The following is a 72,089-nucleotide window of genomic DNA, read 5'->3' on the forward strand; positions in this document are numbered from 1 at the left end:
GAAATTATGAGAAGGGGACAGTCAGTCTTTTATACCTTATTTTCTAATCAAACATGGTTTTTATAGTCATAAAACTGCCTAAGAGGCTGCAAAGCATTAGGTTTCACTTTTGTGGTTTTTCATTTCACTTGGTAAAATAAAAGGTAATTTTTAAAGGCTCTTCTCCAACATGACTCCCACACAGATCTTAAAATTATACAAGATCATATGACATATGCTGCCATGGTGATGACTTTGTTCAATGACCCACTGAGCTTTAACATCAAGCCAGGCAGAAAATAGGGGAATGTATACTTAGGGAAGATATTTGCCAGTGTCGTGGAAGGGAGCCAAGGGGGAGTCCAAACACAAGGAGGGTTCCTGAGCAATGATTAGGTTCTCCAAGAGCTCTGTTTACCAGATGCATGCTCAGTGGGCCCTAGCATGACATAAATGCTACAGGACCTTACCAGTAAAATCCAGCAAGGAAGCATGGCATCATCTAAGATGCAGAACTGGTATTGGGTAACGTGAGTGACAGAATTTTACAGGGGATTAAAATATTTGGGTCTTAGAGAGTGCAGTTTTCTGATGTTAAAAATATGTATCTTTTTTAAATAGTGTTTGTCTTAGTGGCTGCCTATCTTACCTACTTCTGGGCATGCTCACGGTTTTATTACTTGGGCAATTTACTAATTATGATTAATAACTAGCATTTACCTAGTTCCTTACAGTTTGTAAAGTGCTTTGCATTTGTTATTTCATTTGCTCTTTCAAACAAGCCTAGGTAGGTACTATCATTATCCACATATAACAGATGAGGAAACTGTCAGAGTGGCTTAAAAACTTGTTCAGGAACATATAATTATTAAGTATTTGAGGCAGCATTTCACTGTAGGTCTTTTTGACTCTGAGTGCAGTGCCCTATCCACTCTACCACTAACTGCCTAACAAACATATTACTTAATAATATTCTGAACAGCAATTTTGTTTTATTAGTACTATAGAGTGTTAGAATTGGAGGCAGAAAGAATTGAGCTGATTCCTGCCTCAGACACTTGCTAGTTTTATGATCCTGGGTAGGTCACTTAATCTCTCTTTATCTCAGTTTCCTCTACTGAAAAAAGGAGATAACAACAGGACATACCATTAGGCTTACGAATGAATGGATGGATGGATAAAAATGCTTGTACTAATGTTTACTATGTGGAAAGTACTATGCTAAGCACTGAAGATACAAACAGAAAAGCAAAGCCCTCCCTTTGCTCAAGGAGCTCACATTCAGATGCAAGTCAGATGCAAGTCCTTGGGGTGCTGTGCAAAAGTGCTGATACTATATTTTCTTTAATTTTATTTCCACGGATGACACCATATCTATTTCTAATGTTAGACCGTTTGACAGTGCTAAAGACTTTAACCAAGGACAGGGTCAGGACCAAGAACTTTCTTTTCTGGTGTTTTAGTAGCTGAGTATACAGGGACTGCAGCAGAAGCAATTGCCCTATCTTCATGAGAGTTGATACTCTGGACAGCGACTGCGGACCCTTAGCTGGTAATGAGGGTTTTATGAGGATAAGATGAAGTAATACATGTAAAACATTAATATATTGAATAATGTAATTTTAATTATAAGAATAACTACCCCCAATACTAATAACTATTCTGTGATTCAGGTGCAGATCAAGTACATTAGACTAGATTGATGGACAGAAAACTTGATTCAATTTTAGAGTTACTCAAAATAACTCAAGTAGGAATCATCAGTTCAGTTATTTCTGTCACATTAGCTGAGATTTTTCTATATATGTTTAAGTAAGGTAGCACATAAATGCTAGCTGTCATCATCATCATCATCATCACCATATGGTGACAGGATACATTGTTCAAAACTCTACAATATTGAATGGGAACAGTTTGTATTGAATTGGCCATGATGATGTTTTGAATCTTCTTGTCAGAAACCTGACACAGCACGGTATGACTCAGAAGCTCTTCTCAAAGACTTTGTAGTTAACAGAGTACAAGCTCTAAAAGATTTGACCAAGAAACTGTGAGTATGGGTCAGATTGTCAACTGATTATCTGACTTTTCATCACCAGATTAAGTTAGGTGAATTCAGAGAGACTCATTAGCAACAGACATTTCAGGACTGTTATTTTAGCCCCTGCAACTCATAAAGACCATCTATTGAGGTAATGCAGGATGGTAATTTGCCTAATCACATATCTGGAAATAGTAAAGCAATTTTTGTAACTATCTTTTTAAATTCTTCATTCTGTGTTTGTATGTATAAATGTATACATATAAACACTTTTCTCAGTTGTAAAATGGAAATTAACAATAGTATCTACCATCCAAGATTATGGATGAATGAATGATTTTTTACTATGTGGACAGCACTGTTCTTCACTGGAAATGCAAATAGAAATAGATGATATGTATATACGTACATACATATATGTGTGTATACATACACACATATACATATGTATTCTGTAAATACATATATATACATATATACACACAAACATACACACTCTCTATGGTCCATAAGGTATTTTCCAATTCTACCTATCTATTCTTATATAATAGCATATATATTATATATAACAATATATTTATATTCATAAATATTATACATATAAAAACTGCACAGTGCTTTAAGTGACTCCAAGCTTTTCTGTCAAATGAAGACTCAGTGTCTTAGTTCTAATATTCTTCCAGTAGTGCTACATGACTACGGGGCATAAATATCACATTTTTTAAAAAATGCATACACATATACACACATGTACACACATATACATATATGCTGCACACATGCGTGTAGATACATATATACATACATGTGTGTATATAATATTTATGAATATAAATATACTACATATCATAGGAATAGATAGATGATAGATAGATAGATAGATAGATAGATAGATAGATAGATAGATAGATAGATAGGTAGGTAGATATCTCTTCAACCTTGATGCTCTGTGAATTGGTCATTACACAGTTCAAACAGACTCTTTTTGTTTGGGAGGAGAAGAATTTCACTGAATAGTGAATAATCAAATGATACATATCTGTGTGTGTATGTGTGTGAGTATAGATTGATAGATAAAAGAAAGGGACAATTTCAGAAAAATTAGGGAAAATTTGCATGAACTGATACAGAATCAAATGAGTAGAATGAGGAAAAGAAATTATACAACAAGAACGTTGTAAAAAACAATATTGATAAACTTCAGAATTCTGAACAACAGAATTAGCACACGATTCCCCAGTTCCAGTGATGAAGCTTACTAGCCACCTCCAGGAAGAGAGGTGATAGACACAATCAATATGCTGAATAAAATTACAATTTAATTACAGAGAAATATGCATGCTTGAACATGGTCAATGTGAGAATTTGTTTTGCTTGATTACATATATTTCTTCATAATTTTTTTCTTTTTTTCCAGTGGAGAATGGGAGAGGAGGAAAATGGGAAAATCAATGTTTGTTTCTTAAAAAAAAAAAACTATAATAAAAATAAAACTCATAACACCTCCAAAAATTTCAACCTATCTATCTACTCAGGGAAAATCAAGTGGATAAAGATTGCTCATTGTTTAGACTGTCATAGCAATTAGATGGACAAGCCATAGAGCTGATCCATTAAGAACATAGACCTTTGAGAAATATATGTTGAGTAACAAGTCAGACCTAAATTGAACAGGGAGAAGAGAAGAAGCTGGCTTGCCTTTGGGAAATCACACAGTACTTTAAATGACTCCAAGCTTTTCCATCAAATGAAGACCCATTGTTTTAATGCGGATATTCTTTCAGTGGTGCTACACGACTATAAGACATAAATACCACATTCTTAAAAAAAAATTAAGTTCACAAAAAGAGACCCTGGAAAGACGTGTAAGGATCTAAGCAGATGTTAATATAGTACAAATGAAGTATTGCTCTTTATTCTGAGTAATAAATATTTCTTTTCTATCTTTCACCCTGGTTTACTCCTCATTTCATACTTTGTCCTAATGTGAAGGTGGGGAAGTTTTTAATCCTGTTGATGCAAATGTGTAGTCACAAAACTTAGATAATTTCTCCATCTTTCTTTTTTTCTCATTTTTTTTGCATACTCTTCTCTGTGGATTCAAGGAACACAGTACAAAGTACCATGTAAATTCTTCTTCTCCTCCTTCATTCTCTTCCTCTCCCTCTTCTTTTCCTCCTCTTCCTTCCTCTCCTCCTCCTTTTGTTCTCCTTTTTCTTCTTCTTCATCAATAGTTACATGAAGATCAGACTTTAATAGAAAAATTTTACAAGTAAATAATTGATTTAGAATTGGAAAAGACTTTGTAGACCACAGAGTCTAACCTCATTTTTTACATAAGAAAATTGAGCCTTACAAAAATTAAGTAACTTGCCCAAAATCACAATGGGAAAATGATAGAGCTAGAATTTGAAATTTGAACCCAAGTCTCAGGTCATCTAACTTCAAATCCAGTGTTCTTTCTATGGCTCCATGCTGCTTCATCATCAATGGGAAAGAAGCCATAGTAGTAGCAAGGTTTCTCTCATTACTGTTTTCTCTAGTTCTATGAAACAAATGAAAAAGGGAAGGTGTAAGAGAAAAAAGTTAAGAAAAAATGAGGTAAAATGTCTGGAAGGAAGAAAAATAGAAGGTCCCAACCTTGGGTTTCTTTTTTGTTTTTAAAGAAATATTGGAAATTTTAGTAGATGTCTACACATATTTATAATGAACACACACTCATACACTTATATACCTATATACTTTTTACAAGTAAATGCAAGACATTTCGTGACCCAATCAACACAAGTTTCCTCTGCTGTTCCATATTGTGTTGTTGTTTTAATGCCCAAGGACTTATTCATGCCAATGTAGAGCCTCATCTGATGAGAATTTATATTTTCTTGTCAATAAATACAATACATGAATTAGATAATTTTCCACTGCGATGTGAGTCCTGCTTTGTATTTCTGACCTTGATAAGATAATGAGCTTTTGTCTACTATAGAAAAATGAACTTCTAACACTTTCCTACCCACCACAATTTGACAGAAATATGGGCATGGAAATTGTTGTATAAAGAAAGTATTCAATGAGGTCAAGATTGGCTCTGAAAGGTAATAGAAATCAACGATGTTTTTTAACTGCTTACTTCAAATGTTCCCAATTGTCACAATTCTCCTTGATTTGTGCTGTAGCTAACTAGTACTTAGCAGGGAAAAACTCTTGAAAAAAAGCAGAGTTACAATGCTGATTAATTTCATTTGTTTATATTTCTGATTTTATCTTGATGGTAGTTGAAAATATTTCTGATGTAAAGTGACCAAACATGGGGAAAAATAACCCTGGGATTATTCTTATTCCTCTGCCTCCTTGTCAAAATATTGAAATCTTTAGACACTAGCATGGTTGTTCTGAAGATCTAAGCTGCTTTGATAATAAAAATCTAATGAACAAGTAATCAATATGATAGAATAATGGGCAATTGATTTTGAAGATGGCCTGAGAAAATGAATGCATTATGGCCCCTGGTCGATTTTTGGGTGTGCTGTCAACCACTGATAGTCTTTGAAGTGGCTATTTCACTGTTCAAGTGAACATTTTTCAGTTGGGAAGAGTTCAGAATTGTATTGAATGGTGATTGATCAAATATTTGACATTTGACTGCTTTGGGGGCTGAAAAAATCTAGAGCATCAATAAATGCACAAATCTTTGCATCTATTTCAAGCACTATTACTTTCCACTACTTTTTGATTCCTAAGTGAAACCAGGATGGAACCAGAAAGACATAACTGAAATATTCTTTTTCTTAGAGTCAAGACCAGGACTCAAAACCCAGCTTCGGTTCATCCTGCTGCTGGGATCTTTGGACAATCACTTCTCTGTGGTCTTCTTTTCTCCATTTTTTACAAATGATGAGGCTGAGCTCTAAAATTTCTTACAACCCTAAATTCATGGTCTTATGACCCAAGTAGGTAGCAATGCTATACATACATAAGTAGATGATGTTATGTTGTATCCAAGAAGCACAAAGTAGGCATCAACTAACCTGGTTTCATGTCTCAGCTCTGTTATTTACTCACCATGGGACTCTGAGTCTTAATTTGCTCATCAAAAAAATGAGAGTAGCAATCCTTGCATCATTTCCTTTACAGGGCTGTTTGTGAGGCATGTGTTTTATAATCCTGAAATATGGGTAGTTGAATTTTTTATAGTATTAGCATCCTAGATTTGATTCTGTATTGTGATATGAAAACTAGAGGAATGAAGGACTTCATAGTCAGGAATGTGCTGGTAAATGCACAGCACACTTTTAAGTTTAATCTACACCATTAACATTTTGTCCATCACTTTCATTTGTCTAGACAATCAAGAAAGCAATAAAATAAGCTGTGATATGTAGCATTTACTCTTTTGGGGGGATGTAAATGTTCACTAAAAAATTAACAATCGGTTCTTGTGAGCTTGTTCAAGCTGTCTCCAGTATCCTCCATGACTACACTGCTCATTGAAGATGCTAATCAAACAGTCAATGTGAGCATATCGGCTAACTGAATTCAGTTCAACTCAACAAACATTGATTATGCACCCGCTTTGTGCAAGGCACTGGGCTAGTAAGGTCTCTAAGGAAATAACAATATTGGGGTGTTCAGTGGGTCTATGATCCTGTCGTGTGAATATTCTCTGTAACAATACAGATTGTAGTCAACCCAAGCCTACCCATTTTACACAATATGCTCAAGAACACCTATTCATAAATCATCCACTGGCATTTTACCGAAGAGGTCATGTACCCATGGAAACCATACCTACCATGCAAGCTTCCGTTGTTCTTTAAATGACCTATACCTTTGCTTCTTTGGAGATGGTAGGATTCCATGATTTAGATCCATTTATCATCAATGGAAGACACTTTGTTTCGGAAAGAAAACCCTAAGGTCTTTAAAAGCATTGTTAAATTATCCAGTAGTAACCCAGACTTCTCTCCTTTTCCTATTCAGTTTTGGACTCAGGATATTTTCTTTCCATTATGTTTCTCTAAGCCTTAAATACCTATCTGTGAACTATGTGAATTGAATATCCAACTGCATTTTGTTGTCTGGAAAATATATAGCCATTTTTCTTATGAGAATTATTAGGTTGGCTTCTTTTAAACAATTACGAAATTAATTTAGAAATCTCCACAAAACTCAAGAGCTCATTGAAATCAAGACAATGTCCCCTGCAATGAATACCTAAACAATCTCTGTTGCATTTGGATATCCTCCATGCTGGGCATTCTCCATGATAAAAATCCATTTTTCCCAGTAATCTTATGAATGTCCATCAATGAGTCAATTCATTAGCAAGCATCGAATAAATACTATTCTAGTATTCTAGAATACTAGAATAGATAAACAAGGTAAACAAAGGTAAACAAAGAAAGGTAAAAATAGTGTCTACTTTCAAGGGGTTTACATTCTAAATGAAGGAAGTAAGATGTATATAACATTTCAAGATACAGGAAGAGTAGATGGAAAGTAACCTTAAAGAGGAAGGTACCAGCAACTGAGAAGACAAGAAAAGGGGTTTGGAAGGGGGTGGGATGTGAGCAGAGTCTTGAAGGAAGCTAGAAATTTTAAGAATCAGAAAGGAGGATGGGCAATGTTCCAGGTATATAGGACAGTCAATAAAAAACTTAGAGTTGAGAGACAAAGGAACAATGTGTGTGAGAAGCAGTAAGAAGGCCAATTCAGCTCCATCACACAGTGTGTAAAGGGGATCCAAGTATAAATCATTCAGTGATTTCTAAGGACCATCTATCAAAGGACCACTTCAAAACACAATTGGTTGCACAACCATTTGGAGGCTACATACCCCCAAATAAAGTGATGTGTTCTTGCCTCTTTCACTTTTGGATAGAGTGGTGGTAGAAGAGAACTGTGGTAAATAACATGAAACTGCTAGGTCCTATGAAAAAACTGATTTCTAAGAGATCTCCATTTCTTTGTTCCATTATTGGCCTATTTTAAATGTCTGAATTTTTTTTAATCCACAAAAGAATGAGTTCCAGAGGTGTGAATGATGTGAATTTCACAGGTATAACCTCAATTATGTGCAAATAATTTATTTACTTGAGCTGTTCAAATAAATGTTAAGGAATCAGACTGTCTAGCGCGCTAAAAACACACTGTAGGTGGAAGACATGTCCTAATTACAGACCATAAGTGGATTTTACATCTTAGGTGGGATGTTGTAGATATACAGATCAGAGATCAGGAGTATACTGAGAGAGAGGAGAGGATAAGATGATATAGAGAGACAGGATTTCTTGTGATTTCAGGATAAAGGAATAGTTTTAAAATACTAGGAAAAAATGATTCTATCTCACACACACACACACACACACACACACACACACACACACACATCCTTCTCACAGCAAACATTCCTCACTGGAGGTTAGTCTAGATAACTTCCAATGTCCCTTCCAGCTTTACATTTATGATCTTAGGACAGTGAATTTTTTTTATAATGTAAATCGTACTATTCATGAAAGAGACTCATTAAGTCACTCTTATTGCAAAAAAAAAAAATGTGGTCATTAGTATGGTGGTTTAGTGGCAGCAAATATGAATTCAAATCCTACATCTGACTCTTAAAACCTATGTGATCTTGACCTTCTTCCCTGGGTCTCAACTATGTTGTCATTACTGCTGACATCTGTCCTTTTTCAGAGGAGACCAATGATATCACAGGGTGATGTCTTGATTTGCATATGAATTGGATTTAAGTGAGGCAGAGTTGCACAAAGTTATCAGCCTCATTCTTCCAGAATCATCAAAGTCCAGTAGCAGGACAAAAGTCAAAAGCCTTGCAATGGCCTGGAATGCAGTGGATGACCTTGGTCAATGGTTGACCAAGCTCTAAGTGCTCCACAGTTATCTTCATGACTATTGGAACAAATTGTTCACATGCACTCATTCTGCCAAAGGAAATCTTCACATGTTTGGGGTAGATATCCCCTAACTCACACATGGGTTTGAGGCCCATCAGTTACCCTCCACCTGGTTTAGTCCATCTGCCAAGAAGTTTATCGAATCTGGCTGCTGCAATTCTACAGTTTCCTGGAGCCACAGGTGAGAGCTGGGTGAAAGATAGATACCAAAATGAATGAGTGACCTTGAAAAGGGTTAAACAAGTCCTCACACCAGAGATGTTAATCCTCCCTGAACACCCTATAGACTCCTAAAGTTACATTTTGGGATAAAAAGAAGAGTTTGGAATAGATAGGAAAGGAGTGAGAAGAACAAGCCAGGCAGTGTGCTGCACACTTTATAAATATCTCATTTGATCTTCACAACAATCGTATGAGGTAGGTACTCTATCTACCTACCTATCTATCTATCTGCCTATCTATCTATCTATCTATCTATCTATCTATCTATCTATCTATCTATCTATCTATCTATCTATCTATCTACCTACCTATCTACTTATCTATCCACGTATCTACTTATCTATGTATCTGTGTATGTATGTATCTCTCTATCTAGCTATGTATCTATCTATCATCTATCTATCTATCTATCTATCTATCTATCTATCTATCTATCTATCTATCCACCTACGATAGCCTCTACAGTTCTTCCTAGCCCTAAGACTTTGATTAAACTTTAGAAATTTGATTAGAGCATTCGGCAGCCATTCACTCTAAAATCTGCATAGACATCACTGTGACAAAAAGTCTGGGTTGGAATACTGAGTCAAACCACATGTGATTAAGGATAGCCATTCCCAGACAAGATGTGTGAGTCTCCATCTCTACTATAGACTCCAACTGAGGATGAACAAATCAAGATTTGTCCATAAACATGTTTTCTCTTTGTTTTGCTTCTCTTTTTCCAGGAAGATAAAATCCTCTGAAATGAGGGAGTTCTTAATGGCTGCTGGAGAAGCAGCTCCCTGGCCTTGAGTTTTTTTCTAAACCAGTACAGGTCTCCTAGGTAACACATCAGGAATGTTTATTCATAAAAGAGCCTGTGTTTATATTGTCTCCTCAGCAAGACTGTACACTTTAATGAATAGGATCTTGCCTGCCTTTTGTACTTTTAAATGTTCCCAGTGGCCTTGGTAAAGTACTCTTCTGTCAATGTACTTAATTCCTGATGCTGTGAATATACTCTCCCAGAGCTAAATGGAAAATCTTTTCCATGTTAATCTGTCTATTGTAACCTAAACACACACATATGTAACATTTAAGTCTTCAGGTTAGGATATAAAGTCCAGTGAGACAATCTTTTCTCTAATAACAAGGAGATTTGGGGTTCTAGAAAAGCAGAGGGGATTGGGAGAAAGAAGGATCCCTCTACCTTTGGTAATAATCCCACAGCAATTTCCCTTATTATTTCTGAAAGAATCCTTGTTGTGGCACTTGCTCCTGGTTTGACCCTGGACACTGTCAGTCAGTCAGTCAGCAAGCATTTATTAAGCACTTAACTATGTGATAAGGATTGGTGACGCAAGCAAAGACAAAATATTCCCTGCCCTCAAGGAGTTTATGATCTAATAGGGGAGACGGTATGAAAATAACTATGTAATACAGCGTGTGTGTGTGCACATGCATGTGTGTATAATAGTCCTTTCAGTAAAATAAAAGTTAGGTGATTTCATCATCATCATCACCACCACCATCATCATCATCACTGGAATTATCAAAGTCCTTTTACCCTAGCTGCCTCACATGTACTCTCTCCCTATGTGCACTTGTTAGAACCTCTCACTTCCTTGAAGACACATCTGAAATGTTACTTCTACATGAAGCTTTTCTTGACCTTCTCCCCAACTGCTAATGACTTCACCCTCATTCTCCAGTATTTATTTTGTATAGATTTTTACCTTTCAGTTACTTTGGCTTTGTCTCATGCAGTCCCATCATCTACCACTATACCTAGTATATGCCTAGTAAAAGTTTGTTGGTTGACTGATTGAATGAGTCAAAATTTGCAAACTGTTCTGAATGCATTATTTCACTGGAGCCTTCTAATTAGCCCTTGAGGTAGGTACTGTGGACATTACACTAAGTTTATACAATTAGTAAGTATCAGAGGCAGGATTTAAACCCATGCTTTTCTGACTCCAGATGTGTGTGTATTCGTCCTTCATTGCTGAAAAAGACCATGCCATCAGAGAAATAATGACATTCCTTGCACTTGACTGTTTTGAGTGAGGACTGTGCAGGTCACCAGCCTCACTTCTCCTAAAGAGCCATCTGAATCCAGTGACCAGATATTCATCAAGATGGCTGGAGATGACCCACGATGAGGCAACTGGGGTTAAGTGACTTGTCCAAAGTCACACAGCTAGTGAGTGTCAGGTGTCTAAGGTGAGATTTGAATTCAGGTCCTCCTGACTCCTGCACTGGTGCTCTATCCACTGCACCACTTAGCTGTCCCTTGACTCCAGGTAATCCTATAAGGGGATGAGGAAAAGAAACAACCAATGAATAGGCTGTGAGCTCCATTGGTAACTTTATGGTATCAAAAGAAAATGAGGAAAATGTGCAGGACATCTGGAAGACCCTTTATGGTAAGAATCTATGACAGGACCTTGACAAGAATGAAGGATGGGCAGGGGTGGATCAGAAATCGTCTGCATTATTGCGGAGAAGGCTCACATCAGTCAGATCATAAATCATGACCAGTCAATCCACAAGTGTTGATAAGCACCTGCTACATATCAAGCACGATGCTCCATGCCGGAGATACAAAGATGAGCAAAAATAGCCCCAGTCCTCAAGCATATCCCATTCTAATGATGGAGACAGCATGTAAACAACATGACATACAGTGCAAAGGGGAGGCAATCTCAGAGGGAAGGCACTAGCAGTAGGGAGATCTAGGAAAGCCCTCTCACAGAAGGTAGGCTTGGAGCTGCATTTTGAAGGAAGAATATTTAGGATGAGATCCTATAAAAATAATAATAATTACAATATAGCTTTATATAGAGAATTAAGGTTTGCAAAGTGTGTTAGATAATTCTATTTCAATTGATCCATGTAATGTGGATCATGAGAGAAAAGACAATATTTCTGTAGGACTTTCTTACGGCTGCATAAAGTTTATTTAATGATATAATAATACTTGGTAATATAATGATAATATAGTTGGTATTGTTATCATCCTAAGTATTATATATAAATAACGTATTAATGAATATATAAACAATATATTTGTATATAATCATATTTTGGTACTGTTATCATCATGCTTATTGTGATATGTAAATAGTATATTTATAAGTTTATAAACAATATGAAATTTATATATAATATAACCATATTTTGATTAATAATAATAATTAAATGAAAATGTTACCTTCCATTGATAAGCAAAGTCAACTGATAGCCTACATTCCAACCATTCAAGAGTCATTTTTTAAAATAATTAACAAATCCATATGAATGGAGTGCCCCTGAAGTGCATGGAATGGTACCAAAGTACATTCTGCAGTAGGAGTGTGTATTCCATTCAGCAGACCCACATTCAGCTATATCACCAAAAGGTCAAAGGCAGATAGGAAGTTCTATATTGAACATGCTATTCATAGCCTTATTTTCTGGAGCACCCACCCCACCCCACAAAACTAAACAAACTAGAAACAACGTGGGAAGTGGCAGTTGAAAAATGGTTGATTAAATTGTGGTATACAGAGGTCATGGGATATTACAATATTACAGGAAGGAAACAGCTTGGCTATAATCCCTATGTTGGCTTCACTGTCCAGAGACTTTGAGTTTTAGCTCCTTCAGCTCATCCAGCATTAATGTACAGTGCCATGTGCCAAGGATGTGATTCTTGCTTCTCTAGGACCATGGGAGGAGGCAGGTTCAGGTTCAGCTTCCCCATCCAAAGCTGCAGGAGGGGCAAGTCTTGGGCAGACTCAGGGTTTCAACAAGGAAGCCATCCAAAAGCCTCTGTATAATCAATGAAAAGAAATCATCCCTCAATACTTTAGTTAACCCATGACAACAGTAGCACATCAAAGTAGAGGCTCTGGTTCTGGAGTCTGAGGAACTGAATTCAAATCCAGCTTCTGAAATTTACTGTGGCACCTTGAGTAAGTTTCCCAAACTCTCCATTTGTCAATTTCTTCATCTGGAAAATAAAGGGGAAGAGGGGTGCCTTTTATGGTCCCTGAGGTGCTTCCAAAAGAGAAAAGGGATCTTCACATAACCACCAGATGTCAATTTCTTAATCTATAAAATAGAAGTAATAATACTCATATTATCAGGGTTGGGAGGAAGAGTTTGTAAATTGTAAGGCACTACAGCAGTATAACTCTTTCTTCCTTTTCTTCTTTTTTTCCTCCTTCTACTCATCCTTCTCCCCTTTCTCCTCATTATTTCAATTATTATAATAGATTGTAATTTTAAATGTTTACTTTGTTACTCAATACTTGGGGTTTTCCATATTATGTCTCCTATTACTGGGAATATATAGGTATATATATATATGCATATATACATATATGTGTGTATATACATTGTACATACATGCATGTATATAATGCACATATTTACATGTATTGTGTGTTATATGTAGTGTGTTTAATGTAATGTGCAACATATGTGCATACACATGTATAAGTATATTGTGTATGTTGTATATATAAATACATATATACACATTCCATATGCATGTGCACACATATATACTTATAAATACATATACATGTACATTATATATACACATATAAACACTTTTCCCCAAATTTAGTTCCCAAACTTTTGGAGGTTTAACTGGCATAAATTCTTGTATAAAGAGGTGCCAAGCTATCCTAACCCTGAATAGGTGCCCTTAGCAGTAAATTGGTGGGTTCCCCCTCCGTGAAGGTCTTTAAGCAGAGGCTACAAGACCACTTGTCAAAACCTCTGTAATGGAGAGTTCTCTTGGCTGTGGGCTGGACTAAGTCTCCGAGATCCCTTCACATCTAAGATCATGTGGTTTTGTGTTTCTCTCCACTGTGCTTCACCTTGCTCTAGGACTCTGAGATTGAACTTTTGTAGTCTGGCTCAGGAGCCTCATTCCTATTTATCACTTTGTTTCTATGGGAAAATTCTTTCTGAGAAACAACCAGATCTCTAGCTGACCTCTTGGAATTGTACACATTTTGAGGCTGAAGAGTTTTGCATTCTGCTTCTGTTTCTTTCCCTGGTGACATTCAGTCTAGATACCAACTTTGTAGATCAGAAGTGGAGCTACTTGGGTGATGCTGAGAGACTGGTTGCGCTAAAACCAGTGCAGTCATTTATTTACATCTGAAAGAGACCTTGAGTGTCATCTAATCCAAACCCCTAATTTTGGAGATGAAGAAAAATGTGTATTAGGGGCAGCTAGAGGGTGTAATGGATAGAGCACCAGGCCCTGCAGTCAGGAGAACTGAGTTCAAATCTAGCCTGGTACCTACTAGCAGTGTAATCCCAGGCAAGTCACTTCAGCTGTTTGCCTCAGTTTCATTATCTATAAAATGGAGAGAGTAATAGCACCTCCTTCCTAGGGTTATTGTGAGGGTTAAATGAGATAATATCTATAAAGTGCTTGGCACAGTGCCTGGCACATAGTAGGGCCATATAAATGTTAGTTATTTTTGTTGTTATTTTTATTATTAGGAAACTGAGTTTCAGAGAGGCGAAGTGACGTGCCCAAGGTCACACAGGTGACCCACAGGTGTGGCAGAGCCAGGATATGAACTGGGATCATGACGCCAAGTTCGGTGCATTTTCTTTAGGTCCTGCCATCTAGCAACAGGAGAGATTAGTCAAAGTCTTACTGCAAGAAAGCTTAGCTGAATCAGAAGATATGTGAAATTTTGGCACCCTCCTCCCTGACTAGGGGCATCAGTAAGCCGTATGTAGGGAGTGTCAGATGCACAGAACATAGACTAAATGCTATGACATGAATAGAAGACCAGTTTTCTTCTAGCCTCACAGGCAGAGAGTGGGAAGGAACCTTAGGAATGACAAGGTCTAAACCTTTATGTATTTTAAATAATAAAACTAAGGACCCATTTTCATATCATTGGTACCAGATCTGGGATTTGAACCCAGGCCCTCTAACTTATAAATCCAGTGTTCTTCCCACTGTGGCCATGACAGTATATTGCTGAAGTCACAGAAATTAGTGGTACCTAGGGGGAGGGGGAGGGGCATTAGATGATACAGTGGACAGAATGCCAGGATTCAAGAACACTCATCTTCCTGAGTTCAAATCTGGCCTCACACTAGTTGTGTGACCTTGCACAAGTCACTTAACCCTATTTGCCTCAGTTTCATCATCTGTAAAATGAGCTACATAAGGAAATGTTTCTTTGCCAAGAAAATCCCATACAGTGTCACAAAGACTTGGACACTTTTTAACCAACTGAACAAATCAGTACTGCATCTATCCAAAACCTTTGGCTCTGAAGATTTCAGATTTTGGTTCAACAAAAAATGCAATCATCCCTTCCCATATACATCAATCAATTATATGTTTATTTATTTTCTGGAACAACCACTTACTTACATGGTATGATTTGAAGGATGCTGAAAAGCCCACCCCCAGCAGACACCCTTCCCACCCATGTATCACAGAACCTGAAATTCTACAAAATAGAAAATCAGTCCTTCAGATGAACCGTTATCTTCTCAGGACACACTCTTTTAAAAGTCAGCAACACAGAAAGCATTTATTAAGCATCTACTGCATGTGAAGCCTTAGGCTAAGTCCCTAGAATGAAGCAGCCCTGCTTTCAAGAAAAGACCTCATGAAAGAGGAAATACCAGAACTGAGATCTGAAGGAAATTCAGGATTCTATAAGATATAGGTAGGGAAGAAGTGGTCTCCATGCCAAGTGACAGTCTATACATAGGCAGGCAACAACTACTTAATTTGATTGCAACAGAGAATGTGAAAGGAAACAAAAATTAAAAAAGAATCTTAAAAACATTTAAATACTTAACAGAAGTTCCCTAATACTTTTTTGTGTGTTCAGATTATTTCCTCAACAAAATACTGCTAGCTTAATATGTTTGAGTTATGTGCTTGAAAATGCTGTGGGCCATGGCACAGGGTGTCTAATAGGGGATGTGAGTAAGGGCTCTCTCACTTCATGCATGGTTTCATCTGATAGTTCAACATAAGACTCTTTGGATGATTTTCATAAGATTTCATAAATGAAAAGGGTTAAAAGACCAGAAAACCAGTCAGGGGAGCAACAGGGCACCAGCTAGGAAGTTTATGTTTGGGGCTCTTGAGCTCAACATGACTGCAGAAGCTTGACTGCAAACTCCATGAGGTCAGGCCCCATCCTTTTAATCCTCTTTGGCCACCAAGAAAATGCTTTGAATGTCAACTGTTCAATAAAGGTTGATCAATTAGTGTTACTGGTTGGTTGAAGAAGATTCAGGGAATTCATTACCTGTCTGAAGTTCTGCCATATAGAAATAGGATTAGATTTGTTCATGGTCCCAGAAGACAGGAAGCAGAACAAAGATGGGAGTTTCAGAGATGACTTTATGTTGGGTGTTAGTAAACCTTCTTAGCAATTCCAAAAAATGGAATGAGCTACATTAGGGGGTGATAGGTTCTGCATCACTGGAGGTCTTCAAAAAAGGCTGGATAGATGTTGCAGTGGGGTATGTTTTAGACTAGAAGGTAATTAATTTCACTTCCAACACTAAATTTTGTGCCTCTGTGAACCTGTAACTAAGACTGTTGTTCCTTTGGAACAACTTTGGTGCCAGGTGTTCTAAATTCTAACTCATCTGGCCTTTGGATCTCAATGATACTTCAAGTGTCAAAGCACAGGATCTGGTTGGGAGTGTGCCAACAAATGACAGTTGTCTCAGATGAGAAACAAAGCTCACAAACAAAACTCTATACTTGGGGTTGACATCATTTTCTAGTAACGGTTTAGAACAATTTTCACTTGAAAGGCAATATGCTCCAAGGGCTGAATGGAATTGAGAGGACTTTCCAGCGTTAAAGTGAGCAAACCACTTACACTACAGATATGCTATTAGAAGCTAAGACAATAGCTAACAAATAAGGGTCCAACACCGCGTCTTGCTCAAAATGATTGTGTAATCTAGAGTGCTCTTTTGTTGTCCCAAGGAAAATTCATCTGGCCAAGGTTAAATGGGGGTCTTTTCCTCTGTTCCAAAGCTTCTGGAAAACCTGCTCTCCAGCTTCTGGAAAATCTGCTCCCCTGACAAATATGCGATGGGGGGATCTCACTAAGGGAAAAGAGCACTGGTTTTGGAGGGAAAAGATCTGGGTTCAAAGACTACCCTTCTTGCTCACTAGTCCTCTGTGCCTCAGTCTTCTCATTTGTAAAATGAGGTTATTGGACTCAGTTACTTCTGAGGTCCCTTCTGACCTTAGCACTGTGGTTCTAAAATTCTGTGATCAGTCTTTTTATTTAAGAAAAAAAACTAAACGACAAATAGAAATAAATAAATAAAATAGAAATGCCTTACCTAGCAGGAAAGTTATGTAGATTAACTCATTAATGATGGAAAGACATAATATATACAAGTCCCCATGTTCATGAGAAGCAAAGGTTTTGTTATTGTAATATGAATAATAAACTACCCTATTTGTCACTTACAAATGAAGAGTGCAAACCCTTAGTTTGTTCCCTTTCTCCATCAAGGATCATACAAAGAGGTAACTGAGGAAAGAGCAGCTCTCTCTGGGACCTTTTTTCCCACTTAATGACTAAAGGCATTCAGGATTTGCAAACAGAGCAGAGAAGAATTGTAAAGCCTTAGCTATTCATTTTCAGTCTTTTATTCCATGAGTAGGTTGTTATATGGTGATTTGATGCTCCAAGAGCAGTCCAATGGAGCAGAACTGGATACAATTCCATGGCATCAACTGTTGACCTAAGGAGATTAGGCACCTTCACTCTCAAGTCCATTAAAGCTCATTATTAACACTTCATTTCAATGATTTTATCTGAGTTCCCTGTCTCCTCTGGGTAGTCTTCCAGAGCCACTTTGTTGCTTGCAGGCTACATGATTTTCAAAATTATTAGAATAGCCTTATTAATCATTGTGGATATTATGAGGCAAAACCTGCAGATACTACTGAATAAGATTGATCTGAAAAGACAAGGATTACTTATTAGACAGAGAGAAAGAGAGAGACAGAGACAGAGAGACAGAGAGAGACAGAGAGAGGAAGACAGAGCATCCCAGATTACATAATCATTTTGAGCAAGATATGGTGTTGGACCCTTATTCTTTAGCTACTTTCTTAGCTTCTAATAACATATCTATAGTGTAAGTGGCTTGCTCACTGTGACACTGGAAAGTCCTCTCAATTCCATTCAGGTCTTGAAGCATATTTCTTTATCCCCAGAATCTAGCACAGTACCTGGCCCACAGCATGCAGTTAATAAATGCTCACTGAATTGAATTTAATTAAATAATTTATCTCAATTTACCAGAAACAATGACTAGTAGTGAATATTTACAGACCTTTAAGGATTTCAAAAACACTTTAGATACACAGTCTCATTTGTCCCTCAGTCCTCAATCATGTAAAGTAGGTAGTTGAAGTATCAGAGGCCAAAGAGGCTCAAGGGTCACAGAAATAAGAAAGAATCCAAGTCAGGATTTGAACTCAGGATTCCTGAACTTCAAGTCCAGTATTGTACCAAAGAGTCAAGCCTTGGTTTAAACATGGCTCTTTAATTGTTCAATTAGAAGTCTAAGAGCCTATGATCCAAGACCCCTTTGCATGGTGCCACCCTGCTGAAGAGACTAAAGGGTGGGAGAAGTGAGGGAAGGGTAATAGCCAACATTTATAAAGCCTTGCCTTTAAGGTTGCAAATTGCTTTAAGTAAAGATCATATTTGATTCTCACAACCAGATATCAGGTAGATATCATAGACATTTTTAATCTCCATTTCACAGATGAGGAAACTGGCATTCAGTAGGTTCAAGAGACCTTCCTATGGCCCCAAAGCTATTAAGGATCAGGGGAAGGATTCCAATTCCTGTCTTGCAAAGCCAAGTTCATCCCTCTATCTAGTCCACCTGGCTGCCTCAATAATTACTTGGCTTTTTAGAGGAACTTGCTTCCAGGTTCAAGTTATTCCCTGAGAGTCAAGCACTTTGGACAGCTACTTTTATGCTCGTCATTCTTTAGGAACTCCTCAGTAGCTTTTTCTGGAATTTTCTTATTGAAGTGTCTAAGCAAGGCTGATTTTTCCTGGTTAATCAGTGTAAAAGAAGGTTTCCAAAGTAAGCCCTCTGCCCTGGAATTTTACTCCTGCAGAGTTCAATCCGAGGTCCACCTGGATCCCCACTTGAGTTGCAAGCAAAGGTGGATGATAATGGAGCTCTCCATCACAGCAGACTTCCTTGTCCTCAGTGCTTTTTATAGCCCCCAGGGGACGCCTATGCACCAAAAAGATTCTTATAAAGGGGGATGATTGAGGCCAAACTAATTCTGTTTAACACACAAATTTAGCTGTCAATTACTAAGAAGTTAAGAAATTTGGCTGGAGGAGTTTTTCTTTACTTCGATGTTCTATCATATGCTTGAAATTGCCTTCCCAAAGCTCACCTATGACACTTAGCATTTGTGTGGTTTGGAAAAAATTCCTTAACTTCTCTTGGTGCAGTCCACCAATTGGTGACATGAGAAGGTTGGACTAGCCTACCTCTGAGATCTTTTTCATTTTTTAATCCTATGATCCCATGATCAAGCAATAAAAATCATATTTTAAAATCCAAATGTAGTTGATAATGTGAATTGGTGCTGGGGGCAGGAAATGGAAAGTTTGTATTGCATGAATGGGACTCTCAGTCGCATCAAAAGAGAGAGATTATCTGATCTGGCACTTTTGTGCTGACTCAGATGTGACAAATCAACACTTATCCCACTGTACACAATGAGAACTGTTCATCTAACCCAGGAAGTGATTTGCATTGGGAAGTGTGGCAAAGGATGAAGAATATTTCATGGATATATTTGAAAACAAACTGAGCTCAATACTTAGTCTCATCTCTTCAATGGAGGCAATTGTATACCAACTTTAGAAGAAATTTGTCTCACTGTAATACATCATTTGTTTTTATAGAAACCTTAGACAAGGGTAGCTTGGCAAAAGAACATTGTATTTGGACTCAAGAGATCTGGATTTTTACTCTAGTTCTGCTGTATTGTAAATGTGCAGTTGGCCTCTCTAAGCCCAGGTTTTCTCATCTGTGGAGTGGGAGAATAGTTTTTGCACTATGTGGTTCAGAAAGTTGGTGTGAGGAAAGCACTTTGAAAAGTCCTGTAGAAACGTGAGTAATTATTCTCAAATGACATGCAGTAAAATGTGATAAAGAGGTGGAGTCTGTAGGAGTGGTGTTTTTAAAATATTTATTCTACCAAAATGGCTGAGGCAAAGAGAAAAGTTGTGCATATTTGTGGACTGTTCTTCTGAAATCACATGACATTCTTCAAAATTCCTGGAGACAAAAGCAGAGGCAGCAGGCATACCTATAAACATATACTGCTAATGAAAATTACAGTGTTGGCATACGGAGTCACCCTTTTCTGTAGGTCCTAAGATATTTGTGGTAGAGAATTGCTTGGTAAGAATCCTTTTTTTGAGCCCCCACTGATACATTTAGTTTTACTAGTCAGCCAAATGATACACTTAGCTCAAAGCAAAGATATCTAATGAAATTTAATAAAAGAAGAAAGTACTGCCCATAAATATGGAATTCATTCTACCATAAATTCACATACCTTCAGTGAGAAGAGTGAATTTGCATAGATGTGCAGGTGAAACCTTATCCTCTGACACTGCAGAGTTGGCCATGTCCTCTGGTAATGTCATTGGGCAGCAATTCTGGTGTACATCATTCTCTGCTTTACCTGGTCTCTCAGCCAGGTCTCTTCCAACTAACCACCCACAGGAAGATTAGAGGGAGCAGAAGGTAAGCCTCTCTCCTGAAAGACAGGGCTGTAATACTTTGAGCCAATGACTCTAAACAACTTTTCCTCAGTCAGGTTATACCAGTAGGTAGTATTTGCCCAGAGTAAGGTCACATCTGCTTTGAGAATTCTTTCCCCTCTACTGCCTTCTCTGACTCTTGAAGTTTAGCTTTTGTCTGGTTTAAGGTTAGAAGATTATTTCTGTTCTTAGTTTTCATCTTACCCCCCTGGGAATGCCAAGTACCACTAAGGCTCTACTTCCTTTTTAAATATTATTTTTATTGTTAACAGTAATAATTAACTCACAAACTAACAAACAAATCAATTTCAATATACAAAGAAAAAGGAGAAAGAAAATGGTTTAAGAAACTATGAACAGATTAAGGGAGGCAATGGTCAGAAACCAAACAGACATTTGAGGAATGACTGGATAAAAGAGAAAGAGGGATAAAGAGAGGGAATGGGATGGAGGGAAATGTACTGTTAGTGATCATAAATGTGAATGTGAATGGGATGAGCTAACCCATACAACAGAAGCAGATATCAGAATGAATTGGAAACCAGACTCCAACAACATATTTTATACAAGAGACACATTTGAGGCAGAAAGACACTTACAGAGTTGAAATGAAGGGCCAGGGTGGAATCTAATTATGCATTAACTGAAGTGAAAAGGGCAGGAGGCAATAAGACAAAGCAAAAGCAAAAATAAACCTCATTGAAAGAGATACTCAGGGAAACTATATTTTGGCAAAGGGTACCATGATCAACAAAGTAATATTTTTTAAAAAATTATAGCAGATTTCACTGATAAAGAACTTTTTCTCAAATGTGTAAGGAACTGGGTCAAATTTATAAAAAAATGAAATCCGTTACCCAGTTGATAAATGGTCAATGGATATAAACAGAAAGTTTTCAGAAGAAGAAATCAAAGCTATCTGTAGACATATAAAAATGTTTTAGATCACTATTGATTAGAGAAAGGCAAATTAAAACAATTCTAAGGTACCATTTAACACTTATCAGACATGGCCAATGCTGGAGGGGATGAAGGAAAATAGGCACATTAATGAACTATTACTGGAGCAGTAAATTGATCCAATCATTCTGGAGAACACTCTGGAACGATACCCAAAGGTCTACAAAACTGTGCATACTCTTTCATCCGAGAATACCACTAGTAAGTCTATACCCCAAAGAGCGCAAAGAAAAAGGGAAAAGTTCTATAATGTTCAAAAATATTTATAGCAGCTCTTTTTGTGGTGGCAAAGAATTGGAAATTGTTGGGATGTTCATCAATTGGAGAGTGAATGAATAAGTTGTGGCATATAGTTGTGATGGAATATGATTGTGCTATGAGAAATCACAAGAGGGATTGTTTCAGGAAAAAATGGCAAGACCTATATGAACCGATGCAAAGTGAAGTGAGAACCGGGAGATCATTGTGCATAGTAAAAAGCATTGTTGTGATAATTAGGAAAAAATTGGTTACTCTGATCCATGCAATGATACAATTCCAAGTGACTCATGATGAAAAAAATGCTCTTCCCTGCCAAAGAGAGAACTGATGTACTCTGAGTGGAAATTGAAGTATAATTTTCTTGTTTTCTTTATCCTTCTTTGCTTTTTGTGACATGGCTAATATGGAAATATGTTTTACATGATTCCACATGTATAATTGATGTTGTGCTGCTTACCTTCTCTATGCGTGATGAAAAGGCAGAAAAGAGGGAGATAATCTGTAACTTAAAATTTAAAAAGAAAAGAATGCTAAAAATTAATAATAGTTTTTTTAAATTAAAAAAGCTTTTCAGAAGTCTTATTTTTGTTTCCTTATCAGAATTTTCCTCTGCTTCATTCAAATAAAAACAATCTAGATCAATTGATGAGCAAAAATTATAAAATGAAATTCCTTTCTTGCTCATTATCCTTGTTCTCTTGCATTTTTGAGGAGAAAATGAAGTGCTTATTTGAATAACCCAGGCAATTTGAATTTTGATTGCTAACAGTGCAGTCATCATTTCATTGGGGAAAAAATGTTTATTATGCCATGATGACACAGGGCAAAAAGAACATTTTTTTTCTAAAAAATGTTGATGTCTCCACTGTTCTCTTAAAGGTCATAGACCTCATTTAAAATGTTTCCCCCAAAATATACGCTTACACATCAACTTTTCTTAGCATTCTTTTTCCAGGGCATGTAATTGTTTCAAACCTAATCCAGTCTAATCCAATTCAATTCATTTTTAACTCAATTCAATTCAGCAATCATTTATTCATTCATTACTAGGTGCCAGTTTGTCATAGTGGATGAAGTTCTGACATTGGAGTCAAGAGAATGTGAGTTCAAATTCTGCTTCAGACATGAATTAGCTCTATGCACCTGGGGCTAACGTTAGTCTCCATAAACCTCAATTTCCTTATCTTTAAAGCAGAGTTTCTTTGAACAGGCCCTAACTATCACTTGATGTGCTATATTTAAAACACTTTATGAAATATCTTCCTCTTCAGAATAACTGATGGAAAATAAATAATAAAGACTGGTTAACTGGAAGAGGAAGACAGCAAGAGCTCCTGGAAGAAATTGGAGAGGGCTCCTGAGCTAGGGATTTTAGAAAGCAAGAATGAGGAGGATTTGTAGGTCTCAGGAGCAGCCTCTCCAGAAATAGAACATTTAGTTTGGGGAATAGCAGGTGACTTTGTCTGAAACACAGAAGGACTAAAGAAGAGTGATTAGAAGTAAATCTGCCAAGACAGGTGACACAGTGAGTGGGGGCTTCTAAATTCCAGACTGAGAAGTTTGCATTTGAGAAGTAGTGGTACTGAACACTGGGCCTGACATCACATTCTAACATTGTCACTTACCACCTGTGTGACCTCGAGCAAGTTACTTAATATCTCTAGGAGCCTATTTCCTTGTCTGTGAAATAAGAGTATTGGAACTAGATGTCATCTATGGTCTCTTCTGGATCTGAATGTATGAACCTATTTTATCCTAGGGGCAGTTGGGAGTCAACAAAGTTCCCTGATCAGGAGAGTGCTATAATCAGATTTCTGCTTTAGGAGTATTAACTTGGCAGCACCAAAGGTTATCATGCGGGTATGAACATGATTGACTGGGAAGATGTTTAACCTACTTAAAATACTTTCTTACTGTTTTACAATTTTTAAGCACCTTCAATTACAGATGTCAATATGCTAATCAATCTATCAATAATTTAATCAAACATGCATTTAGTAAGCACCTACCATGCCAGATACTGTGTTGGGTAATGAGAATACAGATAAATGAGCCTCATCAGCTCCAGCAGGACCTTTAACTTGATCATATATTGCCCCCCAGTTTAGTTACTGAACTAAACTATTTATAAACTGAGCTCATACATTTTTATTATTGAAATAATAAAAACCATTTTTAAAAAATCCTTCATTCCGAGCAGAAAGTCAGGAGACCTGGCTTCTTGCCTTCTCTCTGTCAACATACTTTGAATTTAGAATGCCTCTTTCCTTTCGTGGAGTCAGCATGCCAGGCTGGCCTTTGCGGAGATAAATAGTGTATCCAAACATAAAAGGAGCTCTTACATTTGTCTTTGGAAGCTCCTTAGCTCCCTTTTATTTCCTTAGTGCATTTCCTTAGGGTCCAGGGGCATGAGGCTGATTTTGAGGGGCAAGATGATACAGGGGAAATAGAAGTGAATTTGGAGTTGGAGGCCCTGGGTTGAAATCCAGGGTTATTGATCAACTGCGTGACCTTGATAATTCATCACATTCCTGAATCCATGGTTGTACAATTGCCAGATATCAAAGACTACCCACTGATTTGTCTCACATTCTAGTTTAGATGGTTCAACAAATTTCTGTCTTTTCTTCTTTCCCTTTTTCCTACCAAAGCACTAATTAAAAAACCTAATACCAGGTATGCCCTAACATCAAAATAACAAAATAAATGTTCCATGAAGAACATTCAGCATTTTTCTAAAAGATAATTCTTCCTAAACTAAAGTGATCAGTATTGAGTCATTACTTTCATCTCAAGCTGAAATTGGGATAAATTGTCAATTTATCTACGTAGAAAGTTCACTGTATTCTTCTATTTGGAAATAAACTGGATGGTGGTTGAACAGGCTTTGAAATGTTCCCAAAGAAAGAAAAAAATGATCAGGCAGCTCCACAAGCCAGATACCTCATCCTCCTTTCCCTTTCCATGTTATTCTGTCCACATTGGCTTCTCCCATTGGGATGTACACTCTGAGAGGGCAGACACCATCTTACTTGCTTGTAATTGTGTCCCTAGGACTCAGCACATTGCCTGTAACATAATAAAAACTTAATAAATGTTTTATCATTCCACCAATCTGTTTAACTAGTATTTGATGTAAATCATTATTATTATTTTAATCCTAGTTATTATCATTACTAATAATAACTAGAATTTATTTAGTACTTTCAAGTCTCTAATGCTAATTCTATTATGTTATATTACATTATTTAAATTTCCTTTACATTCTATCATGTCATACTTTACTACATCGTTTATTTGATCCTTGCAATACCTCTGAGAAGTAGGTGCTTTTATTTCCTCATTTGACAGATGAATAAATTAAAGCAGATAGAAATTAAGTGACTTAGGGTCACATAATTAATTAGTGCATGAGGCAGGATTCAAATTCAAGTCTTCCTGACCCCAATTCCACTGCTCTGTTCACTAGGCTGCCTAATGACCTCTTACCTCCTAAAATTAGTACTGTACATCACCTTCCAGTTACAAAGGAGAAGAGAAGTAGAAAGGATTTGGAATAGGAGGCCCTGGATTGAAATCCAGGGTTTGCTTAGAAAAAGTATTATAATATTTTATAAAATTCTGGACAGTTTTTCTCTGACAAGCTTTTCTTCTTTTTTTCCCCCTTTGATCCGAGGAGAGCAGAAACTAGAAGAATAAGCAGCCCCTTTCTCCTAAGAAATTCAAATGCAAAACGTTCAAAAATAAAAGATGTCAGCTCACAGTGGGAGCTATACTGAATGAGCAGGAGAAAAATGACTCCAAGGGCTTTGGATTCTAAGCTGCTCTGAAGTCCCCAAAGGCAGGTGGAAGAACTAGAACCATGAACTATAAAGATGATAAGATTAATCTGTGATCTCATCAGTCAATATGAATATTATCTATTGTCCATTACACTACTTCTCATTCTATGTCTATTTTCCTGTTAGTTTTCCACAGATGATCCGTCCAATGTGCTGCTAAAGGCATAGGATTTGGACATGGGGAGAACCTTAATCCTCTAGAGAGGAGTAAACTGACCAAAGTCATATGGCTACTAAGTGGAATATTGTCAGAATTCCAACATAGGTTTCCTAATTCTATGTCCAATCCTTATTCCGTTGTATCCTTCAGAATTAGTACTCCATAAACACTATTTTGACCATGTGATACACTGGAAATATCCCTGGGTTTGGAGTGCCAAAAAAGTTCATATTTGACTTCTACATCAGTTTCTTTCTATTTTGATAACCTTGGGTCAGTTTTCTCATCTTTAAAATGAAGGGGTCAGACCAGATGACTTCTAAGGTTCCTTTTAGCTCTAAATCTGTTATGTTTAAATCATTAAAGGGTTCCCCAGTGCCTAAAGAATAATGACCAAATTTCTTATCTTGGCATTCAAACCACTCTGTAAGGTGACCAGATCATAGCCTTTTCTCTGACATGCAGTTCTACAGCTGCCCAAGAGGTTTCCTAAGTATTAGCTACTTAAACATGCTTTGTGCTTTCTGATCTCTGTGCTTATAACTTTCTACTCTTTTTTAATATTTTTCCCTTTCTGACCTACCCTGTCCTCTCTCTTCTCTTTTTATTCCAGTTCTCTACTTTTCTCTCCTTCTTATCTATCCAAAGTCCACACATCTTGTTCAACTCTCCTTTCCCAGACTAAATTGATTGCTTTCTTGAAATTTCATGGAGAGCCTTGTCTAAATAATGTATGTGGCAATCTATCTTCTGTAACACTCCTTGGATTTCTCTCACATTTTGCCTTGATAGTGGCAGGTTTGGTCTCATGATGAGTGACTGATATTAGTTTTAGGGTCCTAGAAATAATCATGTATATGGTTATCTATCTAATACTAACTCACAGTCCCTCAGTGGTGTCCTTCCTTTTAAAAATCAAGCAGTCAAATCAGTTCTTTAGCAAAGATATTTAAATGCCATAACAAGGATCATCATTACTAAAGCTTTTCTCCAAAACCAGGGGTCTTGTCTTCCCCAAATATAGAATTTATGGTTGGTGGAGGAGAGGTTTAAGAGACATAAGTGACATTAACTGAAAGCACAATAGTAATAAGGTACATATGTAGGGAGGGTATGAGGTGAAGGCAACTCATGACTCCAGAATTACAAGGCCTTAATGTCTTTTCTCTCTCCAGAGGGTCAGGTCATGGGGTTGATGATGGACCAGGTACACTACACCAATTACAGTCACTTGGACTTTCAGGACATGCATTTCAATTGGATGGATGGCTCTACTGACATTGTTCTTCATAGGATGTGGTGTCTTAGACTAATGGTCCATCCTCTGCTAGGTTGGGTCAAGCAGGGTGCTCTGCAAATTTCCCTAGCTCCTACCTAAGTTAAGCTTCTTCTGAACTGGACCAAACAAGTTGCTAAGCCACTGGGCATGATGGATAAATTCTCTACGAGGTTCCTATCAGACTGAGATAGCCAGGTCACTTGGATCACAGCTGTCAAGAAGACTATTGTGGCATTGGGCTCTTTGGTAGGGCACAGAATCTCTGCTGGACAGATTGCTCTACTGGGACTCCATGGATTCAATCTTTGATTGGCAAATGTTTACTTTGCCAGTTTTAACAATCATTACACTGTTGTTTCAGTCAGTTACCAAGTTTATATGCTCATCTTGTGCCAGGAACTATGCTAGGAGCTAGGATTACAAGTCAAAGCAAGCTAGATAGTCCCTGTTCTTAAGGAGTTAATTTTCTAGTTGAGAAAGACAATTAGTAGAGTTGTGGTTCTTCCTGTCATCGTTGTTCAGTTGTTTCTGTCTTGTTCAACTCTTCATGACACCGTTTGGGGTTTTATTGGCTTGCTGGAGTGGTTTGCCATTCCCTTCTCCAGCTCATTTTATAGATGGGGAAACTGAGGCAAAGTGAGTTAAATGACTTTCCCAGGGCCACATAACTAGTGAACATCTGAGGCCAAATTTGAACTAAGGAAGTCCTGCTGACTTCAGGCCTGGCACTCTATGCACTATGGAGCCATCTAACTGCCCCCAGTCAACAGAGAGGAGCTAGAAAACATGGGATGGGGAGCCAAACCCCTCCTGTTTGAAAAGACATCCTGATTCTAAGTTATTGTCCCTCTGCAAGGTATTCCATCTTGGTGTTTAGAGATTTTTGTATTGAGATATTTGTATTATTTCTCAGACTACTTTTAGACCCTTATGCAAAGGAATGGTAAAGGACAAGGTATGAATTCAGTCTGTGCCCTAGATGCAAGTTCATTACCTCACTGGCCTCTACCTTCTCTAAGGTGTGAATTCTTTATTTTGCAGTCTGAAGGTTTTCTCCTTTCCATTTCAGTGTGATTTTCTTTTTGTCTTTTGCAGACTTTGGCTTTGGTTGAAATCTCACCAGGTTACCCTCACCTGTATGTGACTGGAATACCTGTCCTCTCTTCCACTGTTTCCTTGACCTCAGATTGGAAGTGCTTCTTATTTACCTTTTCTCATATGTATGTTCCATAATGAGAGGTAATTCCCTCTAAGTATAACCAGGATAACAATCAACGTATATTGTTTTGTAATTTGTAATTTGTTTTTATTTTAAACAAATATAACAGGAAAAGAAAACATTGCCACATACACAACAGTCCGTAAGAGAGGATTAAATATAAAACAATACATTTCCATTTCAAGAAAACCTATGTACTAAATACTACACGTTGTTTTCAAGGCTGCCTAGCTTTTCTTTGCTTTTTCATTGGTTTTCTTTTGTTCTCCATTGTGTACATTTTACTTTATTTTTCCTTTTGTTTCTCCCTCCAAAAAAGATTATAATTAAGAATGGATATAGATGATAGATGATGGGCAAGCAGATAGATAGACAGACATATGTAGACATAGGTATCTATAAACATACACATATATGCACATATACACATATACATATAGGTAAGACCATACTATGCTTATTTTCTCCTATCATCTGTTTCTCTGAAGGGAGATAGCATTTTCCTTCATAAACCAAAGTCTTTCCACATTTTTCTAAATCCACCACCTCATCATTTCCTATATCACAGCAATATTCCAATCCAATCAAATCCTGAGAGATTGTCTATGAAAGTTTTTTGCATGCCTTCTTTTCTTAGCTACATAGGCTTTGTTAATATAAGAAAAAAATGGGGGGGGGGGCTGAAGTCAAGATGGTGGAGTAGAAAGGACCTGTAAAAGCTTTCCCTCATAGCTCATAATATACCTGTAAAAATGACTCTAAACAAATTGTAGAGCAGCAGAAGCCACAAAACAATAGAGTGAAAGAGATTTCCAGCTCAAGGTGGCCTGGAAGGCCACTAGGAAAGGTCTATTATGCCAGATGTGGAGCAGAGCGCAACCAAGTGTAGACCTCATGGGACAGTAGGGACAGGACCTGGAACAGGCTCCAGGGAGCCACCAACAGCAGCAGTTCCTAGATTCCTCACCCCACAAACACCAAAGACAGCTTCAAAGGTCTATGAGAAGGCTCTTTCACCCAGCAGAAGGGAACATAGTCTGGATTGCCAGCAGCAACCACTTCAGTGGCAGCATTGATTTTTGGAGCTCTCTACCTAAAGACACTGGGGGAATTGAGAAGCTTATCTAAATCTCAGCTCTATGTGCTAGCACTGAGGTGAGGAGAAGCAGAGGCATGGTGGAGCTGGAGACAGTTGTGGAGAGAAAATTCTACTCACAGATTCTGGGCAGAGAAGTTTTGGTTGCTCCCAGATCAGTGTGCAGGCCAGGAGAGGAGTAAACTCCCCCAGAGTATACCCTCCTCTTAACAGAGGACTCAAAAGTCAAGTCAAAAGTCAAAAGTCAAGGCTGGGAAAATGCCCCAAAAAGGGGGAAAAATAAGACTATAGAAGGTTAATTTCTTGGTGAACAGGTATTTTCTTTCATTCTCTTGGATGAGGAAGAACAATGCATACCATCAGAGGAAGTCAAAGCTTCTGCATCCAAAACCTCCAAAATAAATATGCATTGGTCTTAGGCCATGGAAGAGCTCAAAAAGGATTTTGAAAATCAAGTCACAGAGGTGGAGGAAAAACTGGGAACAGAAATGAGAGAGATGCAAGGAAAGCATGAAAAGCAGGTCAACAGCTTGCTAAAGAAGACCCCAAAAAATGCTGAAGAAAATAACACCTTGAAAAATAAGCTAACTCAATTGGCAAAAGAGGGTCAAAAGGCCAATGAGGAGAAGAATGCTTTAAAAAGCAGAATTAGTCAAATGGAAAAGGAGGTTCAAAAGCTCATTGAAGAAAATAGTTCTTTCAAAATTAGAATGGAACAGATGGAGGCCAATGACTTTATAAGAAACCACGAATCCCAAAACAAAACCAAAAGAATGAAAAAATGGAAGATACTGTGAAATATCTCATTGGAAAAACAACTGACCTGGAAAATAGATCCAGGAGAGACAATTTAAAAATTATGGCACTACCTGAAATCCAGGATCAAAAAAGAGCCTAGACATCATCTTTCATGAAATTATCAAGGAAAACTGCCCTGAGATTCTAGAACCAGAGGGCAAAATAAGTATTCAAGGAATCCACCAATCACTGCCTGAAAGAGATCCAAAAAGAGAAACTCCTAGGAACATTGTGGCCAAATTCCAGAGTTCCCAGGTCAAGGAGAAAATATTGCAAGCAGCTAGAAAGAAACAATTTAAGTATTGTGGAAATACAATCAGGATAACACAAGATCTAGCAGCTTCTACATTAAGGGATCGAAGGGTGTGGAATAGGATATTCCAGAAGTCAAAGGAACTAGAACTAAAACCAAGAATCACCTACCCAGCAAAACTGAGTATAATACTTCAGGGGAAAATTGGTCTTTCAATGAAATAGAGAACTTTCAAGCATTCTTGATGAAAAGACCAGAGCTGAAAAGAAAATTTGACTTTCAAACACAAGAATGAAGAGAAGCATGAAAAGGTGAACAGCAAAGAGAAGTCATAAGGGACTTTACTAAAGTTGAACTGTTTACATTCCTACATGGAAAGACAATATTTGTAACTCTTGAAACTTTTCAGTATCTGGGTACTGGGTGGGATTACACACACACACATGCACACACGCACACACACATAGAGACAGAGTGCACAGAGTGAATTGAAGAGGATGGGATCATATCTTAAAAAAACGAAATCAAGCAGTGAGAGAAAAATATATTGGGAGGAGAAAGGGAGAAATGGAATGGGGTAAATTATCTCTCATAAAAGAGGTAAGAAAAAGACTTTTTAGTGGAGGGAAAAAGAGTGGAGATGAGAGAAAAACATGAAGTTTACTCTCATCACATTTGACTAAAGGAAGGAATAAAATGCACACTCATTTTGGTATGAAAACCTATCTTACAATACAGGAAAGTGGGGGATAAGGGGATAAGCAGGGTGAGGGGGATGATGGAAGGGAGGGCATGGGGAGGAGGGAGCAATTTGAGGTTGACACTCATGGGGAGGGACAGGATCAAAAGAGAGAATAGAAGTAATGGGGAGCAGGATAGGATGGAGGGAAATATAGTTAGTCTTATACAACACGACTATTATGGAAGTCATTTGCAAAACTACACAGATATGACCTATATTGAATTGTTTGCCTTCCAAAAGGAAGGGGTGGGGAGGGAGGGAGGAAGAGAAGTTGGAACTCAAAATTTTAGGAACAACTGTCGAGTACTGTTCTTGCTACTAGAAAACAAGAAATACAGGTAAAGGGGTATAGAAAGTTATTTGGCCCTACAGGACAAAAGAGAAGATGGAGACAAGGACAGAGAGGGATGATAGAAGAGAGGGTAGATTGGTGATAGGGGCAATTAGAATGTTCGGTGTTTTGGGGTGGGGGGAGGGAACAAAAGGGGAGAAAATTTGGAACCCAAAATTTTGTGAAAATGAATGTTAAAAGTTAAGTAAAAAACAACCTTGTTTTCTACAGAAATTATGTAACATACGACTTATGAAATCTAGGTAATCCATACATAGCAGAAAGTCTTTTGACTTGTAGCAAATGCAGAAAAATAAATTGCTTGTAGAAGACACTAACAACATAGACAAAAAAAATCAAACAAGAGAGATGGAGGAAAAATTGGAAAGAGAAATGAGAGTGATGCAAGAAAATCATGAAAAGCAAGTCAACAGCTTGCTAAAGAAGACCCCCAAAATCTTGAAGAAAATAACAGCTTTAAAAATAGGCTAACTCAATTGGAAAAAGAGGCTCAAAAAGCCAATGAGGAGAAGAATGCTTTAAAAAGCAGAATTATCCAAATGGAAAAGGAGGTTCAAAAGCTCACTGAAGAAAACAGTTCTTTCAAAATTAGAATGGAACACATGGAGGCTAATGACTTTATGAGAAACCAAGAAATTACAGAACACAATCAAAAGAATGAAAAAATGGAAAATATTGTGAAATATCTCATTGGAAAAACAACTGACCTGGAAAATTGATCCAGGAGAGACAATTTAAAAATTATGGGACTTCCTAAAAGCCAAGATCAAAAAAGAGCATAGACATCATCTTTCATGAAATTATCAGGGAAAAGTGATATTCTAGAACCAGAGGGCAAAATAAATATTGAAAGAATCCACAGATCACCTCCTGAAAGAGGTCTGAAAAGAGAAACTCCTAGGAATATTGTAGCCAAATTTCATAATTCCCTGGTCAAGGAGAAAATATTTCAAGTTGCTAGAAAGAAACAATTCGAGTATTGTGGAAATACAATCAGGATAGCACAAGATGTAACAGTTTCTACATTATGGGACTGAAGGGCTTGGAATATGATATTCCAGAAGTCAAAGGAACTAGGATCAAAACCAAGAATTACCTACCCAGCAAAACTGAGTATAATACTTCAGAGAAAAAAAGGATCATTCAATGAAATAGAGAACTTTCAAGCATTCTTGATGAAAACACCAGAGATGAAAAGAAAATTTGACTTTCAAACATAAGAATGAAGAGAAGCATAAAAAGATAAACAGGAAAGAGAAATCATAAAGGACTTACTAAAGTTGAACTGTTTACATTTCTACATGGAAAGATAATATTTGTAACTCTTAAAACTTTTCTCAGTATTTGGGTAGTTGGAGGAATTATACACACACACACACACATATACACACATATGTATTGACAGAGAGCACAGGGTGAGTTGGGTAGGAAGGGATGATATCTAAAAAATAAAATTAAGGGGTGAGAGAGGAATGAATTGGGAGGAGAAAGGGCAAAATGGAATGAGGCAAATTATCTCTCACAAAAGAGGCAAGAAAAAGGTTTTTCAATTGAGTAGAAGAGGGGTGAGGTGAGAGGGAAAAAGTGAAGCTTACTCTCATCCCATTTGGCTTACGGAGGGAATAACATGATCACTCAATTTGGTATGAAAATCTATTTTACACTACAGGAAAGTAGGGGAGAAGGAGATAAGTGGGGTGGGTGGATGATAGAAGGGAGGGCAAATGTGAGGAGGGAGTAATTAGAAGTATCACTTTTGGGGAGGGATAAGGTCAAAAGAGAGACTAGAATAAATGGAGGGCAAGATAGGATGGAGGGAAATAGAGTTAGTCTTTCACAACATGACTATTATGGAAGCCTTTTGCAAAACTACACACACATAGCCTATATTGAATTGCTTGCCTTCTCAGTGGAAATGGGTGGGGAAGGAGGATGGGAGAGAAGTTGGAACTCAAAGTCTTAGGAATGAATGTTGAGAATTGTTTTTGCATACAACTGGGAAATAAGAAATACAGGTAAGGAGGTATAGAAATCTATCTTGCCCTACAAGAAAAGAGAGAAGATGGGGATAAGGGAAGGGAGGGGTATGATAGAAGGGAGGACAGATTGGGGGAAGAGGTAATCAGAATGCATGGCGTTTTGGGGTGGGGGGATGGGGAGAAAATTTGGAATTCAAAATTTTGTGGAAATGAATTTTGAAAACTAAAAATAAATATATAAGCATAAAAAAGAAAAAATTAATTTCAAATAAGTAAAATTATCCTTTTTATACTTCAACAATACTTTTGCCTTAAAATATAGTTTAAGGTCTGATACTGCTGAATCTACTTTCCTTACGTCTTTTTCTCTGGTTTCTTTGAATTTCCTGACCTTCTATTCTTCCAAACGAACTTTGTTATTATTTTTCTAACTCAGTAAAATAATTTCTTAGTGACATTGAATAAACAGATTAGTAGGTAAAAGTGTAATTTAAAAAATTTATTGACTTTACCTACCCATGAACAATAAATGTTACTTCAGTTAATATAAATCGCCTATTATGCATATGTAAAGAATAAAAGAGTGAAGCTAGATGCTGTATTATCTTAATGACCCATTTTGGCCAAAGAGAAGTCATGGGAGGAAAAGAAAAGAAAAACTTTCTCCTTTCAATGGAAAAAAATGGGCTTAGGAGTGTGGAATATTGCATATGTGGTCAGACATGATTCCTATGTCTTAAGTTTTGCTTAAGCATATTTTTTTTATTCTTGTGGGTTATAGTTACAAAAAAACTGTGATACCAAAACAAGAGGCATCAATAAAACAAGTAAACAAAAAAATACAGATAGAGCTGTAAATTTTTTGAGATCATAGATTTCTTTGTCTCCCCTGACTGTGCTAAGTATGAACAACACCGAAGATACTCAATAAAAACTCACTATTTTGAATTGGTAGGTAAGAAATTTCAATCCCTATTCTTAAATCCAAAGTACAGTCCAATTTTCTGTATGCAAAAAAGGTCAGAATATTCATACTCCTAAGCCCTCATGAAGGCTTAGATGGAATTATTTGGATATTTTTGTTAATGTTTCTAATGACTCTGTCATCCATCATCTCAGGAGTCCCCCAGATGATGAACACCTGTCTCATAATTAACATAACAGGTTTTCATTATAGTCTATCATAACAACATGATAATTGGCAATGTTCTCATCACAACTTTGAACGAATGGGAATGGTAAAGAAGTACCTAATTGACTTATTTTCTTAGAACAGTATCTCTTAATGTCTGAGCCCTGGAGGGTGAGATATTAACATTTATTCCTGGATATACTGAATAGATTTTTGTAATTATTCAATTCAACAAACATACATTAAGCCTCTACAACTCAATTTTTAGAAGCCAAGAAAATATGCATCAGGATTTCTGAAAACCCAAAGCAAAGGAGGGAAGGGATGGAAAACATTTCTCTTCCAGCTCCATCTCTGACTCTCTGGACTTTTTCTGCCTCTCTATCAGCTTTCTTCTAACCCCAAGATGCCTTTGCCCTATGGCCTCTACTTTGATAGGTGAATCCCTGACCTTCACTCCTGGCTGCACTCCTCTCTCTGGATTTTTCTGTCTCCTTTCTAGGAGTCACCTTCTTCTCCCACCCCCTTTCACCACTATTTTCAGTTCCCTTTTATGCGTGATATCCAATTGGAATGGAAGCTCCTTAAGGATCAATTGCATTTGCTTATATTATATTCATATAATTTAATACAGTTCCAGGCACATAGCAAGCATTTAATAAATTCTTTATCTACTTAAAATACCTGGAAGAGTCATTATGTGACTGGGTAGCTAAAATGTACTGAGCAGGTTCTGAAAGCTTGCCATATTCCAAATATAACATCTCATTATTTGACTGGCTTACTGTTGAATTAAAAAATATTGATATCTTTTGTTTTTATGTAACTTCAATTTCCAAATGTATCCCTCCTTCATCTCCTTCCCAGAGAGTCATGCCACATGAGAGTCATGACACAGATTCAAAAAAGAAAGGAAAAAAATGGTTCAGCAAAACTAATAAGTATCTCAACTAAGTCTGACTATATAGTGTTCCCCACCCATAGTCCTCCATCTTGGCAAAGAACAGAGGGAGGTTCATCTTCTCATCTCTTCACAAGGGCCATGCTTTCATAACTCCTTAAAGTTGTGCTTCTGCTTGGTGCCACACCAGGCTTTTGACTTGAGACTCAAAGAACTGAAACATGAGGATAATGAAAGCTACCCACTCAGTACAGTTAATTCATTGCAAATGAACAATGACAACAAATACAGCTTAGAAGAGGTGAAAGTTATATTTGGTGTAAAAGAATCTAGGTTGGATCTCAGTCCTTTCCTTTACAATCCATTTCACTCTCTGGGCCTCAGTTTCCCCCTTTGTAAAATTAAAGGGATGGCCTCAATGGCCTTTACATTTCCATACAGCTCTACATTTATGATCCTATAAGAAGGAGTTTTCTATATGGTGAATTAAATTTTTTTTCAAAAGAATCCTTCCTAGATTTCACAGAATCCTAGCAATTCAGTTAATCTCATTAAAAGATGGCTTTTTTGGGCTAGGCTATCAAATATGGATTTCTTTGCTAATTTTCACTTATTCAAGGGTATGATGATACTTAGTCTACATTGAAGGTCTTTGGAGGTTAGTTGATGAGCTAAGAAGTGGAGAAAATAATGTCTCTAAAGTGAGGATGTGGACTCAAGCCCCAAGTCTGATACAACTAGATGATGCAGTACGTGTGTGTTCGTCCTTCATTGCCAAAGAAGACCATGCCATCAGAGAAATAATGACATGACTTGCATTTGACTTTGTTTTGAGTGAGTGAGGGCTGTGCAGGTCACCAGCCTCACTTCTCCTCCAGAGCCATCTGAATGCAGTGACCAGATATTCATCAGGATGACTGGAGATGACCCAGGATGAAGCAATTGGGGTTAAATGACTTTCCCAAGGTCACACAACTAGTGAGTGTCAAGTGTCTGGGGTGAGATTTGAACTCAGGTCCTCCTGACTCCTGCACTCGTGCTCTATCCACTGTACCACCTAGCTACCCCAGGTGGTGCAGTGGCTAGTGCAGGAAGAACCAAGTTAAAACTAATAAGTATCTGAGGAACCCTAGACTAGACATATAAGTTCTTTCATATTTCGTTCCCTTAGATGTAAGATGGGTATAATAATAGTATCTGTCTAGCACTGTAATGTGAATCAAATGACACAAGTACAAGGGTTTGCAAACCTTAAAGTGTCATCCAAATGCTATATAAATACTGCTGCTGAAACCACTCCTACCTGGGAGATTATGGGCAAATCACTTGGGCCTCTGTTTCTTCATCTTCATCAAAGGATTGAATCAAGGGATTCTGAGCTCTGCATCAGTGTGGATTGCTCTGAAATCATCTCACTTTCCCTTATCTGTAAATTGAGGTTGAACTAGGTCACTTCTACCTCTAAACCCTATAGTTTTGTGGTCCTCTTAACATACTGACCCTTAGGCATGTGCTAGATAATATACATACTTAGATGGTTGTTATACAGTCCATCTAAGAATCTCATTTGAGAAGCTGATAGTTGAAAGATATGGGCCTAGTAGTTGTACTATGGAAACACCTATTCAGCAAACTAGTGGAATGGTCTTTCCTCTTGGTTCTCTGAGGACTGCTCACGAAATACTGTCAGTCATTGTTGTTCAGTCATGTCTTACTCTTTATGACCCTGTGAAACACAGCACATCAATATGATAAAGATACTGGAATGGCTGGCCATTTCCTTCTCAAGCTCATTTTACAGATGAGGAAACTGAGACAAACAAGGTTAAGTGACTTGGCCAGGGTCACACATCTAGTAAGCTTCTGAGGCCAGATTTGAACCCAGGTCTTCTTGACTCCAGACTTAGAACTCTATCCACTGAGACACCAAACTGTCTCCTTCATTCAATCATTAGAAAGCTCTGAATCTGAATACCACTTTAGTTTCCCCAGAGATGCCTTTATTGAGTAAAAGGTTTAATGGTCTGATTACAGCCTTTATATGAGGAGTACATATGAGATAAAGAGGCAGTGTGACATAGTACATAGAGAGGCTACGCCAGAGTCAAAAATGCTTATGCTCATATCCTACCTTAGAAAGAGTTAGTAAAAAATGCCAAATCATTTTTTTCTCAGTCCTTGTTCTCCTGGAAGCATTTTCCACTGATGTTCCCCGTCTATGACTAATACTATCTCTTGTTTTTGTATTCCTAACTCCTTATTCTCAGTCATCCTTCATATCCAATAAGTTGCCACATCTTATTTTTTCCTACCTTCAAAATATTTCCACCAGCTGTCACTAATATATCTGGAATGCCTACCCTATAGCTTCCAAGGAACATCCCCTCCCCACCTACCCCAAAATGCCAAAAAAAAAGCCAGCACAAGAAACATCTACTTGTTGTAAATTTTCTGTTTTTGCAAAAGTATAATTGATTGTGTCATTCATGATATTATCCCACGTCCTTACAGAGTGGAGTTCAAGCATCTGAAGGGCTGTCATGTGGGAAAGAGTTGCCTCAGAGAGCAGAACCAGAAGTGATGGGTGGGAAGCCCCAAAGAGCCCAATTTCAGTTAATGTTCAGGGAAGACTCCTAACACTTAGAGGTATCCCCATATAGACTGAACTTCCTCAAGATTGCCTCTCATTGGAGGTCTTCAAACAAAGGCTGAATATCCAGTTGTTGGGGATGTTGGAGAGGGGATCTTTATTCAGATATAGGTTAAATTATAAGGTCCCTCCCAATTCTCAGTGATTTCAAGAAACCAGGCTCCATGGGATAAATTTCTCCCAAAATTCAGTGCCAGACAAAGGCTGCTACGCATTCAAACTTCTATGTCAGACAACCCAGCATGCAGTCTCCCTCTTTACCTGAGCTGCCAGCAAGCTCCTAGCTAAATTCAGTATTTGGCTGCAATCGTAAAAGTGGTTCTGAGCTCCAGAACATTTTCAGATTTATAAGGCCCTTTCCTAATAACAGCCTACAAATTAAGGAGTGTACATGCTATTATCCCCATTTTACCAAAGAGCAAATTGTGGGTAAGAGCAGTAAAGTGACTTCCCCAGGGAGCCCCAGATGGAAAGTATCAGAGACAAAGTTTGAACCTGGTCAGCTGCTGCCTCTTAGTCAGCACTGCCTCTCCAGCCAAGAACTAATTTATCCCAGCTGCTGAGGGACAGATTTTTCTTCTTTTAACTAATATTCTATTTTCTCTATCCTATTCTATATACTGTAAGTGTCCTCGAATCTAAATTATAAATTTAAAAATTCATTAATATGGAGACCATCTCCTTACCCTAAAATAATTGTTTGTAGATGCATAGCTTGAATCCTGGAAAAATTATGAAATAGATAAAGCTAAGCCTTAATGCCTTCCTATCTCCTCTTCAGGGATCTTCATCCATTTGTGGTATCCAAATTCCCAGATGGTCAGCACACACAACTGCCCTCGAGCATCCTAGGGCCCTATGCAGCATTTGGGGAGGATCTTCCTCTAAGCTGATCTCTGATCTCTCCTCTCCCTCCTATACCTTCCTGTTTCAACATACACTTCAAGCACACCTATCTGTCCTTTATTTAATTGTTTCAGTATCCCAATCCTTTACTTGCAAGTTATCGAGAAGGAAAAATGATGGACTAAGGTGTTAATTGCTGATAGTGGAATCATCACCACCTAACAAACAATAATAAAATGTTTTCTTAGCACCTACTGAAGTCTAGGAATTAAGAATATAAAAGGGAAACTCTGGCATGAAAGACTTTACATTCTATAGAGAAAAAATCCATGCATGCAGCATACAAAATAAATACAAAAGGGAAGGAGGTAGCACCAGAAACTGGGGGGATCAGGAAATGTCTCAGATAGAATGCTGCACTAGAGTTGAGTTTGGAAACTACGAATTCTAAGAGAAAGATGAGGAAGGGAAAAATGATAAGTATGGAGCAGAACCTGCACAAAAGCCCAGAGAGGGGAAAGGTGTGATGTATGAGAAACAGCAAGAAATCCAGTTTGACTGAAAAATGGAGGGCATAAAGTGAGAAGTGCATAATGGAGTAGAGAGATAGGTTGGTGCCAGATCTAGAAAGAGATCACATGTCAAATTGAGGAGTGTAATATTTAATCCTAATAGAATTATGGAGGTAGTAGAGTTTGTTTTGTAGATGAATTAGATTGTCAGATCTAGATTTCTGAATATTGCTTTTCTAATGGCTCCAGATGATAATGAAAAAACACCAAGGGATGTGAGTGGAACAGAGACCATCTATATCAATGCAACCAGGATCTTTGAAAATGTCAAAGCAATGAGCTCCTATCTTATCCTTTTTGGGATATTTGTACCTGAGATGCTTTGAGACAAAAGAACCAATCAGTCTCCTGAGTTGAAACATGAAATCTTGGGGAAGCAAGTGAGGGAGATGAAAACCTGTGATCTCTTAAAGTATGACACTTGAATGGGTTTTCTCTCCACCCTATTGAGAAGCTATCCATTAATAGTGTGCATTTCTATAAGCTGAGATTTTATGGTGTTCCCACTTCTTAGACCCCCATAGTTCACTGTTCTCAGTCTCAGGAAACCCTTCCTTAACTGCAGAGCAATAATTCATATTTTTTCTTCTTAGGGCAAGCTTCTCAAAATAAGCTTTGGGCAACAAGCCCAAAAAGCACCTTCTCATCAATTGCTAAAGATAAATTCAGTCCTGGGGCCAGAGAACAGACCGTGAGACACTCGGTAAATATGAAGCTGCTTACCTATAGTGGAACAGGTTGTGGGAGTAGGAGTAATGCTCCATCTGCTACCTTTCTATTTTAACTAATTGTTCTTGCTAACAAGGTGCTAAACTTAGTCATTTTTATACTGCTGAAGGAGTATAAGTGTTATCGGTGTCTTCTAAAATTGAGAAACCTGGGATAAAGCCCTTGTCACTTCTATTTATGTGACAAATAGGGGTTCATGGGGTGCTTGGGGAGGACTAGTCCCTGTAGTGTGAAAGTTTGCCATGCCCTTCTCAGGGCTACTTATCCACCTTTGGTATCCATCTGTCACTCAACTCTCACTTGTGACTCCAAGAAGCTGTAGTATGGGTAGCAACGACACCCCAGTAAACCTACTTGGCAGATGGGCTAAACAAGGTAACTGATTGGCCTTCAACCTACTGGTGAGTTAAGGGAATGTCTACCCCAAGCATGTGAAGATTTGTGACAGAATGCACAGATGGGAATAATTTGTTCCAGTGGCCACTAGGCACTGTGGAGGGTTTAAGTTTGGTCAAACATGAAAGAAGTCAAGTCATCCACTGCATTCCAGGTCATTGCCAGTCATTCTGACTGACTCAGTCTTGAAACTGGGCTTTGATGACTCAGGAAGAGAGAGTGAGGCTGATGACTTTGGGCAACTCTGTCTCACTTAAATGCAATTCACACACAAGTCAACATATCAACCACTGATGACACTGGTCTTCTTCAAAAATGAAAGATGAACACCATGTGATAAATCACATTTAAGAAAAATATTAGAGTGATAGTTTATAATTCAATTTTTTGGGAATCTTTTTCTGAACAACTTCAAGAGTAGTGATAATGGTTTGAAATAGTGCCAAATATATCAGATATTCAGAAACCTTGCATTTTAATGAGGCTGAGGCAACTAGATGTCACTGTGGATAGACTGCTGGACCTGGAGTCAGGAAGACCTGAGTTCAGATACTTAGTAGCTGTGTGATTCTGGGCAAGTCATTTAATTTCTGTTTGCCTTAGTTTCCTCATCTGCAAAATGGGGATAATAATAGGTATGATGATCAAACGATATAATAATTATACATTGTCTCATAAACCTTAAAGCACTATAAAAGGCTGGCTGGCTAGCAAGGACTAGGTAACCTATGTTCATCCAGTAGCTTACTCTTAAAAAGTCAGATTCCACTGTATATATCATAGATTTTGCATCTGCATTTGATGAAGACTTGCTCATCAATGAATACTCTGATTTATGAGTTTCTGTTCCTGGAAAAAAAATCAGTGGGATTTTTTCTAGTCTGTGTTTCTTGTGTGACATGAGTCCAGTGACAAGAAGTTGTTAATTGGTTTTAAATCTAAGGTAGTGTGTAAGGACACCCTTTTCCCCTCCAACTTCAATGTATAACAAGGAGACAATGGAACTAACATAGAGAGAGGAAAATCTAATTGCTTTTGTGTTCATACCCAGGTTATAATGACTTTTGCCTCCTTGGATCATTCAGATTCTCAGTTGGGACTATAATAGAAGAAGAAGAGAGAAGTGGATTGGAAATCAGAGGACCTGAGTTATAATCCTAATTGTTGGACTTACTATGCATTTGATTTTGAGCTAGAGCTTTCATTTTTTTGAGCCTCACTTTCCCAAACCATAGAAGTGATAGGACTTGATGCCTCTAAAGTTTCTTACAGATTAGGTTCTATTATCCCATGATCTTCACCCTCAAAGAAGTCTTTGGATCAAAGGGTACAGTCCAGAATATGAAAATGAAGGACATTGGTTCAAACATCTGCTTTGAGTCCTTCTCTTTGTGTGACCTTGAAAAAAATAATTCCTTCTGTATCTCAATTTTCTCATATAAAAAGTGAAATGAGTGGGGTGGACTAGTTGCATGGTCCCTTCAGGCTCTGATCAGATATTCCTTTTTAGACATAAGGAAAATGGTCTGGTACTTCCCAGTCCTCCAGTGTCAGCTGGACAATTTCTGCGCAAATTCTTGTGCATTTTTCTGTCCCTTCCAAACATCTGAAAAGAGCAGCTGCCTTTGTTAAAACTGATGCCTCCTGATGTCTTGGTGCTTGTTTATCATTTATTTAATTTCCACAGAAATGTTTCCTGGGAATATTGTTCTGCATGCCTCATAGGATTCTGAGTAATCTGCAGAGGCAGCAGAAATTGATGGAGTGATACTCCAGTCCCTCATCAAATTTCATCTCAATACACCACAGGAAAACTGAGAAATGCTGGTCTGTCAACTGTTCCCTAAACGCTACAAACTGTGATCTGCACTGAACAGAGTGAACACCCGAATTCCTTGGTTGACTGCTTTGAGGACCTCCTTGAAATAGGAGAGGGGAAAAGAGGATTAAGGATTCTAAATGAATCTCTTCTGCGGTTCTTTTCTGAGATGGATACCAAAGATAGGCTCTCCAGACTGCCCAGAAATGACAGGAAGTCTCCAGAGGGCCTTGGCAAAGTCCCTATGCCTAAAAATTAAATGGGAAAGTTGATTGACTAAAAATGATGGCAGGGAATTAGAGACAGGTGATAAATAACTGGCAGATTAATAAAAGTTAATTTGCTGCTTTATTTACAGTCGAGAGAAGGACAAGAAGCTGCATGAGTCATGAATCATATCTCCCCAGGTACTAAAAGGAGAAGCAGAATGGATAAATGATTAGGTGAAACTAAAAACTAGGGGTGTGCTTCCTGAAGTATGTGTCACTTCTAAATTTTTAGGACAAAAGTCATCACTATAAAATGATGTACAAATTTTTGATTAATAGGTCAGGTGATTGAATCTTGGTGAGTGCAGAAATAAAGAGTTATTCACCCATTTGTAACACATTGTACTCTTTAAAAAAAACATTATAACTGGATTTAGCATTGCAAAAGTAGTCACTTCTAGGGACAGATTTACCTTGGCTTTCTACTTTGAATGAAGGAATAAGTTACTTGAGAGGCAGGGTAATATAGTAGATCAAGAACCAGCCTCAGAATCAGAAAGGTCCCAGATCTGATATGTACTGATTCTGTGAACCTGGGAAAAAAACTTAAATTCTTAATGCTCCACAGGTAACGAAATTTGCACAGAAGGTACCAAGCTGTCTTAGTAGAGTTTCCACATTCAGGAGCATTCAAGGTTGAGCCCTAGTTTATAAATTATCACTGCCCATTTTACTTCTGGTTAATTAGTGTTATTTAACAATAATAAATAAATGACGTATAAAAACATAACAAGGGATTTTCCTCACTTTAGCACTGAGGCAACCATAGGAAGTATCATTACCCACATTTTATAGTTGAAGAAACAGGTTTAGAGAAGAGTTAAGTGACCTATTCAAAGTCACACAGTAAGTGCCAGAGTCAGGACTGCTGACTCCAAGGTCAGTTATCTTCTTACCATTTCCCAGAAACCCAGAATTTCAGACCAGAAAGGGTCCTCAGAGACCATCCAGTACAACTTCCACAAGAAACAAAAATTCTCTATAATATACATACATACATTATATATACATATACATATATATGTATATATAATGTATGTATGTATGTATGTATATGTGTATGTATGCATGTATGATGGACTTAAAGTAGCAGAACCAATATGGCAGGATAGAGAAAACACTCCGCCAAACTTTTCCAATATTCCCATCAAAATAACTTTAAAATAACTCCTCAAATGAAATTCTGAAGTGGCAGAGTCAATAAAAGGTCAGAGAGACGTTCTTTTAGCCCAAGACAACTTAGGAAGTCAAAAAGAGAGATCTGTAATACAGAGATAGAGATTGACCCAAAGGCCACATGAATGAAAGACCAGTGGTGGAGCTAGGTGGTGGGGACTGAAGTAGCTGTAGCTGCAGGACCTCTCAAGTCAGAGATGGTCAGGGAACCTGGAAACTGGTCAAAAAGATATTATAGGGGACTTGTGTGCTAGTGATGAACTCTAGAACCAAAGGCTGTTTGGAAAATCCATATATACTTCAAGAGAAAAGAGAAGCACTTTCAGGTCAAGAAGGAATGGGAACCCTGGGAGGTAGTATCATCCCTTTTTTGTCAGAAGGCAGAGACCCTGAGGAACAATGTCATTTCTGCCCCCCCAAAAGAAAAATACTGGGATCCTGAGGAATGGCAGCATCAATTCTAATTCCAAGAGATCAGAGGCCTTTCCTGAATAATGACTAGCATGCCAAGCAGGAGAGCAGGGACCACTCCTCTCCCCAGTTCACACCACCTTGGAAGCACCAAAACTTCCAAACTCCAAGAATTAACTCTGAAAACAGCAGTGAGAAAAAGGCTGAAGGTTGAGACAGTGTTTCTCACCATTTTCTACACCAGAAACAGAGCCAGATTTTAATGAGAAGTTTAAAAATCAGGAAATAGAACGGAAAATGAGAAAATTACAGGGAAAAAAATTGGCCATACTAAGGTGACAGAGAAGATCAAGCCACAAACTTGGAAGAAGACAATAAAGTCAAAAAAGCTAAAACCAAAGACTCAAAGTGTAGGGGATGGCAAATTGGGTATAGGCCCAACAAGAATTCCTGGAAGAGGTTAAAAAATAGTTTGAAAATCAAATAAAGAGTGGTAGAGGAAAATTAGGTAAAGAAATGAAAGTAAAGGAATAAAATTATGAAAAAAACAGTTAACAATGTAGTTACAGAGGCAATAAAATATTGAAGAAAATAGCACTTAAAAAACAGAAATGGGTCAAATGGAAAAAGAGGTACAAAAGTTTACTGAAGAAAATAATTCCTTAAAAGTTAGAATTGAGCAAATCTATAAGACACCTAGAAATAATAAAACAAATTCAAATGAATGAAAACATAGAAGAAAATGTAAAATATTTTGTTGGATAAATAACCTGGAAAATAGACCAAGAAGATATAATTTAAGAATTACTAAAGTACCTGAAAACCATGATCAAAGAAAGAGCCTAGATATCATATTTAAACAAATAATCAAACTGCCCCAATATCCTAGAACCAAAGTATAAGATAGAAGTTGAAAGAATCCAACAATCTTTGGAAAGACCCCAAGATGAAAATTCCCAAAAATATTATAGCCAAATTCCAGACCACTAAGGTCAGAGAGAAGATACTTCAAGCAGCCAGCACAGTCAGTGCCACATAAAATTTAGATGATACCACATTAAAGAAGCAGAGGGCTTGGAAGAGGACACTCTAGAAGGGAAAGGGACTGGAATAATAACCAAGAAGTACATTCCCAGTGAAACTAAGTGTAATTCTTCAAGAAAAATGAATATTTAATGAAATAGAGGACTTCCAAGAAATTCTGGTGAAAAAACCAGAGCTGAATAGAAAATTTGACGATCAAAAACAAAATTCAAGAGAAATATTAAAAAATAAAGATGAGAGAGGTCATAATGGACTTGAGGTTAAACTGTTTATCTTTCATTATGAGAAGATGATACATGCAATTTCTAAGAACTTTATCATAATATGAAAAAACAATTAGCAGTGTGGTTACAGAGGCATCCAAATTTGTAAAGAAAAAGTTAAATGAATTATAGGAGGAAATAGATAGTAAAACTGTCCTAATAGGAGGCCTCAACTTTATGCTCTTAGAGCTAGATAAATCTAACATAAAATAAAAATCAAGTCAAGGAAATAAATAGATTATAAAAGTTAAATATGATAGACCTCTAGAGAAAACTGAATGCGAATTTAAAGAAGCATACCTCTTTCTCAGTTACACATAGCACCTTCCCAAAATTTGTCCAAGTATTAGGGTATAAAAACTTCATAATAAAATGCAGAAAAGCAAAAATATTAAATGTACCCCTTTCTGACCATAATGCAAATAAAATAAATTTAATAAAAGACCATGGAAGCATAGCTAAAATTAATTGGAAATGAAACAATCTAATCTTAAAGAATAAGTAGATGAAAGAAAAATCAAAGAAAGAGTCAATAATTTCATTAAAGGGAATGACAACAATGATACAACATTCCAAAAATGTAGGATGCAGCCAAAGCTGTACATAAGGGAAAATTTATATCTCCAAATGCATACATCAATAAAAGAGAGAAAAAGATCAATGGATTGGGCATGCAGCTATAAAACTAGAAAAATAACAAACTAAAAATCCCCCATTAAATGACAAAGTGGAAATCCTGAAGATTAAAGGAATGATTAATAAAATTGAAAGTAAGAAAGTCATTGAACTAGTAATACTAGGAGCTGATTTTATTGGAGGGGAGAATAAAATATATTATGTATGGTAGTGGTAGCAAACTCAAATGGAAATAGATCCATGAGAATCTCATAATGACTTAGAAAACTATAAATGAACATTATTTATGTTAAATTGCATTTTTATGTATTTTGTTCAATACTGCCTAAGTACATTTTAATCTAGTGGTGGGGAGCAGAGAGAGTGGAGGTGGCTTGAACTGAATCCATAGGCTGAGTTTGATACCTCTAATATACACATGTAATTAGACACAACATATATAGGTAATTCTGGGGTGGACAAAGGCATTGGAAGCTGAGCGGTGTCAGGAAAGGTTTGTGTTTGAGTTGGTGCTTATATTGAGCTTTGAAGGAAGCTAGGGATTCTAAAAGGCAGAATTAAGGAGGGAGAACAGTCCAGACTTCTTCATATAAGTCCAGCAATCTTCATATAATGAAAAACAGTAAGAAGACCAATGTGTTAGGAGAATAGAGTGCATGAAGGAGGGTGATGCTTGATAAGCCTGAAAAGATAGATTGGATCCAAAACATGAATACAAACAAGAGAGAATATATTTGATCTTTGAGGACTTGGGGAGTCCCTGGAACTTCTTGAGCAAAAGAATGACAAAGTAAGATCCATGTTTTAGGAATACCTACTTGACTTGGCAGATATGTGGATGATGGTTTGGGGAGCAGGGTCACTAACGGCATAAGTTACCTTAAAGGTCCAGGTAAAAAGTGATGAGGGCTTGAACTAGGGGGATGCCTATGTGAGTGGCAAGCAGGAAACAGATGTGATAGACACTACAGAGATACAATCAACATGTGGAGGAAGAGGGAGAACTCAAGGTTTAAATTTTGGGTAACTGAAAAAGGGATGGTGTCCCCGATAGAAGCAGGGAAATTAGGAAGAAGGTTGGGTTTGGGGACAGATAATGAGCACCATTTTGGACAAGTTCATATTATGATCCAGGAACCATGAAATAAAGTGCAATATTAGGGTTCATTCATTAAGAGAAGAACGGTGTTAGGACACTATAAGTATTAGTCCCAAAGTCCTCTACCTCCAGGCAAACCACATCTAGAAGTCTGTGTTCAGTTCTAGTGACCACATTTTAGGAAAAATATTAATAAACTAGAGAGCATCAAGAGGGAGGGTGGCATGGTAGTGAGAGGCACTGAGATGCTGCCAAATGACAAGTGATTGAGGGAAATGGGATGTTAAGCTTAGAGAGAAGACTGATTGATGCAGGGCACAATAATTGTCTTCAAGTGTCTGAAAAGCTATCAGGGAGAAGAGAGGTTAGTTTATTTCTACTTGACTCCAGCGGCAGAATGAGGTAGAAGTTGCCATGACAGAAATTTAAGGTTGAAGTGAGGGGATAGGGGAAGAACTTAATAATAGTGAGAGCTGTCCTAAAGCAGAAGGGCTGACTTGGGAGGTAGTGAGTTCTTTCTCACTGGAAGTCTTTGAGGAGAGACTGGATGATCATTTGTAATGTATATTTTTTAAAAGTATATGCTGAGAACTGCAGTTGGCACCATCTCACTAAGATAATCAACTTAAAGGCTTGGTTTACTTTTAAGATCTTTTTTCTTCCATTTATTGAACAAAACTCTGCTTCCCTATAATGTCCACTTGGTGATTTTTTTCAGTTTCCTTGCAATAGCATCAAATACCTTGGTAGTCTTATTCAGACAAAATCATTTCAATTCTATGTCCATACCCACAAAGGACTTCTCCTCCTCAGACTAATTATTCCTAGTTTTTTTAGTCATTCCTGAATGAATTTGCAGAGCTTTCACCATCATAGTCATCCTGTTCCAGAATATTCTGATTTCCCAGAGAAACAATAGGGTATCATGGAAAGTCATTGAATTTAGAGTTTGAAAGACCTGTGTTAATGATTGACATACACACATATTTGTGTATATATGTATATATACATATAAACATGATTGATGTATACACATCACATATACAGCTACATATATGTATGCATATGTGTATACATACATGTGTATACATGTACATGTATGTATATATTTATGTGTTTATGTATGTGTACATACATGTGTATATAATATATATAAAAGTTCTTTAACCTCCCTGAGTCTCATTTTTCTCATCTGAAAAAATGAGGGAATTAGATGTAGAACCCCCTGAGCTCTAAATATGTGATCTATTATCTCTCTTAAGATAGGGTATCCAGAACCAAGTTCATCTCCTTGAACAGAGTCAAGACTCGAACATGAAAATTGTCATGGGAGGAAAGTAATACAGACAGCAAGCTAATTTCAATACCAAACACTTAGGATCCCTCTATCCAGACCAACCTCCTTAAAATTCAGCCCAAGTGGAATGATTTCAGATTTTCTGAGCCACAGTGTCATCTGCACTCTATCAACTAGCTCTTTGTCAAGGAAGCCTTGCCTTCAGCTGTTCTGCAAGTCATCACTGTATCATCCTTCATAGTCCTTATTTTAAAGCCTAAATGACTTTGAGCGCCAGATTCCACTCGCAGTACTTCCAATGGCATCCATCATTCCAGGTCAAACAGACAATCCTCTTCTCTACTCAAGGAAGGAGGAGGGATGATTTTTCCCTCTCTGATCAAGGATTACTTCATCCAAATGAATTATAAACACTGAAAGAATACAAATTCTTTTTTTCATGCTTTTTTCATCTGTAGTTCATGCCTGCTGCCAATTTCTCTTTTGTTTCCTTGTGTAAGTAAATGTGCTCAGAAAACTGATCATACAGGAGAGGCGTGTCCCACTTTATAGGGAGACATTTTTTGCAGTAGCAGCCTAGCAGAGTTAGAATGCTAAGTTCATGGTGAGAAATGATGTGTGCTCAAATCATACCTAAGACATTGATGAGCTCTGTGGTCAAGAAGCAAGTCCCCTCACTTCTCTGTTTTTTTTTTTCCTCATCTATAAAGTGGGGGTAGAAATAGTACTAAACATCCCAGGGTTGTTATGTGGAATAAATGACCCAACTCTTATAAATGTCAGTTGCTATTAATATTTCTGCAAGATATAATGACCCCAACTTCTCCTAGAATTCATCCATCATCTTTATTAATAGCAATGCACAGTTGCTGCATAGCTTCAAGTTTGGGGCCACTATAGGACATTGGAAAGGTCACTGCCCCTGAAGGGTCCAAGAGGGTAGGTTCAAAGGCTGCTTTCGATGTTCACTGCCTATGTGACTTGAGACAACTCCTCTAACTTTCTGAAACTCAGGGGATTTGAATAAATGGCTTGCAAATCTGGATCTATGATCCTGAGATAGACATGCCTCACAACAATGCTAATGCTTACTGAGGGGGACAGTCAGGCAAAATGAGGGTCGGTAATGAAGGAATCTAAGTGTATGGAAGAAAAAGAAAAGGTCAGGAATGAGGCCAAGCAGGGGCTGAGGATGTGTGGTGGAGAGGCAGATAGTATAGTGCAAACTGGTCAAGTTGAGGCAGATGGGAGCCCAGTATATTACCCCACCCACAGCAGCAATGTATGAGACCATTCATCCAATGGTCTCAGGAGACCTGGCTAGGAATACTGCCTAGGGGCTTCTGCAAAAGCTAGAAGAGGCTGGATGAATGTCACAGGCTCAGAGATCTGTGGCTACAAGGCACCTCCAAGGGCCCCTAATCAAACCCCCTTATTTACATAGGAAGAAGGTGAGGTCCAGAAGATGAAACAACTAAAAAGTCACATAGCTCCTCCTCCTCAAACCCTTTCTCCTATAACGTCCATGGCATAGAGATGACTCTGGGTACTCAAAGCCATGACCACAAAAAGCAAAGTTTTATTTTTTCTTTTAATTCTCAGCACTGCCTAGTATATAATAAGTGCTAAATAAATGCTTAGTGACTTGAATATGATGGACCCTAAAATGCTGAAATGCCTTGGACTATAAACCAGTGCTAGACTATTGGAGACCATGGGCTACAAAGGCCTGAAAACAAGGAACCTGGAATCATAGGACCTGCCTTCAACTCTGGGCTCTGCTATTTAGTGCCTGGATGGCCTTGGGAAAGTCTCTTAACTTCTCTGGGTCTCAGTTTCCTCCTCTGTAAAATTAGGGAGCTGGTTTCAATGACCTCTGGAGTCTCTTCCTGTAATGCCTCAGAAAAAAACAAGTTAAATTTAGAGGAACTTAACACCACTTTGGGTGGAGTGAACAAAATTTGGGGCCCACAACAACTTTGTGTAAACATCTAGCAAGTCACAGGGGCACTGTGATCTTCTTGTACAAGAAATTACAGATTGATACACCATAAATAAACAAAACACAGAAGCTGACCCATTGCTTCATACTTGGACCATCATAGCAGATTTTTTTCCCTCCAGTCATCATCATCATCATCATCATCAAATAGCTACTATTTTCATAACTCTTTACAGGTTATCTCATTTGATCCCCACAATAGCCCTGTGCTAATATGGTACCCATTTTACAGATGAGGAAACTGGGGCTCAGAAAACAAATTACTTGCCCAGGGGCACACAGCTAGTAAATTTCCAATGTAGAATTTGAACTCAAGTGTTCCTGATTCCAAATCTAACACTCTCCACTGGGCCTCCTGTAGTAGTCAGATCCATCACTTGACCCAATAGCTAACCACCTGATCTCACCCCTACTTAGCATGTCTTTTGATCCTGACTGTGTTTTATCTGTGGTGTCATGTTCTTATAAATCATTTACTTCTGGTTCTCTGCTGTTTCAAGTGGTTTTCACCTCACCCCTATAGATGCTGGTCCCACCAGGGAAGTGGTAAGTCCCCAACCCCACAGGCCCTAATCTGAGATCTGTTGGATTGAACAGAATTAACGGAGAAATAATGCTCTAAATCCCCTCCAATAAGGGAAGTCCAAAGATATCTATAGCTTTGTGAATTAATTTACTTAGCTGCAAAAATTCAAGTTTATGCAGTTTATTTTATCACATTTTCAAGTCTCAATATTATTCCTTTTAATGGGAGCATACTTGGAAAATGGCAAAATTATGCTTTCTTTGTTACATCATTCAAAACACTATTGATTTTCCTAGATATTTCAGATGTAATATGAATATCTCATCTTGAATGATTTACCAAAATGAAAAGATATCTTTAAAAAATGAGAGAAAGCATTTGATTTTATTTTGACATTGAAAAGTTAGCATGTTTTACCTGAGGAGAAAATCAATTTAATGATCAGGAGGCTAATATACATATGTTCATTGTCATAAATTGTGAAACTGAACAAACAAAAAAAAGCCGTTTTGTAACAAATCTAGGAAAAATGTTGACTATAAATGTTTAAAATCATGAATGCCAAATGTGTTTATTCCTCTAAATCTATGAATAGTATTTCATTTTTAAAACTCTCTCTATTTGGTATTAAAACATCATAGAATTTAGAAGTGGAAAGGATGTTAGATATTCTCAACTCTGCAGTTTCTAGGGTCTGTGCACTTTTAAAAAAAAAAGTATTTTGATAACTATACTTCAATATAGTTGGTTTCCTTTGTAGCCCTATGTATTTTATTTTATGCATTTAATTATATTTTTTCCTGAAAAGGAGTCTATAGGCTTCATCAGGTGGCCAAAAGGTTCCATGACCCAAGAAAGGTTAAGGACCCCAGCCTAGTTCAATCCCCACCTTATAGTAATGAGGAAAGAGAGTCAGTGAGACTAAGTGTTCTGCTAGAGATCTAGAGATTGCACTGGAGGAGCACAGAACTCTAATCTAGACCCTCACCTCTCCAGAACAATACATACTCACACTTCTAATGTGAAGTGTAGTTAGTAGAAAGCTCATTGGACTTTGAGTCAGTTCCTTCACCTATAAAATGAGAATAATAGCATTCACAATGTTGACCTCACTAGGGTACTCTGTGGAAAGCATTTTGCAAATGTTAAAACACTATTAAAATAGAAAATATTAAGGAGTGGATATTTAGAAATTTGGTGTAGCAAAGAGAGGATCAGATATGGAGTCAGGAATACCTGTGATCAAATCCTTCTCTAACACATACTAGTTATATGGTCCTTGTCAGGACTGCTCATCCACCTTTGGTGTGCACCTGTCACCCAGCTCTCACCTGTGACCCCAAGAAACAATAACATGGGTAGCACACACACCCCAGTGAAACCATCTCCACAAATGGGCTAAACCAGGGTGAGGGTAACTGACAAGTCTCAAACCCATTGGTGAGTTAAGGGGATTCGTACCCCAGGTATATGAAGACTTCTTTTGGCAGAATGGGTAGATGAAAACAATTTGTATCAAGACCATGAAGGCAGCAAACATGGAAGATGCCAAGGTCATCCGCTGCATCCTGGGCCATCACCAGTTGTCTTGACTTATGTCTTGCCACTGGACTTCAGTGACTCTGGAAGAGATAATAAGACTGACGACTTTGCACAACTCTGCTTCTCTTAAATCCAATTCATCCACATATCAAGACATCACCCTGTGGTGTCATTGGTCCTCTCCAAAAGCAAAGGAAGACCAACCGTAACAGCCACAACCCATAGCAAGTTGCGTGGCACTGAATAACTCACCCAACTTTCCAGTTGTCTGGAGAATTTCTATAAGACTATAACTTGCAGATAAATATCTTTCTGCATCAGCAGAGAAAATTTCCCAATCCAAAGTTCCCTATATAAGCAAACTCTAGTAGTGGAGAGTATTTTGTACAGTACTGTCCATCACAGTCTAGAAAGGACCCTCAGTGTTCATAGCAGGATGTGGACCTATCTAACCCAACCCTTATCCATGCCTAAGAGAAGGCATTGGTAAACTTTACAGCATGCAAAGACATCCAGGATGATAAAAGGCCTCAGTCCATATCATAAGAAAACCCGTTGTCCAAACAGGAAATGTTTAGCTTGAGAAAGTTAGAAATCCAGAGAGATCGCTGCCTTCAAATATTTGGGAGGGTCGTCATGGGAAAGAGGGATCTGATTTGTTCTGTTTGTTTCCAGAAGGTAAAACCAAGAAGAAGGGGTAGAAGTGTCCAAGAGACAAAGTTAGGCTTGATATCAGGAAAAATTTCCTTAACAATGAAATCTCTCTCTAAGGGGAATAGAGTGCCATGAGACGTCCTGGTTCCTCACCTTTTGGAAGTCTTAAATAGAGCCTAAATGACCATTTGTTGGGTAGATTATATGGGGAATTCCTTTTCAGGTATTTGTTGGACTGAAAGGCTGCTCTTTTAATTCTGAAATTCTGTAATTTTATGAAATCACGTATCCGAACAGAAGGGAGATAAAAGAACAATGGGTATAATCCAGCACGTGAACTACAAAACAAAGAACTTTCCAGGTGTAGCGAATTGAGTGGCCAAAAACAAAGGCAGGAAAGAAGGGTTAGGGGACATGATGTGACATATTGATATAATGTGGCAGTTAATATTAATATGCATTAAGAAGAGAGAAGGGAAAAAAATAGATACACAGAATTATCTTTTTTATATTATACATATAAACTAATGCTCTTAGTTTCCATAATCTCTCTATATAGTACGGGTATAAAATTATGGCTTTAGAAATAATTTTTTAAAATTTTATCTGGAAGGATTTTTTCCCTTCAGGGAAACAATTGATTCTTGAGTTTTATTCCCATGAGAACAGATATTCAACCTGAAGAGATGAGCAGTTTACGCTTGCATGTTTTATCTAATCAAGCAAACAATTTCAATTAATACTGACGTTAGCCTCTATGGAGCTGGTGCCCTTTTGGAACTCTTTCATTACCGATGCAAATGTGTTCCCAAAATAATGAGAATGTCATTATCACCCTTTTATTCATTTAGGTGGTCAGGAGGAGAACAAAAAAATCATTTGGTGGTGAGGTAATTTTTTTAATCTACAGTAATAACATTAACTTTGATATTTCTGTAAATCATTCTCTTGATTACTTTCCAAGGATATACCCTTGTAAAGAGGGCAAAGAGGACATGGACAGAAGTGGCAAAGAAGGCAAGAAAAGCTAAATCTGTATTTTTCAAAGTATAGAGGACCAGGAATTGATGTTTATTTTTATTGGATTTGAATGATCAAGGCCAACATTAGGGATCCATTGGATGTAGGGGCATAGATATAGAGGTAGAAGTGATCTCAGAGGCCACATAGTCTATTTCTCTCACTTTGTAGGTGTAGAAACTGAGGCTCAGCTTGTGTAAACGACTTTTTCCAGGGTCACATACATCAGTATTACAGGTAGGATTTGAACCGAGGACCTATGTCTCCAAAGTCATTGCTCATTGCCCCGTACTATGCTGGAACAAAACATATCACTTCCCTCCAAAGGCCTACAAACAATTAAAAGTAATTTCTCCAAATGATCCTGAAAGCAGCTTGATTTTAATGCAATTCAATTAAATTGTGTCTATCTTGTGCAGGGCATCATCTTTGACAGATAGAAAGATAAAAAATGAAAAGTTCGCACTCTCCAAGAAGGTTACATTCTATTGGAGATAAAGAGACCTCTGCTTTTCCACTTTAAGTCATTCTGTTGTAAAAAACAAAATGCTGACATGGCATTCCATCCCCTGTCAACATACGTTTCTAATGATGCCTTCACCATGAAAAGGACTTGCTTGTTCATTGTGGGTATGACAGGAAAGAATGAGAAGTGACCTCTCTTGAGTTCCAGTCTTCTATACCCAAATGCTTCCAGGATATCCCCACTGGGATATATTATTTTCCCTTCAGCATACATCAGCACCTAGGTGATGCAGTGGACAGAATGTTGAGCTTGAATTCAGCACAGCTTAGCCAGAGAAACTTACTAGCTTTGTGACCCTGGGAAAATCATTCAACTAGTGCCTACCTCAGTTTCCTCAACTGGAAAATGAGCATAGTACTAGCACCTTCCTTCCAGGGTTGTTGTGAAGATCAAGTGAAATATTTGTAAAGTACTTAGCACAGTGCCTGGAACATAGTAGGTATTTTAAAAAATAGATTCATTATTTATTTATTTACTTTTAGCATTCTTGTCTTTTAAAATTTCAAGTTCCAGATTCTCTCCTTCTCTCCCATCCTTCCCCCACCTACTGAGAAAGTAAACAATATCAATTATAAATATGAAATCATGCAAAATGTATTTGTATATTATTCCATAATATTTTCATATTAGTCATATCACAATGAAAAAAAGAAAGGAAGAAAATTATCATAGAAGTATTTTTATACATATAGATCCTTTTCCTTCTTCTATGTTTTCTTTAGGGTACAGACCTAAATATGTGTGTATGTATAGATATAGACATAGATATAGATATAGATAGATATATAGATGTAGATGGATGGCTGGATGGATGGATGATATTCTTCCCTCTTTGAACCAATTCTAGTGAGAGAGGTTTAAGCATATCCTGCCACCACCATCCATTTTCTCTTCCATTATAAAGACTCTTCCTTGTGTGCCTCCTTTATGTGAGAAAATTTGTCCAGTTCTACCTCTCCCCCCTTTCTCCCATGTAACATCTAACATCCCTTCCAATTCTCAGATTGTCTCATGCTGATAATCATTAAAGAAGTGGAGGAAGCCAAGAAAACTAGGAGGCAGAGTTGAAAGGAGAGAGCATTCCAAGCATGGAAGAAGTCAACTTTATTCACTCCAGCAAGGGCAGAAGGGAAAAAAAAAGAAAACCACCTTCACCAGATGGTAAGGAAGGTTAAATGTCTTCTAGGAAAGACTATGGTCTTTTGTGGGTTGTTTAATCTATCTTCCAGGTAAGTTCATGGCCTTTTAATTCAATTTCTTTGAGAAAAAACTATGCTGTGAAATAAGTCACAATTTGCTTTACTACTTGCTGGTTATTTCTTGTTATCCATTCTGAATGGATATTTAACTATTCATAATTCTATGAAATACTGACTAGGATTACTAAAAGCTGGTTTCTCCTTGTGTGGCATAAAGAGTACCAAGTGTTAATAGCAAGGATCAGAAGGCAGCAAGGTACAATGGGAAAATCCCTGGATTTGTAATCAAAGGAACCAAGTTTCAGTCCTAGCTTTGTTACTATGTTGAATTGAGCAAGTCATTTCAACTCTTTGTGTCTGCATTTTCTCATCTATAAAATGAGTTTATTGGACCACCTGATTGCTGGGGCATCTTCTAGTACTAAATCCATAATCTTATGAATCCTCTCCATCAGCATCATTGTCTTCACCACCACTGGTTCTTGCCATAACCTACTTTAACGTACACACATGATACTGAGGGATATAGAACAGATTTCTTTTATCCATTTGGATGAGAAGGAAAATGTTTGCTCCAGAAGGAGGAAAATGAGAGGTAATACATTATTTTAAAACAAGGTACTGGATTTGGAGTTCAGAGATCTTGGATCCAATTGGTGCCTCTAATGGGTTCTTCCACTTTCTCTCCTTTCACTCTTTTATTAACTCCTTACAATCTGACTTCTGACCTTATAATTTCACCAAAAACCACTCTCTCCATAGTTACTGATGATCTCTTAGTTGCCAAATCCAATGATCTTTTCTCAATCCTCATTCTCCTTGATGCTCAGAAGCCTCCAATACTGTTGATCACTCACCCTCCTTGATACTCTTTCTCGGATTCTAGGACATCACTCCCTCTTGGTTTTCTTTCTGCCTCTCTGACTAGCCCTTCTCTGTCTCCTTTGCTGGACGCTCCTCCAGTTCATGCCCTGTAATTGTAGGTATTCTTCAGGGTTCTGTCCTGGGTCATCTTTTCTTCTCCCTCTGTACATCTTTACTTGGTGATCTCTTTAGCTCCTAAGGATTAATTACTATCTTTTTGCTGATGATTCTCAAATATACCTTTCCTACCCCAATTTCTCTGATGATCTCTAGTTTCACATCTTAAACATCTTTCAGACCTCCTCAACTGGATATCTAGTAGACATCTTAAACTCAATATGTCCAAAACAACTTACCTTTCTTCCAAAACCTTCCCATGCACCACCACCATCACCATCACCACCACCACCCCTTCTGCCTTCCCCATTACTGCAGAGGGAAATGATAATCCTCCTGGTTTCTCAGGCTCCCCACCTTGGCGTCATCCTGGATTCCTCACTATTTCTCACTTCCTCCCATATTCAAGCTGTTGCCAAGGCCTGCCGATTTCACCTTTACAGCATCTCTAGAATACGCTTTCTTCTCTCCTCTGACTTTGTCACCACTCTGGTGTAGGTTCTCATTATCTTACTTCATGCCTAGATTATTGCAATAACCGATAGGTGGGTCTTCCCATTTCAAGTCTCTCCCCACTCCAATCCATCCTCCATTTAGCTATTTTTCCTGAAGCATAGGTCCAATCATGTCACACACACACACACACACACACACACACACACACACACACACACATTCCACTCAATAAATTCCATTGGTTTCTTATTGCCTCCAGGAGCAAATGCAAAATCCTCTTTGGCATTCAAACCTTTCGTAACCTAGGCCCCTCCCACCTTTCCACTTTTCTTATACCTTATTCTGACACATACACTTCAATCCACTGACATTGGCCTCCTTGCAGTTCCACAAACAAAACACTCCATTTCTCAGCTCCAAAAATTTTCTCTGGCTGTCTCCCAAGCCTGGAATGTTCTCCTTCCTCTACTTTGACTATTGACTGCCTGGGTTTCCTTTAATTTCCAAATAAAATCCCACCTGCTACAGAAAGTCTTTTCCAAACCCTCTTAATTGCAGTTCCTCCACACTCTCACCCTCACATCCCCCACCCCGGGTTAATTACTTCCTATTTATCCTGTACGTAGCTTTTTTTTGTATATATCTGTTTGTATGTCATCTCTCCCACTAGATTGTAAGCTCCTTGGAAAGGGGAATTTTCTTTTGCTCCTTTTTGTATCCCCAGAGTTTAGTACATAGTTGGCATTTAATAAATGTTTGTTGAATTGAATTTCTACCTGTGTGATCATCATCAAGTCATTTAATTGCCATAGGTCTCAGTTTCTTTATCTCAAAAATGAAGAGATTGGACTACTTATCTTTCAAGTTCCCTTCCAGCTCTATGATCTTTGATACTAAAACAATAACAATAGCCAATATTTGAGTACTATAGCCCTCTAAAGTGTACAAACTACTTCGTACATTATTTCATTTGGTCCTCACAACAATCTTTATTATCCCCATTTGATGATGAAGGAATTGAAACAGAAAGTTTCAAGGGAAGCGTGTGCAACGTATTTTAACCAAGGTCTTCTTGACTCCAAAGCTAGAGTATCACTTAATTCCTTCCTAGGCAGTATATTACTTCTCATGATACAAATAGAGCAAAAATCAACCTTATGTAACTTGTGGAATCTCCCTCCTTGGAGATCCTTAAAATGAACAATTCAATCGTGTGTGTGTGTGTGTGTGTGTGTGTGTGTGTGTGAGTATGTGTGCATGTGTGTTTGTGTGTGTATATCTGTGTGCGTGTGCATGTTGGTATAGGTGAAGTTTTGCCTGGCTACTGCAATGTAGTTGGTTTCCTCTGGAAATATATACTAACCCTATAACTATAGAAATGACATGATAAATGGCAGAGGTCCATTAGGGTATTAGATCCTGAATGTGCTATCTTAGCAATTATTTGTGAAAACAACATACATACAGTCAGATCAGGGAACCCTCCTGACCAGTAGTTTTGGTCTTTGAAATTAGACCCAACAGATGAAGAAACATAATGGTTTCTCTCATGTACATGAACTTCCAAAACTTCTGATACACCACACACAGGTTTTAGTTTTAATTGAACCCACTAACTTATTGAAATAAGTGTCAACTTAAGGTCTCTGCCTGCCCCAGTCATTTCTGTTTCTTAGACCCTTGAGTGGATTTGATAATGAAAAAAGAGTGTCTTTAAAAGTTGAGCCTACCGTTAGAATATATGTCTAATTTATTCAAGAAGAGATGTTTGCTTCAGTCTATTGCTACACAAATACAGAAAAAGAAATACTGATGGCCACATTTCTTTTTGTTTTTAATAAATGCCAGTCACAAAGTCTGTCATGCTTATTTTATTTCTCTTTGGCTGCCCTTCTTCTTAGGGTGGAATGGGTTGAAATAAAACAAACAAATACGTGTGTATGTATCTATGCACATTTTAATTTTTGTTTACAGCACCCGTGTGTATAGTACATAGTAGGCACTTTGTAAATGCTTGTTGACTAAAAAGGAGTTTTCAAATAACTTGTATATATGTGTACAATATATACATATATATACATCATGTATATATACACAAATAAACATATACACATTTATTTATGTGTATGTGAATCAACAACTCATTCAATCAATAAGGGCTTAATAGATGGGGAGGGACATACATACATAGGTACAGACATAAAATCACATAAAACACACAACATATAAACATAAAATAAATCAAATAGCTAGATAACTAGGTCAATTAATAATAGTTACTAACCTAGCAAGATGAATATATTCCTTCCTATATCCATTTATTCATTTACTCATTCACTTGTTTTTGAATTTACTTATATTGTCATCCTATAGAAAATATGAACACAGCAAAGAAAAAGAAGACAGAACAAAGAATAAGGAAAATCTGAGACAAGCAGCAAGAGAATATATAATCAAGTTCATTAGCTCTGCGACATTTTCATATGAGAACAAATAAATTTTATTCTTTTTCTCTGTTCATTGTATGTGGAAATTTAATTTTTTCGATGATTGGTTCATAATAAATCATTAAAATTTAATTATTAATAATTATTAATTTGATAATTAATCATTTAATTCACTCGAGCAAGACTGAATTGCTGAGGGCTGGGGGGTCAGTGCTAAATCATGTTTCAGGCCAGAACTCAAAGGTATTTTATTTTGTTTTGTTTTTTAAGGAATTTGTTTACCTTTGGTCTCCTCAGTATTGGGCTCAAGCAATTGCCCTTAGGGGTGGAATTTTATGAACATGAAATAGTATTGTGAAAATTCAGAAGAAGAAATTGCTCTGATGAAGATAAATGGTTGCTAAAAGTATCTGATCCTTCCACAACATTTTTATTGAGCCCAAGATTTATAAGCAAGGAAATAAAATCAAGGTAAAGTTAGCCTAATGTAATGTACTGATAAAAAGCACTGTAGCAATGATGAAGGAAACAATACGGTTGTGATGAATGGTGTCTCTTGTAAAAACTAATTGAAATGCATGATTCAGTAATGAAAGGAATAATATCCATGATAACTACATCTCAGTTCTGGATAACAACCTTCTTGGATTGCTATTAAAGCAAGACTAATAAAACAACACAGGAATGCAAGCTCATAAATTTACAGAAAAATCTTTTAATCAAACCCTGGAAGAATATGATTCACTAGCCTGTCTAGATTTACATTTTCCCCTCAAATAGAACATTTTAGTAAAGAGATTTTCAAAAAGGTTTTTGGGTGGTGTGGGCAATGGAATTAAGTGACAAGGATATATAGTTCAAAACTAAAAAATTGTAAATTTCACTCTCCTCCCACCCCCCTCCCCCAACACACACACACTTTTCAACAATTGAAAGTCCATTGATTTGTCATTCATCTAAATCTAACTCTAGGCTTTTTAGGAATCTAGCTTCTGAACTAAGGTTCACCAGGTGGTCAGTGATTAAAATAACAGCTCTTTTGATACAATCCTTTTGATCAACTGGTCTCAGTCTATTTCTGCCTTTGTTATTTTAGAGACCAGCAGAGATGAAATACAAGGAAGAAAAAATATAATAACGGCGTCAAAGTCCATTGTCCAGTATAGGGGGGGGGGTGTCTAGATGAGCACTGAATTTGCTTTCTTTTGATTTTCTTCTTTCTTTGACTGTCTGAATCCATCGATCACTCCTCATTTGGTTGAATCGAGCTTGATCAGTCTCTGACTAATCTACTGAAGAACAGATTAATTTTTTTGATTGGATATTTTTGGTCATTGGAAACAATGCTATAGAATAATCAGTTGAAGAGCAGGTATGAGTTGGTCATGAGCAGAGGAAGTTTTCTCATCATAGGCTTAATTCAAGATACAAGGAAAAGAAAGGAAAAGGGAAGGGAGGAAAAAAAGAAAAGGGGAAAGGAAGAGAATGCTGAAGTACTACAGGTGTTTTTAAGAGCACTTGAATTAAGTGCTAATATATGTTGAATTTTGAAGAAAAAAAATGAAGTTCTGAAAGGTCTATAAAAGGTTGTATAGTAGATAGCAGGCTATCCTTAGAATCAGGGAGTCATGGGTTCAGGCTCTCACACTGACAACTATTAGGTGGATGCCCATGAGAAGTCATTTAACCTCTTAGTGACCCAGGAAGTTCCTAAAAATTATAAATCATAAATGATGTTCCTCATTTGCATTCCTGAAGGGAGTTTCTCATGTTGTAATAAATCACAATTCCAAACCAAAGCCATAATGCAACAAAACACTGTGAAACAGCCAGACGATGGCCTTCATGTTTGGTCTCCTTAATGAAAGGCTGGATAATGTAATATGTGCTTTATGCATTGTAGGTAACTAGAAAGAAAATGTTAATCAAATTATTTATTTCTTACTCAGAACTGGAAAGGACCTAAGGACATTTAGTAAAACATACATTTTTTTTGAGACTTAAAGGAACTGTGGTCAAGGGAGTTTAAATATCTTGCCCAGGATCACACAGGTAGTTAGCATCAAAGAAGGAATCTGAATCACCTAACTCCCAAATCACTGATCTGTCCAATGTACCATATTGTCTCTCCATAGGTGGCTACCAACTGACCTGTACGATCTTTAGGGCAATCGCTAGCCCTGAGGTAGTCTTGGATTAGTGACAGTTGAGAGAACATAAAGCATGTGATATTTCAAGGGCTTAGTCAGACCAGTTGGAATGGATGAAACATTGTCCAAAGCTAATTATTTGTTCTGACCCCATGCCTCCGGTCTTTGTTCCTCCGTTGGGTTTTAGAAGTGCCAATGTCCAAGGCAAAAACACTCAGATGGAACACTAGCATTTTCTATTTATTTCGAACCTTCAGCCAAAGAACACTGCCTTGCTTTTGTTTCTAACAAGCTTGGTGCTGGCAAAATCTTTTATTCCATATAAAGAGGTCTCAACACCCTGCCGAACTTGGTACACAGTGTACCAAGTGACATGATGTCCTTTATTACCTACAACTCAGCTGCCAATAAACAGTTTCTTTGTTCATAATTTACAGTTTCAAATTCATTAGCCATGCAATTTCTTCATATCAAGGAAACTCCTTATGATGTTAAAAAATCCTTTATATAATTTCAGTCTTTCACAGATGGAACTGGATCACTGTCACCACTCGAGTTACACTGAGGGTCTTTCACCTCGGATAAAAGAAAGGATGTGTTCATTTTTCTTGATTGTGAAACATTCCTAAATTTCTAACCAAGCCTATTAAAGCTTCAGGGGAGTTCAAATCTGGTAGCCTTGCCTCTCATTTATCAGCTTTAATTCATATCAAATTGATGTTTCTTATAGATTCAATATATTCACATAAGGAAAATCAGATCTAGAGACATGAGATCATTTAGTCTAATCATGGATGGGGAAATGATGTCATGGTTCCGTAAAAGCTAAATGAAAAAAATACAAAACAAAACAGGATTTGAACTAGATTGAATCAGTCATATTTCTTTACAAATAGTATTTATTAAGTGCTGACAAATGCTAGAAGCTGGCTAATGACCCTTCAAACTATCCATTGTCAAAACATAAAGACAAATGATTCAACCTTGACTGTGTCAATCTACCAACTCATTGAGAGGGTATGGTCTTTCTCAGTGGAGGGAATATCCCTATTGGGGAATCTATAGATTCTATATTTGAGTATATATGGAAATATTGAAAATGGAAATGGGAAATGTCAAAATGAAACATGGAATAGGAAATTGGTAAAAAAAATATGTAAAATGAATCTAATTTTTATCCTTTCTTGTCACAATATCACAGAATCTTAGGGTTGGAAGGAACCTCAGATGCCATCTAGTTGAACTCAAACCAAATAAAAACACTCTCTACAATCTCTCTGACAAGTGGTTGTCATCCAGTAGTTGCTTGAAGACTTTCAGCAAAGAATTCATTATATCTTGGAGCTATATCATAGCTAGCATATAATGTAGCCATAATAAAATAGCTAGCTTTGTAATAACTAGTTTTTCCATAGCACTAAAATATATGTATATATATATATATATATACATACTTTTTCTAAGGAATGCAATAAAAACAGGCAGAAAATGAAGACGTTGAAAAATTGACAAAACAAGTTAATATGTACAACCAATTGGCCTCAGTCACTCATCTACAAAAGAGGAGGTGCCAGTGATGGAGATATAACAAGTGACCTCTAAGGTTCTTTCCAGTTTGAAAATCCGATAATTCAGAACTTACTATGTCCAATATCTAAAGTTTCACTTTTTCTCACCTTGTCTATTAATTTAAGGCAAAGAGATTAAACAACTCTGCTCAGATCCCTTGGCCAATTAAGGCTTCCAGATTCACAGAACCATTTGGGTCACCTGCCTTGTTAATCCTTGGATAACCAAGAAAATGCAGTATTTATTTGCTATCTCCCTCTTGTGAACTGAGGAGCTAACATGTCCTGTCTTTTACTATGGCTCTTTTCTCCTAATACTTTTTATATTTTCATCTTTAAGGGTATGGGGAATCAGGTGATATATATCACCCACATAAATAAGATAAATGAGCAACTAGAAGCAATTAATAATTTTTATTGAACATTTTGTTTTCAGCGCACATTAATGCCCTGTGATGAGGTTCATTTTTCTCTTTATTGTCCAGCTTCTGAAAGATAGACATTTTACAACTCTCTGCCTACCTTACAGTGTCAGGGATATTTACAATGGAGGAAAGACTATAATTTTCTTGCAATCAAAAACTGTGCTATTTTTCCTCCTCAGAGGATGGTATTGATGCCTGAATTGTACAATCCTCTACACAACTCTGTGCTCTCTAGCTAAAGAGTCTGAACAGTATCTGGAAGAGGTCAATTACTAAACAAAAGCAAGCACAGAAAGGTCTTACCAGTTAGAGATTGCTTATGTTCATAGGTTTTTGTTTTTGTTTTTCTTTAGGAGTGTGTGTGTGTGTGTGTGTGTGTGTGTGTGAGAGAGAGAGAGAGAGAGAGAGAGAGAGAGAGAGACAGAGAGAGAGAGAGAGAGAGAGAGAGAGAGAGAGAGAGACAGAGAGAGAGAGAGACAGAGAGAGAGAGAGAGAGAGACAGAGAGACAGAGAGAGAGACAGAGAGGAGAGAGAGAGAGAGAGAGAGACAGAGAGAAAGAGAGAGAGAGAGAGAGAGAGAGAGAGAGAGAGAGAGAGAGAGAGAGAGAGAGAGAGAGAAACTCTGAAAATTATATATGGAAGTAGGGAAGTCATTCAACCTTTTACCACTTACTTAAATCCAATTCACTTGCAAGTCATGGAGTCACCTTCCTGGTGTCATGGTCCTCTTTGAGAACGAAGGACAAACAACAACCTGTGAGTAGTATGAGCTGCCCCACTGGAAACACAACTGGCCAGTTCTCGTTGAACAATGTAGCTCCTTCCTCTTGTCTTCTCCTTTCCTTTGTTCTCTTCTCTTCTCCTTCCTCTGTCCACATAAGGTATAATACCCTTACATGTGAGTGCTCTGCCCAAAGGAATATAGATCTTGATCACTAAAACCTTGCAAGATATCTTGGAGTTTACAGGCTAGATTTCTTTCTTAAGGACCATGCCTTAAATGCAAATCACTCTGGCTCTCATTGATTGAACAATACTATGGCCCCAGTCCAAGCCTTACCTGGTCATTGTTTGGGCTCTGGTAGCTCAGAGTAAATGTAAATAGCAACTGTTTTGGCCAGAAAACCTGAGAGTCTTCCCCTCACAGATTGATTTTATTTTTTTGACTAGGTAAAACTGGTCACTCTTTGCCTCACTTCTTACCTAGCCTAAGTCACTGAATGGGTGTTGTCTCAGTCAAACTGAGATCTGGGAAAGACCTTAGTTTAAAAAGGCCAAGATCTCTAACTGTATCCAGGGCAATCTGCAGTTGTCCTGATCTGTATCTTGTCACTGGGCCCAGATGTCTCCGGAAGAGAAAACGAGGCTGGTACTTTGCACAGCCTTCCCTTCCCTTAAATCCAAATTCACTTGCAAGCCATGGCATCACCTCCTGATGTCATGGTCCTTTTTGAGAATGAAGGACAAACAGCAATAGTTGAGCTGGTCTTTGTGCGAAGAGTTATAGTCTTCCCCCCCCCCCCCAAAAAAAAAGATGCAGACAGAAATGCTTTTATAAGTAAGGGGTCATATATGGGAGCTCTAGAATAGCAAACAGACTTTAATGGATGTTTCTTCTGGGAAGACTTATATGAATGAATGAAGTGTGAAGTAATGAGAACCAGGAAAATAGTATGTACAATGATTATAATAATGTAGATGAAAAGAATACTAAAACAAAGCTGAAGGCTATGTCATTGTGATTACCAATTCAGTGAAGACGTAGAATAATTCACCTCCCATTTTTTCCTTGAGGAAGTGGTGAACTATGGATATGGGATGGTACATATTCTATCAGATGTGGTTGCTCTCATTAGTTCTGATTAGTTACTCTTCTTTGCTACATTGGAGGGTTCATTTTTATTCATTCTTTTTTGTGGGGTGGGGAATGTCAAATTACATGCTTAAGCAAAAAATAGTATGATATGAGAAAAAGAAAAGATAACAAAATTTTAAAATTTTTTAAATAATTGGATGTCTCTGCTGATTTTCTACTTGGAGACATGGATGGGATGAGCCTCCATTTTTAAGTTATCTGGTTCTGCCAACAATTCAGGCTGTTGTTCATCATGGAGCTATACATAGTTAGTTCAGTAACTCAGCTTCTCCTCTTCTGTCTATCTCCCCCTCCCCTCCCCTTCCTTCTCCTCTCCAAAGAAAGGTAAATTTGGCAGCCAGAGGATGCCCAGTTAACTTGGTGATTTCTGTCTAGATTTCTTCCTTTCTTTTCCTTTCCTTTCCTTTCCCTTTCCTTTCCCTTTCCTTTCCTTTCCTTTCCTCCTTCCTTTCCTTTCCTTTCCTTTCCTTTCCTTTCCTTTCCTTTCCTCTCCTTTCCTTTCCTCTCCTTTCCTTTCCTCCCCTCTCCTCTCCTGTCCTCTCCTGTCCTCTCCTCTCCTCTCCTTTCCTTTCCTCTCCTTTCCTCTCCTCTCCTCTCCTTTCCTTTCCTTTCCTTTCCTTTCCTTTCCTTTCCTTTCCTTTCCTCCCCTCCCCTCCCCTCCCCTCCCCTCCCCTCCCCTCCCCTCTCCTCTCCTCTCCTTTCCTTTCCTTTCCTTTCCTTTCCTTTCCTTTCCTTTCCTTTCCTTTCCTTTCCTTTCCTTTCCTTTCCTTTCCTTTCCTTTCCTTTCCTTTCCTTTCCTTCCTCTCCTCTCCTCTCCTCTCCTCTCCTCTCCTCTCCTCTCCTCTCCTCTCCTCTCCTCTCCTCTCCTCTCCTCTCCTCTCCTCTCCTCTTCTCTCCTCTCCTCTCCTCTCCTCTCCTCTCCTTTCCTCTCCTCTCCTTTCCCAAAACCTAAACCTACTGCACTCTGAAGCTCATAGTTTGGACAACACTAGGCCCCTGCCCAAGCTCCACTTAAGAGTTGAATTCTGGACCCTCCTGGCTTAAAAGTGATCACCAATAGTGATTGTTGCTGCTTCCCTCCCAGTCTGATGTAGGTATTTTGCTTTGCCTCATTAAAGGAGCCATGGCCTGATTATTTCTTAAACAGGCCTATTCACTGAATGGGCATTGCCTCACCGTAAGTGAGTATCTGAATAGACCTTGGCCTAAAGGAGTCAAGGTCTCCCAATTGCATCCTGGGCCATCTCCAGTCATCCTGATGAATCTCTGGTCACTGGATTCAGATGGCTCAGGAGGAGAAGTGAGGCTGGTGACCTGCACAGCCCTCCTTCACTCAAAACAAAGTCAAGTGGCAAGTCATGGCATCATTTCTCTGATGGCATGGTCTTCTTTGGCAATGAAGTATGAACACAACAACAACAATTCATGATAGTATAAGAAAATGGCAATGATCAGCTTGAAATGAAAGGAAGATTCTACTCTGTTGGGAAATACTTTCAATTTTGTCAATGAATGATTCAAAATGTTACTTTTGAAGATGCACAAGAAGTGCTTTTTCCTACATTCTTAATTTCAAGAATTTTGTGTCTTTAATGAAATGCCTTCCCTATGCCTAGAAACGTCACTACTATTGGGTATACACATAAATGACTAACGACTCCTGGAAACTCCTTCTACCTAACACAAATTGAGCAATAAAGACTTTACCAAGCACCTACTATATGTGAGGTATTATGTCCCTGGCTCTGTGGAAATGAAGACAAAAAGACAATTCCTGTCATCGAGGAACTTATGTGCTATTGTTGCAAACAGCAAAAACACATGTAAATACCTAGAAAGTATATACTAGTATTATAATCACAAAAAATTACCTTGAGGTTACAGATGACGAAAGCTCAGGGAATTATGAAAACACTTGTGTAGGATTTAGGGCTTGAAGTTTTATAGACTTTGAAGGATTATGAACTTGGAAGAAAGCTAGAAATTCTAAGAGGAGAAAATGAGGAGGCCTTACATTTCAGACATGGTGGGAGAAAACCTCATGCAAAGGTGTGGAGGTGAGAAATGAAATGTCGCATATGAGAGACAGCAAATTCACCAGTTTGGCCGGACTGTAGAATTCACAAGAAGATACTGTGTATAATCACTCTGGATAGGTAGACTGGAAGCAGACTGTGAATAGCTTTAAAGGCCAAACACATCACAATCTGTCTACTCACATGTTTTTGTTTTTTTTTTTCTTGAGAGCAACTTGAGGCTCAGATTAACTTCCTCATAGTCACAAAATTATAGAGTCTAGATTAACCTGACTCCAAGTTCAGCACACTATACATGTCGCATGACTCTATTTGAAATAAATGGGACAATTTTTTTTAAATGAATCTAATCTTCTTTATGAAAATACAGGTATAAGCATACACTGACTCTTGCCGTAAAATGTTCCTTAACAAAATGATCTTTCAGCCAATCACTGTTAATGATTTTGTCCCCATGGAGCTAAGTGCCTTCTTTATAAGACAATCTTTACTTCCTATTAGATTGCAATGTCATTTCACCCAAAATCATTGTATCTGGGGCAGTCACTAAAAGGCTTTAGTGGTATATGTCTGTAATCATCCTACTTTTCTGAGATATTATAATAGAAGCTTCACTTGGTCAACTGTAGAAGTGTGACAAAAAAGAAATCTAGACTTGAAATCAGAAGACCTGGGTGCAAATACAGCCTCAGATGCCAGCTATGTGATCATGAGCAAAGCACTTAACTTCTATTTGTCTCAGTTTCCTCAACTGTAAAATGGAGAAAATAATACACCTCTCTCCCAGCATTGTTGTGAGGATCAAAGGAGATTACATTTGTACAGCACTTAGCACAGTGCCTGTCCCTTTTCCCTCCCTACAGTACCTTCTGAAGTCCTTTGTGCATAGGTGCTCACTAAATGTTTGTTGAATCAGTGAAATATAAGAATGAATAATGTTGCTAAAGTTTAAAAACCATGATGAAGATAGAAATGATGATATTTCCTGATGACAAGAAAAATGAAGGGGTGAAACTATATGACCTCTGAGATGCCTTCTAGACCTTCCCTATGATCTTATTCAGAACATAGTTGCAGCCTATGATGAATTATTAATTTTTCAGGAAGTTAACACTGTTATCAACAGCTAGGTGATACAGTGGATAGAACCCCATGCCTAGAGTCAGAAAAATCTGAGTTTAAATCTGACTTCATACATTTAACTTTGTGACCTTGGACAAGTGTATTAACCCTGTTTGTTTCCTCATTTGCAAAATGAGCTGGAGAAGGAAATGGCAAACCACTCCCAGTACCTTGCCAAGAAAACCCCAAATGAAGTCACAAAGAATCAGATACAACTGAAAAATACCTGAACCCCAAACAACTGAAAAGCACTGCTACATCGCTTCATGGACCATACTCAACTTTTTTAAATGAAAGAGGCAAACATAATAAAGCCATTACCATGGTTCTTTCTATGTATTTTTGTGCTAACTGGCATTAGGATATATCCTGAGGTTGGTACAAATCAAAACCCAGTATCTTACCAAATACGTCAACATTAATTCATGTAACTAACCATATTGAGGCTCTTTGATTCTTCAGCAAAAGATGAAAGTATGTTCAATATATTGTTTATTAGGTCAGGGAGGTATTTAAAACAGTTTTGGAAGGTTGATATAAAAAGAAAAAAATGAAACAAGTTCTAACACCTAATTAATTAGACTTGCAGTATCCAAAATATCCTATTCTTCAGGCATTCCGGAGAAGTGAGGTTTTAATGTATTTCAGAACAGCTTCATGGCTCACCAGTGTTGACTTTAATTCCTGTATAGTTGGCAGTCACAGATGTAATGGTGGCCAAGGGCTTGTCTCACTAGTTTATTATAAGGCAGGGGTCCTCCGACATTTGGCAGTGAGAAACTACTCTGCATTTCCAATCTGCAACTTCATAATTAAATAGGAATAGATTGACCATCAGGGATGGTCTCAGAGGTGGAGCAGACAGCATCAAAGCTACCACTCATGGTTTTCCCCATGGCTGGCAGCGTTAAAATCACAGTGGTGGTAGATCCTCAAATGATAAGTTAAGGGTTCCTGGTTTAAGGAAGAGCTAATTGGAGAGGGTAAAACACTTTAAAAACAGAACACTTGTTTTCATCAAAGAAAAGAGAAATCATTTCCCTCCTAAAAAAAGCTGTTTTTTTCCTTTTCTTCTTCCCATGACTTTTACTACCATAGAAACAATGTAAATCAAGATATTTTGTGGCTAAATAAATGCTCTCATTAGAGCTGGTTTTTCATTAGCACTTGAAAGTCCATGACGGCTTTGCTGAGCTGCAACTGTAAGACTGTTGCTTCCATGTTAAATTAAGTGGAGAATTAGGTAATCATCCAGTGAATTAGAGCAGCGTAAACAGATGTCTGGGATCACTTTGTACATAAAATAATCCCTTTTCATTAGCAAGCAGTTGATGGTTTGCTTTAACATTCATTATCTGAATATTGCCATATATCTCTTCTCTTTACTTCATAGTGGTGGTCACAGAAGATGTAGAGAGGTAGATCTTCTCCACAGTTCATTTCTGAAAATTGCCTAGGACATATTCAAAGTTGAAATGTCTTCAAATGACAATGGCAAGGTCCCTCTCAGATCATCTACTTCACCCATTTTCCATTTTATAGGTGGTGCAACCAAGGTCAACGATGTGCCCAATGTCACAAAGGTAGTGAATGACATGTGGTATGTGTGTATAGCTTCCCCTTTAACTTAGAGTATGAGATCACTTCAACATTTGAGAGTAATTAAGAAATTAATCAGTCATATCTTTAGCTATGATGATGATGATAGTTGTCATTTGTGTGAAGCATTGTAATTATATCATACTGCTTTACATGTTAGTTCACTGGATCCTGTCAACAACTCCTTGAAATAGATATCTTAAGTATTATTAGCTCAATTTTACATGTAGATCTGGTAGATTAGAAGCTCCTTTTGGGCAAGAACTATTTATTTTTGTCACAATATCCCCAGTACCTAATCTACCCCACTGGGTATAGTAGATATTTAATAAATTCTTGTTGAATTGAATTAAATGCATCTAGGCAGCTCAGTGTAGTGGACAGAGAACTGACCTTGGATCCAGGAAGAACTAGGCTCAAATCCAGCCTCTGACACATACAAACTGCAAGGCACAGGGCAAATGATTGCCAAGGTCATTTCCAGCCCTGTGTCTGTGATCTTCTCTGACTCCCTAAGACTTTAAGTTTCAGAGAAGGTTCTGACTTATGTTAGTAGAGGAAATCCCTCACAGAGAGCTCCAATGAAGTAACAAGTCCAGTCTCATTCCCCATGGAATAATGTGCTCGTCCTTCATTGCCAAAGAAGACCATGCCATCAGAGAAATAATGACATGACTTGCACTTGACTTTGTTTTGAGTGAGAGAGGGCTGTGCAGGTCACCAGCCTCACTTCTCCTCCAAAGCCATCTGCATCCAGTGACCAGATATTCATCAGGATGACTGGAGATGACTAGGATG

This window comes from Notamacropus eugenii, chromosome 6 (genome assembly GCF_028372415.1).
Source record: "Notamacropus eugenii isolate mMacEug1 chromosome 6, mMacEug1.pri_v2, whole genome shotgun sequence".
In the NCBI taxonomy this organism is placed as follows: domain Eukaryota; kingdom Metazoa; phylum Chordata; class Mammalia; order Diprotodontia; family Macropodidae; genus Notamacropus; species Notamacropus eugenii.